Source organism: Hyla sarda, chromosome 8, assembly GCF_029499605.1.
Source record: "Hyla sarda isolate aHylSar1 chromosome 8, aHylSar1.hap1, whole genome shotgun sequence".
NCBI classification, from domain to species: Eukaryota; Metazoa; Chordata; class Amphibia; order Anura; family Hylidae; genus Hyla; species Hyla sarda.
Genome location: NC_079196.1, coordinates 153,267,899 through 153,339,987, shown reverse-complemented (window position 1 = coordinate 153,339,987; position 72,089 = coordinate 153,267,899).

Sequence of the window (72,089 nt, the reverse complement as noted above, 5' to 3'; positions counted from 1 at the left end):
TGTCTAACATGTTAGCAAGTCAGGGTATAATGAGGATAGATGTCAATCACCAGCAACCAGAGACTAGCCTGGGCTGACATTAAATAGACACACCCTAGCAGCTAATGGCTAACAGAGCCTGTGCTGAAACAGCCAGAGACATTAACTCTTCCCTAACCAGGGAAGATATAACTGTTCACACACAAGCAATGAAATAGCTGTGTGTGAACACAGAACAATACAGACATGACATCTTTAACACCGATGTGTGAATGTTTCTCTGTCCAGACAAATGGGTAATTAATTGTTAGTAAGAATTACATTCACAAGACTGGCTAACTAGCCCTCTCATCTGTCTTATCTAAACATCCATAAATATCTAAAGAGACAATAAGTATTCTTCTCCCAGACTGGCACTTGTAGAGAAGATCTTTAGAATGCACTGTGGTCTATTTAGAACATACAATATGGTGGACACAGTATGCTATTATTCTATTAAACATAGTGATTCACTTTTGGAGCCTACAATAAGTATGACAAATCCCCCCCTTAACAACTTCGTTATAGAAGGTCGATTAAGCTCAAATGCAATAAAGGGCTTGTAACGGAGCTGCATGTGGATCCTCTAACCTGTGTGGCTGATGACACGGACCATATGAGGGAGTTTAAGGTGCCACTGGTCTTCACCAGAGCAGGATGGGCTTGCTGCAGCAGGCGGCACCTAGGTCGCTACTCCTGACATGGCTCGACCACACAGGTAGCTGGGCAAGGTGAGACACCAGAGGATAAGGCAGTAGCGAAGTCAAACATAGCAGAAGGTCAAGGCTGGCCGCAAAGGTGCGGAGACAAATAACATAGAGGGAAGGTCTGGATACACGGGTAAGGCAAACAGGCAATATGGAAATAAACTCGGGCTATGGGAACTGAAGATCCGGCAGGGTAGTGTGGGAGGTGCAGGGACTTATAATGTGGTGTTAGGTGCAAACACTAATTATGGGCACACTGGCCCTTTAAATTTCAGAGCTCCGGCGCCCACGCGAGCTGAGATACAGAGGCAGCGGAGCGATGTGAGTGACGGGCTGGGATTAGCATGCGGGCACGTCCAGCGATGTGAATCCCAGCCCTGCCGGCAGATGGGGACCCCGGGACACTGCATTCATGGCCGGAGCTTGCAGCCGGCGCGCAGAGCGTGACAGTACCCCCCCCCCCCCCTTTGGTCTCCCCCTCCTCTTGTGGCTCAGAAACTTTTTGAGGAGATCTTGGTTAAAGATATTGTCCTGTGTTTCCCAAGACCTCTCCTCTTGACTGAATCCTTCCCAATCAACAAGACAGAAGCATTTTCCTCTGACCAGCTTGGAATCAAGAATTTCCTTGACAGCAAAACATCAGAGGTACCAGAGATGGAGGAAGGCGAGATGTCCTTTTGAGAAAAGCGGTTGTGGATGACAGGCTTCAAGAGGAAGACATGGAAGGAATTTGGGATCCAGATAAAGGAGGGCAGATGGAGGGAATAAGCCACAGGATTAAGTCGTTTTTTTTTTACTTTATAGGGACCCAAAAAGCATGGACCCAGTTTATAAGAGGGTACCTTAAAGCGGATGTATCTGGAGGACAACCACACCTTGTCCCCAGGGGAGAACTTGGAAGGAGGGCGTCTTTTCCTGTCCGCTTGCGACTTCATACTGGTCATGGCATGAAGAAGGGAGTGACGAGTCTTCTGCCAGATGGAGGTAAAATTCCACACCAGTTCGTCAGCCACAGGTACTCCGGAGGAAGAAGAAGACAAGGGAAGAGAAGGACGAGGATGAAGCCCATAAACCACAAGGAAGGGTGAAGTCCCAGTTGATTCAGAATATCTATGGTTGTAAGAAAACTCGGCCCAGGGTAGTAAATCGGCCCAGTCGTCTTGGCGAGCAGAGACAAAATGGCAAAGATAGTCCCCTAGGACGTGATTCACCCTTTTGAACTGATCATTAGATTGAGGGTGGTAAGCCGAGGAGAAGTCCAGTTTTACTTGGAGACGAGAACAGAGGGCCCTCCAGAACTTGGAGACGAACTGGACCCCCCTATTGGAGACAATATGAGTAGGCAATCCATGGAGATGGAAGAAATTACCAAGGAATAGATTGGCAAGCTGCGGTGCAGATGGTAAACCTGGCAAGGGCACAAAATGAGCCATTTTAGAAAATTGGTCTACAGCAACCCAGATGACCATATTGCTGCCGGAAGAAGGAAGGTCAGTAATAAAGTCCATTGCTATGTTGGTCCAGGGCAGCTCAAGAACTGGCAAAGGATGTGATAGACCAGCAGGCTTGGCACGAGGGGTCTTGTCCCGGGCACAGACTGAACAGGAACGAATGAAGTTAACGACATCTTGTCTTAAAGTTGGCCACCAATACTGTCGGGAGATGAGCTGCAAGGACTTATATATATACCGGCATGATCGGACACTAGAGAGGAATGACCCCATTTCAAGATTCGGAGTCTTAGGCGGAGAGTAATGTAGGTCTTCCCAGGAGGCAGGTGCTGAAGACTTTCTGGCACTGCGGAAATGAGACGATCAGGAGGTACAATATGCTGAGGGTGCGATTCTTGGTCTTGCACCTCAGAGAATCTAGATTCTTCTCTGCTGGACGGAAGTGAATAAAAAAGTCAAATCTGGGGAAGAACAGAGACCAGCCAGCGTGTTGAGGGTTGAGACGATGGGCAGTCTGTAGATATTGCAAGTTCTTGTGGTCAGTATAAATGGTAAGTGGATGTACAGAGCCCTCGAAGAGATGATGCCATTTTTCCAAGGCCAACTTAATAGCCAAGAGCTCACAATCTCCAATGGTATAATTTCTCTCCGCAGGAGAGAAAGTTTTAGAGAAGAAACCACAGGTTACAGTTTTTCCTTTGGATGATTTTTGTGTCATAACAGCACCTGCACCAACAGAAGAAGCATCCACCTCATATTTCTCTGGAAGAGACAAGTGGAGTTTCATTCCGGAGGAGATGGCTGCAGGGGGAGGCAGCACTGGAGCAGGAAGAGGCTATGGGTGTGACGGTTGCTGCTGCAACTGCTGCATCATGGCGGATAACTGGCTCAACTGCTGTGCCTGCTGGGCCAACTGCTGTGACCCCCATGATGGAAGCGAGATCCGGACTATCAGGCAGAGGAACCCCAGCGGGATCCATGGCCGGATATTACTGTAACAGAGCTGCATGTGGATCCTCTAATCTGTGTGGCTGATGAAACAGACCGTATCGGGGAACAGAGTCTAACGTGCCGCTGGTCTTCCCCAGAGCCCGCCGCAAGGCAGGATGGGCTTGCTGCGGCAGTTGACACCCAGGTCGCTACCCCCGACGCGGCTCGACCACACAGGTAGCTGGGCAAGGCGAGGTACCAGAGGATAAGGCAGTAGCGAAGTCAAACATAGCAGAAGGTCAAGGCAGGCGGCAAAGGTGCAGAGTAAAATAACTTAGCGGTAAGGTCTGGATACACGTGTAAGGCAAATAGGCAATATGGAACGCTTAATCTCAGGCTAGGGGAACTGAAGATCCGGCATGGAATTGTGGGAGGGGCAGGGACTTATAATGTGGTGTCAGGTGAAAACACTTATTATGGGCGCATTGGCCCTTTAAATTTCAGAGCTCTGGCGTGCGCACACACTAGGAGACGGGGACACGTGCACCGGAGCTGAGACACAGAGGTAACGAAGTGGGGTGAGTGACGGGCTGGGATTTGCATGTGGGTGTGTCCCGCGATCCGAATCCCAGCCCAGCCTGTAGACGGGGACCCCGGGACACTGCACTCATGGCCAGAGCTTGCGGCCGGAGCACAGATCGTGACAGGGCTAAATGCTCCAAATCATTGCAGGTTGAAGAACGCAAGTTTTACCATGGAATAAATGAATCACAACTCAGCATGTACTTTTAAGACACGTATCTAAAGCACAAACTCTATATCACTTCACTTCAAGTATGTTATTTTACTTGTATTAGTAGTGAACGTGCCAGTTCATATAACACATATTGTTATAAAAAAAAAATTGATGACCACTGTAGAGAGAAAAATAATTTCATCATAAACTTTCTGGAAACATATCTCTAGTTAAATTGTTTCTTTGGTCCTCTAACTTAAAATAATAGCTTCCTTGCTTGTCAGGTACTTGGCAGTTTGAATTAGCGAGCGATGCTTTGGCATCATGTCTTCATGTCTGCGACCTCAATACCTCATGTTGAACCTGGTCTGATGTACTGCTGATGAATCTCTTGTCCCTCCTGGATACATCTTGTATACATCTGAATTGGCTCAGACAGGACATCTCTTGCGTCTCGGTTAGCTCTGTTCCCAGAATCTCTTGGTTCCGGATAAAAAGACGTTAGGATTCCGCCATCTGTCCTTCCATCAACACGTGATTCCATCTTGGGCTATCCCCTAGACTTAAGAAACCAACACACAGTATGAGCAAAAACGCAACATAGACTTTATCAAACATATACCTGCCTATTTTAGGCCCTTTAACTTATGCCATACATCAGCTAGCAATTAAGTTGAGGATACTTCGGTTTCTACTAAAGAAAGCAAACTACAGGGTGATCATGAATAGATATATCTATTCATCCTCTGTTAGGCTATTACTGCCCTAGGTTTTACATCTTATTTAGGATAATAATGCAATCAATATTTGAGACTACCTGTCAACAGAGTTGCATATGTTCAATGGAACACAGTGACAAGTTAGTCACAGATGAGAGACAAATACAACATGGGTTAGTACAACTGTTCATTTTCAGTTTTACGATACCACCACCAATTATATGGAATTTATGATGTTTCTTCATCTTCAAATTTGGATTGTCTTGATTTCAGTTCCAGCTCTTTTGGATCCCTCTGGGTTGTCCATGGCTTGAAGCACAGCTACTTTTCATCACTGTCTTTAAAACTGAAAAAAAATAAAACTCACACAAACATCATATTAATGATTCTGTGAATAAATTTGATTAGTAATCAATAATCATTATTAGCATAATTTCCTTAATTGCCTATAATTACCAATTCAATTAAGCAATTTGTTTTATTCCCTGGACACTCCTGTCTAAATTATAAGTATGAAAAAGTCAAATTAGTTAGACACACCCTCCTAAATTGAAATTCCGCAATTAATGTAGGTTGGGCATGTACATATGGTAATGACTATGATATCACTATAATACCCAGAATGCATTGTGCATATTACCCATAATGCTGTTCCTGTGAATGTATTGTCAACTACCCATATACTAGGGGGTGCTATTGCATAGGAAATCAGTATACATACCATTAAGGGTTAACTGTCCAAAGTTGATTTCAAAACCACATTCCACACATGATGTATGGAGCCCTAAATTAGAAGAATAGGAATTACTAATGACATGGTTACATGGTTCCCCATAGACATGAAGGCAACAGTTGACATTTTCCCAAACCATCAAATTTATTGGAAAGAGATATAGATCTAACTATGTTGGATGTCTCTTTAACACCATGTATGAATGTTTCTATGTCCAGTAAAAAGGTTAATAAATTGTTAGTCAGAATAACATTCAAAAGACTCACTAACTAGGCCTCTCATCTGTCTTATCTAAATAGCCATAAATATCTAAAGAGACAACAAGTATTCTTCTCCCAGATTGGCACTTGTAGAGAAAAACTTTAGAATACATTGTGGTCTATTTAGAACATACAACATGGCAGACACATCATGCTATTATTCTGTTAAACATTGTGATTCATTTTTGGCGCCTACAATAAATATGACAGATGATAAACCCGAATTACAGATCCACTGAACATGCGCCACAATTAACATTTAGGGGGTATGCTCAGAATCTCCACAGGGCAGGGAGCTAAGTGTATGTGTGTCTGTATATGCAGAGTGTTTGTGTGTGAGTACATATGGCTGCAACACCTCTCCCCTGTGACATCATGCCTGTTCCCTGTGTGAATGGCACACATGGTTCGCCAGCCTGGGACAAACAGTGCAGCGGGTCCAGTGGGACAACTTATAGGGCCTCCAGGCAAAAGAGTATCATGGGGCACCTATGCACATTGGCTACAGGCAACTCAGCATCATCAACCAATGAAGAAGGTGATGCTGGCTGATGTCCAGCATTAACCCTTTACACGCCACAATCAAAGTTGATTGTCGCATCTAAAACATAGGGACCACCACAACGAAATCACAGTACACAGTACAAACTATTAAAATATAACACTAATTAAACTGCATTGTCAGGGACAATGCAGTCCCTGCCAATGGCATTGTCAGGGACCAACCAGGGAGAGTGAGCCCAAACTGACCCTAAAACCGCTCTCCCTGCCTACTTGCCCATCCACCCTAAACGGTGAATCGACAACTGGGCGCTGGTCCCTCCCTGAACTAAAGTGCAGTGGCCTCAAAAACACATGCAAATAAATAGTCGGTCACAAGCCAGAAACAAACAGGAACATAGAACTCTATAGTATTAAGTTCAGAGGACAGAGATCAGTGAGCAGCACAGGGGACACTATAGACCAATGGTAAAGCACAGAGGAAAACACTAGCTAAGTGATGATGTACTCTATGATCAATGCATGTACTAAAACTCCAAAGATCTGAATAAAGAACTAATAAACATATATAGAGTTCAAAACACCAGACAGGAAAATGGATGAGTCTAATCAGACTCCAGGAACAGACAGGAATATAACATAATCCCCCACAACCTACAGTAGACACAAAGTCCCCGTGGACCGGTAACAGGGATCTATCACTAAACAGGAATAATCGTGATCCTTCAGAAAACCTCCAGTAGACACGGAGTCCCCATGGATGGGTAACAGGGATGCGTAGTTATAACTCAGAAAGATACAACAGGATATAATTATAGAACACTGTTCACACTGAACACAAGACAGGAATAATCGCAATCCCTCAGAAAACCTCCAGTAGACACGGAATCCCCATGGACTGGTAACAGTGATGCCTAGATACACAGAATATAATTATACAACACTGTTCCCACTGAACATAAGACATTAGTAATCACATTCCATTAGAACAGCTCCAGTAGACACAGGAATCACAATCCCCATGGACCGGTAACAGGGATTCCTAGATACACAGAATATAATTATAGATCACTGTTCACACTGAACACAAGACAGGAATAATCGCAATCCCTCAGAACACCTCCAATAGACACAGGAATATCAATACCCTCCGAGTCCCCATGGACAGGTAACAGGCATAACTAGTTACAGAAACGGATACAAGAGAAAACCCAGTGAAAACAGTTACATAGCAGAAAGGACATACAAATCTTAAAATCGACTATACAAACACAGATTTAAATCTACTAAGAGCATGCTATTTAACCATGGGTAAAAGCCCAGAAAATAACAAGGTACATGCTAAAACAGAGATAGTAGATTAAAAGCTCAAACAAGGAATGTTTCACAAAAAGCTCCACAGCAGCATGTCCAGCATGTTAGCAGCATTACATCAGGAAGTCCATATGTAATCACCAGCCCTGAAGCTGAAACTGAGCTCACCTTATGTAGACACACCCTAAGAGCTATTGGATGGAAAGCCAAAGGCTTTAACTATTCCCTGACCGGGAACATATCACTGTTAAAACACAACCAAATCCAATGGCTGTGTGTGAACACAGACTAAGACAGACATGACACGCATGGTCAATGATGTAAATGTAAAAAAAAAAAAATACCAAACACCAGAATTGCTGATTTTTGGTCACTTCAAAAAATCTGAGAAAGTGCTCAAAAAGTCTCATCAAAACAAATATGGTACCCAGAAAAACTGCAGATCACTGCATAAAAAAATGACACTCATACAGCACAGTATACAGAAAAATAAAAAAGTTATAAGGGTCAAAAGAGGACCATTTTAACCCCCATTACCCCTTAAGGACCTAGGGCGTATGGATACGCCCTAACTTTCGGGTACTTAAGGACCCAGGACGTATCCATACGCCTGTGGGAATTTCTGTCCCAGCCGCGCGCCGGGCGGGGACCGGACCGGGGTGCCTGCTGATATCGATCAGCAGGCACCCCGCGCAAATGCCCAGGGGGGTCATCAGACCCCCCCATGTCGGTGATCGGTGCAAATCGCAAGTGAATTGACACTTGCGATTTGCGCCGATTCGGGTCTATGGTGACCCGATGACCCGGAATAGAAGGGGTAACGAGGGTGTCCATGACACCCACGATCTCCCTGAAGTGATAGGAGTGAGGTGGCAGGGGTGCCACCCCTCATATTCCCGCTATCAAGATGCGATGACCAATAGCAGATCGGGGGCGGGGGGCTTTACTTTCGGTTTCCCCGTCCTGCCCACCCACAATAGGCGGGGCAGAACGGGGAAACAACACAGGACCGGCGGCAAAGTCCACTCACCCATCGGTGATGGCAGCGGGCGACAATCGACGGCGGAAGCAGGCAACGATCGACGGAAGAAGAGGACGGCGACGCAGCTCCGTAGATCTTATGGAAGCCGGTGAGTTGCTTAGCAACATCTGGAGGGCTACAGTCTGAGACCACTATATAGTGGTCTCTAAACTGTAGCCCTCCAGATGTTGAAAAACTACAACTCCCAGCATGCCCAGAGAGCTGGTTAGGCATTCTGGGATTTGTAGTTTTGCAACAGCTGGAGAGCTACAGTTTGAGACCACTGCACAATGATCTCTATACTGTTGCTCTCCAGATCTTGCAAAACTACAACTCCCAGCATGCCCACATCGCAGTTTGCTGTCTGAGCATGCTGGGATTTGTAGTTTTGCAACATCTGGAGGTCCACAGTTTGGAGATCACTGTGCAGTGGTTTCTAAACTATAGCTCTCCAGATGTTGCAAAACTGCAAATCCCAACATGCTCAGACAGCAAACTGCTATGTGGGCATGCTGGGAGTTGTAGTTGTGTACCTCCATCTGTTGCATAACTACATCTCCCAGCATGCCCTTCGGCGATCAGTACATGCTGGGAGTTGTAGTTTTGCAAAAGCTGGAGGCACACCGGTTGGAAAATACTGAGTTAGGTTAAATTGAAGTGAAGGTTAATTGAAGGTCCAGTGTGCCTCCAGCTGTTGCAAAAGTACAACTCCCAGCATGCACGGTCTGTCAGTACATGCTGGGAGTTGTAGTTTTGAAACAGCTGGAGGTTTGTTCCCCCATGTGAATGTACAGGGTACATTCACACAGGCAGGTTTACAGTTAGTTTTCTGCTTCAAGTTTGGGCTGCGGCAAATTTTTCGCCGCAGCACAAACTCCTAGCGGTAAATTCACTGTAAACCTCCGCCAGTGTGAACGTACCCTAAAAACACTACACTACACTACACTAACACATAATAAAGGGTAAAACACAACATATACACCCTCTTACACTGCCCCCCCAATAAAAATGAAAAACGTATTGTACGGCAGTGTTTCCAAAATGGAGCCTCCAGCTGCTGCAAATCACCAACTCCCAGCATTTCCGGACAGCCACTGACTATCCAGGCATGCTGGGAGTTTAGCAACAGCTGGAGACACCCTGTGTGGGAATCACTGGCGTAGAATACCCCTATGTCCACCCCTATGTAATCCCTAATTTAGTCCTCAAATGCGCATTGTGCTCTCACTTCAGAGCCCTGTCGTATTTCAAGGAAACAGTTTAGGGTCACATATGGGGTATCGCCGTACTTGGGAGAAATTGCACTACAAATTTGGGGGGCTTATTTTCCTTTTACCCCTCATGAAAAGGAAAAGTTGGGGTCTACACCAGCCTGTAAGTGTAAAAATGTTTTTATTTTTTAAACTAACATGCTGGTGTTACCCCATACTTTTTATTTTCACAAGCGGTAAAAGCAAAAAAGACCCCCAAAATTTGTAACGCAATTTCTCCTGGGTACGGAAATATCCCAGATGTGGGCGTAAAATGTTCTGCGGACGCACAACAAGGCTCAGGAGTGAGAGCGCACAGTGTACATTTGAGGCCTAAATTGGTGATTTGCACAGGGGTGGCTGATTTTACAGTGGTTCTGACATAAACACAAAAAAAGAAATACCCACATGTGACCCCATTTTGGAAACTACACCCCTCACTGAACGTAACAAGGGGTATAGTGAGCTTTAACACCAAACAGGTGTTTGACAAAATAGTTGGATGGGAAAATGAGAAAAACATTTTTTTCCGCTAAAATGCTGGTGTTACCCTACATTTTTTATTTTCACAAGGGAAAATAGGAAAAAAGCCCCCCAAAATTTGTAACCCCATTTCTTCTGAGTGAGAACATACCCCATGTGTGCATGTAAAGTGCTCTACGGGCAAACTACAATGTTCAGAAGAGTGGGAGCGCCATTGGGATTTTGAAGAGAAAATTTGTCCGGAATTGAAGACCACGTGTGTTTACAAAGCCCCCATTGTGCCAGAACAATGGACCCCCCCACATGTGACCCCATTTTGGAAACTACATCCCTCACGTAATGTAATAAGGGGTACAGTGAGCATTTACGCCCCACAGGTGTCTGACAGATTTTTGAAACAGTGATCCGTGAAAATGAAAAATTACATTTTTCATTTGCACAGCCCACTGTTCCAAAGATCTATAGAAAAAGGACGGAGAGGCTCCTGCGGAAAGTTTAACTAGAATGACCCGGGCAACTCAAACTAACACCTGTACCCAAGGTGTCTGAAAAGAGAGTACAAGACAAAAATAATTTTTGTGGCTCAAGGTCTTTGGATAAGGAACACACTTGTTGGTTAAAATATATGAAATATTTATTAATTAATTAATTACTATCAACTGATAGTCCGGGATCACAGGGCCCTTGTAAATCCACGGAATCAGAAGATTCATAAAAATTATAAAATCATAAAATTCATATGTATTGTCACGATGCCGGCTGGCAGGAGGTGGATCCTCTGTGCCAGAGAGGGATTGGCGTGGACCGTGCTAGTGGACCGGTTCTAAGTCACTACTGGTGTTCACCAGAGCCCGCCGCAAAGCGGGTTGGTCTTGCTGCGGCGGTAGTGACCAGGTCGTATCCACTAGCAACGGCTCAACCTCTCTGACTGCTGAAGATAGGCGCAGTACAAGGGAGTAGACAGAAGCAAGGTCGGACGTAGCAGAAGGTCGGGGCAGGCAGCAAGGATCGTAGTCAGGGGCAACGGCAGGAGGTCTGGAACACAGGCTAGGAACACACAAGGGAACGCTTTCACTAGGCACAAGGGCAACAAGATCCGGCGAGGGAGTGCAGGGGAAGTGAGGTATACATAGGGAGTGCACAGGTGAACACACTAATTGGAACCACTGCGCCAATCAGTGGCGCAGTGGCCCTTTAAATCGCAGAGATCCGGCGCGCGCGCGCCCTAGGGAGCGGGGCCGCGCGCGCCGGGACAGGACCGACGGAGAGCGAGTCAGGTACGGAAGCCGGGGTGCGCATCGCGAGCGGGCGCCACCCGCATCGCGAATCGCATCCCGGCTGGAGGCGGTATCGCGGCGCACCCGGTCAGTGGATCTGACCGGGGCGCTGCCGTAGCGAGGATGTTGCGAGCGCTCCGGGGAGGAGCGGGGACCCGGAGCGCTCGGCGTAACAGTACCCCCCCCTTGGGTCTCCCCCTCTTCTTAGAGCCTGAGAACCTGAGGACCAGACTTTTATCTAGGATATTGTCCTCAGGTTCCCAGGATCTCTCTTCAGGACCACAGCCCTCCCAGTCAACCAGAAAAAAAGTTTTTCCTCTGACCTTTTTGGAGGCCAGTATCTCCTTTACGGAAAAGATGTCCGAAGAACCAGAGACAGGAGTAGGAGAAATAAGTTTGGGAGAGAAACGGTTGATGATGAGTGGTTTAAGAAGAGAGACGTGAAAGGCATTAGGAATACGAAGAGAAGGAGGAAGAAGAAGTTTGTAAGAGACAGGATTAATTTGGCACAAGATGTTGAAAGGACCAAGGTAGCGTGGTCCCAATTTGTAGCTGGGAACACGGAAGCGGACATATTTAGCGGAGAGCCATACCTTGTCTCCTGGAGAAAAAATGGGGGGAGCTCTTCTTTTCTTATCGGCAAACTTTTTCATGCGCGATGAAGCCTGTAGGAGAGAATTTTGGGTCTCTTTCCAGATGGTGGAAAGATCACGAGTTATTTCATCCACAGCGGGCAAACCAGAGGGCAAGGGAGTAGGGAGGGGGGGAAGAGGGTGACGGCCGTACACCACGAAAAATGGGGATTTGGAAGAAGATTCAGAGACTCTGAAGTTGTACGAGAATTCGGCCCATGGTAGAAGATCTGCCCAGTCATCCTGGCGGGAGGAAACAAAATGCCGTAAGTAATCACCCAGGACCTGGTTAATTCTTTCTACTTGCCCATTGGATTGAGGATGATAAGCAGAAGAAAAGTTTAATTTAATCTTGAGTTGTTTACAGAGAGCCCTCCAGAATTTTGACACGAATTGGACGCCTCTATCCGAGACGATCTGCGTGGGCAACCCGTGAAGACGAAAAATGTGTACAAAAAATTGTTTTGCCAACTGAGGCGCTGAAGGAAGACCAGGAAGAGGAATAAAATGTGCCATCTTGGAAAATCGATCAACGACCACCCAAACCACAGTGTTGCCACGGGATGGGGGTAAGTCTGTAATAAAGTCCATACCAATCAGAGACCAAGGCTGTTCGGGGACAGGCAGAGGATGAAGGAGACCAGCAGGCTTCTGGCGAGGAGTCTTATCCCGGGCACAGACAGTGCAGGCCCGCACAAAAACAACAACATCCGTCTCCAGAGTCGGCCACCAATAGAAACGAGAGATGAGTTGCAAGGATTTCTTGATGCCCGCATGGCCTGCGAGATGGGAGTAGTGACCCCATTTGAGGATTCCGAGGCGTTGGCGTGGAGAGACGAAGGTCTTCCCTGGAGGAGTTTGCCTGATGGAGGCTGGAGAAGTGGAGATCAGGCAGTCAGGAGGAATGATGTGTTGCGGAGAGAGCTCTACTTCCGAGGCATCCGAGGAACGAGAAAGAGCATCGGCCCTAATGTTCTTGTCGGCAGGGCGAAAGTGAATTTCAAAATTAAACCGGGCAAAGAACAGAGACCACCTGGCCTGGCGAGGATTCAGCCGTTGGGCAGACTGGAGATAGGAGAGATTCTTGTGATCGGTGTAAATAATAACTGGAAATTTTGATCCCTCCAGCAGATGCCTCCATTCCTCAAGTGCTAATTTAATGGCCAGTAGCTCTCGATCCCCGATGGAGTAGTTCCTCTCCGCCGGAGAGAAGGTCCTAGAAAAAAAACCACAAGTAACAGCATGCCCGGAAGAATTTTTTTGTAGAAGAACCGCTCCAGCTCCCACTGAGGAGGCATCAACCTCCAATAGGAAGGGTTTAGATGGGTCAGGTCTGGAGAGCACGGGAGCAGAAGAAAAGGCAGACTTGAGCCGTTTAAAGGCGTCTTCCGCTTGAGGAGGCCATGACTTAGGATTGGCATTCTTCTTGGTTAAAGCCACGATAGGAGCCACAATGGTGGAAAAATGTGGAATAAATTGTCTGTAATAATTGGCGAACCCCAAAAAACGTTGGATAGCTCGGAGTCCGGAGGGGCGTGGCCAATCTAAGACGGCAGAGAGTTTATCTGGGTCCATTTGTAGTCCCTGGCCAGAGACCAAGTATCCTAGGAAAGGAAGAGATTGACATTCAAACAGACATTTCTCCATTTTGGCATAAAGTTGATTGTCACGAAGTCTCTGAAGAACCATGCGGACATGCTGGCGGTGTTCTTCTAGGTTGGCAGAAAAAATCAGAATATCGTCCAGATACACAACAACACAGGAATATAAGAGATCACGAAAAATTTCATTAACAAAGTCTTGGAAGACGGCAGGGGCGTTGCACAGGCCAAAGGGCATGACCAGATACTCAAAGTGTCCATCTCTAGTGTTAAATGCCGTTTTCCATTCGTCCCCCTCCCTGATGCGGATGAGATTATAAGCACCTAATTTCCTAATGACATGAGCAGGAACGCCATGACGAGAGGCCGATGCTGCTGCCCCTATCCGAAGCGAATGGCCGGATATAACTGAAGCATCGTGACCCAAGGATTTAACTAAAACACGTAAATAACGTACAAAAACTGAGGAAGTAAGAGCAGCATTATCAAACAATAACAGCGGGCTCCCTAGACTGTCGTGAACACGGAGAGCAAGTAACGCATTGAAGACCAACACCGGACACCACTTGTGAGAGGTTTTAAAATATTTAACGTGCACCTCCTGACCGGGAAGTGATGTCTTTGTGTCGCGCAACACGAGAGTGAAATGATCCGTGGCACGCTGCAATTGCCCAAACTTGAGAAACGGTGCGGTGCTAGTTTTGCACGTGAACTCGCCCGGTCTCAGAAAGCCGTAATAACCTAAGAAGAGGGCTGCTTTTAGTGTCAAACTATTACGTAAACCAAACAGGGAGTGATCCAAGGCATCTGCCAGCTGCCTAAATAGAGACCCTGAAATGGGCTGCCTACCTGGAGGCTTTGGTACTCTGCTCTTAGCAACCCCTTTAAGGGCAGCCTTGACTGCATGTGATGTAAACAACGACGCCCTATCCGGGAACTTCAAGGTAACAAAGTGTTGTATGCCTGCCAAATAGATTTTTATGGTGTTATATGCTAGCCGTAAGGAGGAGTGGCAAAACCCTATAAAGGCTAAAAGAAAAGACACAGACAGGAAATCGTCATGCGGGTGAGACTGACAGAATTTGGTAAACAGATTAAAGGCCGTACGATAAACTTTCAGAGTGTTACGGGAAAGTGAACTATTAATCAAATCCTGACCAACAGACATATAGGCATTTAATTCAAAATCAAATCGTGGAACGCTGGAACCATGCATCCTGACGGATCGGCCTCTGGCATCACCTGGAAGAAGAGTGCAAAATTGAACCTAGATAGTGCATCGGCAGCCGTATTTCTAACACCATCTATATGAGCACTAGAGAAGTGAAAATTATGCGACAATGACAACCATACTAGTTTACGCATCAAAGACATAACCTGTGGGGATGTGGATCTACCTTTGAGTAAAATATTCACCGTAGCTTCATTGTCAGAAACGAACAGAACTGACTTCCTAAACCATAGATGACCCCACACCCCGGCAGCTGCAACTATAGGGTACAGCTCGAACAATGCTGATGACCTGCTAAAACCTGGAGATTGGGAAAACCATTGGTTGGCTAGTGCTTGGCCAACCGAAGTATCCCTAATAGCTGCAAAACCCACTGAGGGGGAGGCATCAGAGAAAACCAGAGGAGAGGCATTGTCGATACCAGGGGTGAAAAAGGATACCCCATTCCAGTCAGCCAAGAACGTATGCCACATGGCGAAATCAGCAAGCACGTGTTTGTCAAACTTGACTACATCGTTTTGGCCAGGTACAGAATTCATAGCGTCTAACAACCTGGACACAAAACTCCTGCCCTGTGGAATTACACGCATGGCAAAGTTCAGCATGCCGAGAATGGACTGGAGTTGTACCTTAGTCACCCTGGGTGAATTGGCAAGAACATGCATGGTCTGTCTAATACGTAAGAGCTTGTCAAACGGCAATCTGGCTTCCATGGCCTGTGTGTCTAGAACAATACCTAAAAAGGTCAGTGACTTGCAAGGGCCCTCAACTTTTTTATCTGACACCGGAACTGCCAGTTGCTGAAATACTGCTAACGAGGTCTTCAAATCTCTGGGGCACTCATTACCCGGTTCAATAAACAAGAAGTCGTCCAAGTAGTGGATAACATGGGAACAGTCGAACCTGTTTTCCAAGAGCCAGTGTAGGGCCTGTGCAAATTTATCAAACAACCAAGGACTGCTTCTAGCGCCAAAAGTTAATTTCACAGCAAAATAATACTTATTACGCCACCTAATACCGTGCCACTTCCATAACTGAGGCAAAATGGGCAGGAGCTTAAAGGCATCAGATATGTCGATCTTGGATAGCCACGTGTTACCACCCATGCTCAGGATGACCGCTATTGCCTCATCTATGGAAGCACATTTCAAGGAAAATTCTCCTACGGGGATAAGAGAATTTAAACTAGGTGTGTGTGCGCAGAGTAAGGGGCGGACAAATCATAAATTAAACGTAGTTTATTGCTGAATTTCCCAGCCACCAACCCTAGTGGACTTACTCTCCAAACGTCAAAGGGGGGCTCATCAAACGGACCAATGACAAAACCCTTGTCTACTTCTGCTTGTAACAGGGTATCTACAACCATAGGGTCCCTTAGAGCAGAACGTAAATTGTCACACTCATACGTAGCAGAGGGTAAAGTAACAAAACCTGTATGGAATCCTGACCGGAAACCATTAAGCAAAAATTTAACAAAATTCTTATCTGGGTGATCAGCGAGAAAATATTCTAGACAGGAGACATTTATCACAGCTAGTCATGCTTTCGACTTTTGTGAACAACTGGACTTAGGATGGGCTCTGAAACAGACTGCGCAAACATGTAAAAGTCTACACTGGTTATAATTGCAAGACCCGAAATTGTAATTATTGCAGATTTGCGATTTACCGAGATATTTAATGGGTCTAAATATCTAGTTTGTCAATCAAGCCGGTCTGTTTCTGATTCCTAGGCTGAAATATGGGTGAGGACGTGCCGGGAGTCACTTCAGCTGGGGAATTAACGGTATTGCACCACTCGGTGGTATGGGTGATGGATTGACACCGAGAGCAAACTGGGGCTTTAAGACCTACAAAATGATTGCAAAAAATCTCGGTGTCGACCAACGCCCAATTGACTGTGTAGTTATACTGTACTAGAGCAGCCGCAGCCTTAGCTGAAAACGATTTATGATAATCATAAAACGTGGACCCACCGTATTTATGAGCCAATTCTGTGACTTTGTACAGATACATATCAAGCTCTTCGCGTCTCTCTGGCCTAACTGAGCACAAGACGTCACGATAAATGGCGAACGCCATACTGAATTCAGCTAGTGTAAGCTTGCGACTTAACCTAACGTCCTTAGCTTTCAGGATCACTGACACCTCACCACAAGCAATAGTCTTGTTCTCAGAAACATCGTGAGATGCAATAAGCAAGGAAGCGAGGTTAACGTCCTTACCATCGAGAATGTCCTTCTTCAGATTAGCCGGAATGAAATGAGCTGGTGCGATATTAGGCACGAGCATGTTAAGTCCAACCGGTAACACTGAAACCTGCGGAGTAGCAGAAACCTGAGGGGGAACGGACGTCTGTGGAATGGCAGGAACCGAACCAACTATTGGGGCAGAAGCGGGAACTTCTGAATTCTTGCACTCCAAAGTGTCAACTCTAGAACACAGCGAGTTAATTAAAGTATGCAACTGCAGGATGGACGTATTAAGTGTCTGCATGGACACTTCTCCGCTGCTAGTGCCTGCTTGATCACAAAGTCCTGACTGCTCCGAGACCAATAAACGATAAAGTTCCGCCTTGCGGGCAGTGGCCGGGAACGATATGCCTTTAAGGAAGAGTTCAGCCGTCAGCTTGGGAATAGTCCAGTTGCGAAGTGAGGGGACGCTACCCAGATCCGACGTCCTAGCGACGATGTCCAGAACAGAGGCTGCATCTTCAATGTCTGAAGCGTGAGACATTTCTGAAAAAATTAGACACATAACAATCAAACCCTGACACCGGAAGGCAGCAGCCCACCACAGTGAAATTCACCAATCAGCGCAAAACCAACTTGGAACCAAAGCCACAGATGCCACACAACAGTAGCGAAGGAACTAAGTCTAAAACGTAATTAGACTAGTAAGTGAAGGGTGACGTGTAGTGAAGAAAATATGCTAATTGCGTGCTACGTGAGAGTCATTCGTGACAAACGAAGCCCTGGCCCAGAGACGTGGTGGGTAGGGGGTAAAGGCATACCCAAGGACGTGATGGGTAACAACTAAAACATGAATACCTGTGCTACTCAGAGTTCCAAACCGACTGTGTCTAAAAGAAAAGCAATAAGAACCGGGATCTTAAGACAGCGCCTGGAGGAACAGTTTACCAACCTTGATTACTGAGCGACGTAGGTCAACCTTGCCACGAACAGAGCGCTGGACCAACGTAGAGGCTAAAGCGAGAAGAGACCACCGGAGTGAAAACTGTGGGCTCAAAGGAAAGCCGTACAAAGAACGTTTATCATAACTCACCAACAGCGTAGACTGCACATACCTGTACAATGATGGATATGCTAACACAACGTAGATGACGGCAGACGTCAAGCCACTAGAACGAGCGTGGACAACTGCTGGATAAAACACACAGGCATATAACTAAACACCAGCTAACACGGACCCACACGAAGACCCAAGGACGAGTTGAGTCAGTGGGAAGAAAATGTACCGAGCCCCAAAGGCGAGATGGGGAGAACAGACCAAGCTGCACATTAACTAATACCTTTATTATTAACACCCCCTTTTTTTTTTTTTTTTAATACCTTTAAAGCGACCGAGCCAGGGACAAGGGAGAAACGGACTCACGAAAAGCCGAACTTCGAGCCTAGACAGATACACGACCAATGCTGAATGAAAAGATGACGCTCTAAAGTAGGAGGTAGACTTCTGACAAATATGCTGAAACAGAAAACATGCGTAAACTCACAGCTTGACCTCGACAAGATTGTAATGGACAACTGCATGTAGGCAACCACGAGTACCACGGATACTTGCGACTGGGGTACTGAACACGACGACGATTAGGAACACAGCGAGGAAAGCGAAAAATAGACTAGTGAGGAAAGTGGCAGGAGCAACAAGACAAGTACCAGGTATACAGAGGGCGCCTAATTAGACAGCGAATAAGGCTAGAAAGGGAAGAAGCTAAATAAATGAACAGAAACAAGACAAAGTAAACAAACCACACGACTAAACAAGAGCCGGCGAGGACCGTCACCCAACAGAGCATACCGGGAGACCATGACAGAGCTTTTTTTTTTTTTTTTTGCCAGCAGACATAACAAACATACTTAACCAGTTAACAGCGAATATCATTGCAGTACAGACACGGCCCACCTTGGCGACAAGGCTACTAGCCGACTTGGCAGAAGAACGAATATGGTAACTACTATGACTAGCAATAAACGCCATAAGGAGACCAGACCATGACAATGTAGTAAAGTAGCAAAGGAAAACCAACAATGTGAGACCGAGTTATAACATCATACTAGCAGTGGAGTAGTAGTAGTGAATCAGCAACGTATGAGGTGGGAACGTAACCTGGGAAGCTAAGCACCCGGTGATTTATTAGTGAGAACTAACCGTGAACTAAGAAAAGCAGCAGGGAAATGAAATCACGATATACAATTAAACTGTATAGACCAACAAAACTAGATGTCCACTATTCCACATCCTTTTTTTTTTTTTTTTTTTTAAGCAGAAGCCCCTCCCCCCCCCCCCACAGGGAACCAAACATCATTAACAACCCATACTCTTTACTCTCCCCCCTTTTTTTTTTTTTTTTTTTTTTAACCAAACTGCAGGCACAGACTAACATTGCTGTAAAGAGCAAGTAGCATAGTAACAACCGCAGGAAGACTCACGAGCTATAACTAAACGATTAAAAGTTAGTAGCAAGCAGCAAGAAAAAATACATGAAATGGGAAATGGCATGGGATTTGAGAAGCGACTGGGAAATGAATGGTAGAATATACAGGAACGAGGCAGAGTTAATTTATAAGGCAAAACACAAACATGTGGTAGCATTAGCAATAACGAGCACTGTTATCGCAACATGACTGAGAAAACCTACTGAGGCTAGAAGCAACAAGCAGCGTAAACCAACAGAGACGGGAGGTAACTGCGGAACCCCATAAAACCTGAGCTCCAAAGACACCTCCATCTGAAACCCCAACCCCCCCCCACCCCCCCGACGTGCAGAGCCGAGCAGCAGGAAGCGTGCGACATCTGACATCAGCCCGACATGGCCATTAAATAATAAAACAATGCAGGCATGCGACAGGCAGGGTACCCGGCAAACAGTAAAGACATGCCCCTGGAGTGCAGAGCTATGCAGCCGGAAGCGAGTGCACATAACAGCACGGGGGGTCACCACGGAGCCCAGCGAAACCTGAATACCAGCGGTGACCCTCCGTCAACACCCCCTAACCCAGCGCCTATTACTAACCTGCGACAAGGCTTCGACAGGGGAACTTCCTCTGGCGTCTGACGTCACGGACCCAAACAACGCGAGAGCCGTGGCGTACTGACCAAGGGGAGCCGCGGCTTTTAAGAGTGAGTACCGCCCCTCCCACAAACACAGGTTAAATGAGTAAATCAATTAACCTTCGCACATATATATATATATATATTTTATTTTTTTTAAATTTTTTTTGGAGGGGGGGGGGGGGGGGATGTCCCTGTATATTTTGTGGTAAAATATGTAATTCACAAAAATGGAAATATGAACCATTTCGAACTTGGTTGGAGAGTGAATCAAGTGGAGGCTCTTCAATTCCACAACTTCAAGCATATCCAGATATGATCGCACACATAGGACACTTTTTTCTTAAGTATTTTGTTTTCTCTTCTTTACCAAAGCATTTACAGACAGTAATTGGAGTATTGGTATAAAAATTCTTATTCACCCATAGTGCAGAACTAACAATTCTAATAGCGTAGACAGAGCACGCCATTTATGGAGTTCCTGGTCTCACAAAGGAGGCACAGTTGAGCAGTATCTGAAAACAAGTGCATTACTTAGGCCTGGTTCACACTACAGAATTTTCAAGCGGAATTCTGTTTTGTCCAGTTGCTGGTAAATGGATTCCAGTGCACACTACGGAATATCCACAGATGAAATTCCAAAGCTAAAAAAATGGACTTGTCTACTCTTTAGGCAGAATGTGCTCGCAGACATTGCTGTTTATGGTGACGGCAATGTCTGCACAGTCCTAGTTGCGATGGCCCCACTCAGAATCTTTGGACTAAATGTTTCCGATCTGGAGCTTCGTAAGTGGGAACCTGACATTATTGTTTTCTTTGTGACAACAATACCTGCTAATTCTAGGTGTTTTTGAAACTCTCCACAAGTATCCTTGGCTCTTGGACAACTCTTCTGATTATTCTTTTCACTCCTCTGTCAGAAATCTTGCGAAGGGCACCTGGCTGAGGCAAATTTATGGTGAAATTATTATCTTTCCACTTGTGGAAATTCTGAACAGAATTTCTATAGTGAGAATGGTTCCTATCAGTATGATAGTAATATGTATGGTGATAATATTTCCTTCTTGTATACTGGCGTTATTTGATAACTATGATGTATTTGGAGGTATACAGTTTAATGTATAAAACCCCCACAAGGACCCACACCCCAGTATACAGGCCACTCAGGAAAACCGTAACATCCTAACATGATTCAGTTAAGCCCTTTTCAATAAAGTAAACAATTCTGTTTCCACATCCACACACTACATCACTTTTCTAATACATTCCATTAATAAATGAGCTCCAGTTGTATGAAATGGGCATTATGTTCATCAACATTCAGGGCACACAGATGTGATATAAGGGAATTTGCCTGCATTGGACTTCCCTGCTTGCACGTTTTGTGCTGGGTGTCAATGACATGTCTGAGCATCTATAAAAGGGAACCTTCACTTTCGGCAGTGAGATTATTCTGATAATACCTCCAGGGCTGCTGTTGGGACAGGTTCTAGCAATTAGAAATTCCCTGCAGTCCTTTGTGTTATTGTTGGAAAGCTGTGTAACCAAAGCCAATTATTTTGCTAATAACACAATGTTAAGAAATTGGTACTGATGCTAGTGAGGTATATTTTACAGGTACAGTATATCAACATTCTCATTTTCTATCTAATGAAATACTCTAATTCTGCTCTGTTCTTTAATATAATCTAGGACTCCCAGCAGCAGGGAACAATGTGATCAGCTTATAGTTGGGAACCCTTCTAGCAAAAAAGCGATTGTCACAGACAACCTTGTTAAAATACATTAAAGGAGAACTCCAGCCAATTGAAATTACCTTTATATAGCTGCACACATTAAAGTTATAACATTGCAATGTGAAGTGTAATCTTTGCTGAGCACATACCCTGTTTCTCTCAGCTTTTCCTCCGGGCAGGAAGTCTAGTAGATCTTATCACACATGATGACTAGCGTCTACCATAGATGACACTTCACACTCCCTTTTCCCGAGCTCAGAGAGCCATGCTTCAATGGGCCATGTGTGATTGTCCCAAATTGGCACACACACCTCCCTCATTATTATGCACTGCATCTCTAACCATGTGACCTCACTGTGAAGGCAGCTTCTCCCTGCAGCTCACACAGAAAACCAGCTAGAGAATGATAGTCTATGTAGTCTTTTGCCTCAATCAGCTGGATTTTTAAAGGCTGTTTATGGGGTCTATAGGGGTCAGATTTTGAAACAAATCAGCTGGGATACCGTATTTGAATTTCTATTTTTACCACTTTTGCCAGGATATCTTCTTTAAAGCACAAGGGTCATGAATTTGTACCCGTAAAAACCAATGCCAGGATAAGAAAGTTGATTACAATTGTAACTCAGTTATACCTTTTGCTGCTTTCTAACAGTCTTGACAAGCCTGAAAAATGTTTTGTTTTGTGGTCAGCAAAAGTCGGATAGGCATGAACAGAGATTCACAATTCCGAAGTCGCCATATGTATTCCATTTTACATCAGCACTGGGATCATGGTGTGGACATGCGCCCTCCATTAAAATTTTTCGCACAGTGAGTTCTCTGAATGAGTGCTCGCTCCCACTCTGTGCGAGAGCCTATTAGAAGAGAACACACCGCACCCAGGAAGATGTGATTGTGGACACATGTGCTGATGACCTGTGTGCCACTCACAAAGCGGTCCCATCACTGACATGAGGGGATAGGTATCGGTATCGTGGCCTTGGGACATTGCCATTGCCTATCCAACTGTTGCTGATTGCAGAATAAAGCATTTTTAAGGTTGATCAAGACAGCTAAAAAGCAGCAAAAAGTATACCTGAATTGCAATTTTAATAAACTTTTTAATGCTGGGATTAGCTTATAGGGTACAAAATCATGTCAGTTGTGCTTTAACCCAAGGACCAAGCCCATTTTAACCTTAAAGGGTTATTCCAGACAAAACCTTTTTTTTATATATATATATAAACTGGCTCCGGAAAGTTAAACAGATTTGTAAATTACTACTTCAAAGTTAAACAGATTTGTAAATTACTACTTAATCCTTCCAATAGTTATTAGCTTCTGAAGTTTTCTGTCTAACTGCTCAATGATGATGTCACGTCCCGGTAGCTGTGCATGATGGGAGAATATCCCCATAAGAGCTGAACAGCTCCCGGGACGTGAGTCATCAGAGAGCAGTTAGACAGAAAACAACAACTCAACTTCAGAAGCTAATAACTATTGGAAGGATAACATTTTTTAATAGAAGTAATATACAAATCTGTTTAACTTTCCGGAGCCAGTTGATATATAAAAAAAACAGTTTGGGCCTGGAATACCCCTTTAAGGACCAGGCCAATTTTATTTTTGCGTTTTCGTTTTTTCTTCCTTGCCTTCTAAAATCCATAACTCGTTTATATTTCCATCTACAGACCCATATAAGGGCTTGTTTTTTGTGTGACCAATTGTACTTTGTAATGAAACCTCTAATTTTACCATAAAATGTACGGTGAACCCCAAAAATTTTTTTTAGGGAGGCAATTTAAATGAAAACCACAATTTTGAACATATTGGAGGGTTTTGCTTTCACGCTGTACACTTTACGGTAAAAATGACATGTGTTCTTTATTCTGTGGGTCAATACAATTAAAATGATGTGAATTCGGGTAGAAAAACAGACATGGTGCACATCTACAATCTTGTACAATGATCTGATTGCCTCTCAGCACAATATCAAAAACTAACAGGTTGTTAGTATACATTTTTGATCAAAAAATACAAGCCCACTCGCCACGTCAAGGCCACCTATTTAGAGTGGGTCCCTAACGTCCCTAGCATAAAATGGCGCAGCACCGAGCGGCGACCACCACCGCCGCGACACCAATGCCCACAGGAGGGAACGACCCACCGGCAGAGCGGCCCCAATGCCACTCAAACCAGTCAATGGGCCACACCCCCCCCCCCCCACAGACACGGCACCACGGCAGCAACGGACACCGCACAGCACCACACCAGTGTGAACAGGGTGTAATGGCTCACTTACCATGCTCTCCCAGTCAGACTGGGAGGCTGCTAGGAAAGAAATGACCCATGTGTAGCTAACTACTACTTATATAGGGTTGGGCTGAGGGGGTGGGGAAGAGTGCAGACAACATGTTCAAAAAAAAAAAAAAGAGGGGATAGAAATCACAGTGTGAATTCGGGTAGAAAAACAGACATGGTGCACATCTACAATCTTGTACAATGATCTGATTGCCTCTCAGCACAATATCAAAAACTAACAGGTATTAAAATGATACCCATGGCTAGATACTTTTATATTTTTGTACCGCTTAAAAAAAATCTAAAACATTTTGTACAAAATCAGTAATCTAAAATCACCCTATTTTGACCACCTATAACTTTTTCATTTTTCCGTATATAGGGCGGTATGAGGGCTCATTTTTTGCGCCATCATCTGTACATTTTACTGATACATTTGCATATATAAAACTTTTAGATCATTTTTTACAATTTTTTTTAATAAAATGTGACAAAAAAAGCAGCATTTTTGGACTTTTTTTTATTTTTTACGTTTACGCCATTCACCATACGGGATCATTAACATTATATTTTGATAGTGCGGACATTTACACACGCGGCAATACCAAATATGTTCATTAAAAAATTACGCTTTTTGGGGGTAAAATGGGAAAAAACGACAATTCAAACTTTTATTGGGGGAGGAGATTTTTCACTTTTTTTTACTTTTTATTTTTACATTTTCAAATTTTTTTTTACACTTTTTATGTCGCCATTGGGGACTATCTATAGCAATCATTTGATTGCTAATACTGTTCAGTGCTATGCATCCGATCAGAATTATCCGTGATCTTCTGCTCTGGTCTGCTCGATCTCAGACCAGAGCAGAAGACTCTGGGAGATGGCCGGAGCCGGGTGAGGGGACCTCCGGTCGCCACGCTGGATGACCAGACCGGATCCAATCATCCATTAAAAGTACCGCACTGCCGCTGATGACGTGATCTGTATTGATCACGGCATCTGAGGGGTTAATGGCGGACATCCCAAAAGGCTGAAGTAGCGGTCCTGCTGCTGGGGTGTCGCCCTCCTACGGCCTCCTCCACATCTCCTGATGTACTGGCCTGTCTCCTGGTAGCGCCTCCATGCTCTGTACACTACGCTGACAGACACAGCGAACCTTCTTGCTACAGTTCCCATTGATGTGCCATCCTGGATGAGCTGCATTACCTGAGCCACTTGTGTGGGTTGTCGACTTCTTCTCATGCTACCACTAGAGTGAAAGCACCACCAGCATTCAAAAGTGACCAAAACATCAGCCAGGAAGAATAAAAACTGAGAAGTGGTCTGTGGTCACCACCTGCAGAACCACTTCTTTATTGGGGGTGTCTTGCTAATTGCCTATAATGTCCACCTGTTGTCTGTTCCATTTGCACAACAGCATGTGAAATTGATTGTCAATCAGTGTTGCTTCCTGAGTAGACAGTGTAATTTCATAGCAGTATGATTGACTTGGAGTCACATTGTGTTGTTTAAGTGTTCCCTTTATTTTTTTGAGCAGTGTATATCACTATAGAAAAGAACAAGGCCACAGGCCAAGTGCACTTAGGTAACAACTCTGCAGATACTTCTTATTAATAGTAAGGTTTGTGTTATCTCCATAATATATATTTCAGCTGCTACAGAACCTGTTTGTAAAGGTGTAAGGTTGGAAATCCTGTCCACTATTTATTGCTTAAAGGAAAACTGTCAGATTGCTTAACCCCTTAAAGGGGTACTCCGGTGAAAACCTTTTTTCTTTTAAATCAACTGGCTCAGGAAAGTTAAACAGATTTTTACATTACTTCTATTAAAAAATCTTAATCCTTCCTGTATTTATTAGCTGCTGAATACTACAGAGGAAATTCTTTTCTTTTTGGAATGCTCTCTGATGACATCACGAGCACAGTGCTCTCTGCCGACGTTATTATAATAATAATAATAAGTCTTTATTTATTGTTGTCCTTGCTGGGATATGAACCCAAGGCCCGAGCACTGCAAGGCAGCAGTGCTAACCACTAAGCCACCATGCTGCCCTTAGCATACATCTGCTATGCACGGTTGCTAAAATGAACAGAGATGTCAGCAGAGAGCACTGTGCTTGTGATGTCATCAGTGTTCCAAAAAGAAAGGAATTTCCTCTGTAGCATTCAGCAGCTAATACGTACTGGAAGGATTAAGATTTTTAATAGAAGTAATTTACAAATATGTTTAACTTTCTGGCACCAGTTGATTTAAAAGAAAAAAAGGTTTTCGCCGGTGTACCCCTTTAAGGACGCAGTCCTTTTTCACCTTAAGGACTGAGCCCTTTTTCGCAATTCTGACCACCGTCGCTTTACGAATTTATAACTCCAAAACACTTTTACCGAATATTCTGATTCTGAGAGTGTTTTTTTGTGACATATTCTACTTTATTTTGGTGGTAAATTTTCAGCGTTACCTACATCCTTTTTTGATGAAAAATCCCAAAATTTCATGAAAATTTTGAAACTTTAGCATTTTTCTAACTTTGAAGCTCTCTAAGGAAAATGGATATTCCCAATAAATTTTATTTTTATTCACAAATACAATATGTCCACTTAATGTTGGCATCATAAAATGGACATATTTTTGCTTTTTGAAAAAATTAGAGGGCTTCAAAGTAGAGCAGCAATTTTCAAAAATGTCTTGAAAATTGCTAAATCTGAAGGGACAGATGTTACAGAACTACAACTCTCAGCATGCCTGGGCAGTCTAGGCATGCTGAGAGTTTTAGTTTGGCAACATCTGGAGGGCTACCGTTTGGGCACCACTGTAACAGTCGTCTCCAACACTGTGACCCTGTGTTGCAAAACTACCACTCCCAGCATGCCCAGACAGCCTTTACTTTCACTTTCATTCCCCCACCGTCGTTTCCCTACCTGAGCCAGGATCTTTGCAGTCTCCAGTGACGATCAGCGATTCGCAGGCATCTTCTCCTCCAGGTTCCGGCCAACCATCTTCTCCCCATGTTCCCCTCGACATCCAGGGGTGGGCAGAACGGCAACCCACTGTCCTGCTCTGCCATTGGTCAGAATCAGTTCTGACCAATGGCAGGGGATAGGAGGAGATCGCAGCACTGTGACCTCACTCCGAACCCTCAGGATGATCGGGGCTGTCACTGACAGCTCCGATCATCCCTATTTTCCGGGTGATCGGGTCACCAGAGACCCGATCAGCCCGGAATAGCAGAAAATCGCATGTCTGAATTGACATGCGATTTTCCGCGATCGCCGACATGGGGGGTCTCAGGACCCCCCTGGGCGATATGCCGGGATGCCTGCTGAATGATTTCAGCAGGCATCCCGGTCCGGTCCCCAACCGGCTAACGGCGGGGACCGGTATTCCCACGGGCGTATGCATACGCCCCACGTCCTTGAGGACTCGGGATGCAGGGCGTATGCATACGCCCGGCATCCTCAAGAGGTTAAAGGAAAACTGTCAGCCTGTTTTCCCACACTAAACCAAATATACTGGGTTATATTGTGGGTGATCAGGAGTCCAACGAGGGGTCACTTACTAAAATATGTCCAGTAGGTCCTGATATATGTCCCCCAGAAGATCCTCTGATAAATTCAGTAACTTGTACGCAGGGGGTGGAGCTTTACCGGCTCAATTTCCATATTCATTGTCTGTGACTCTACATCCTACTGAAGTGGAGTCATAGACAATGGATATGTAAATTGAGCTGTGAAGCTCAACCCCCTGTGTGTGATTCACTGATTTTGGCAGAGGATCTTCTGGGGGACATATCTCAGGAACTACTGAACATATTTAAGTAAGTGACCCCTCGTTGGACTCCTGGTCACCCACACTATAACCCAATGTATTGGGTTTAGTGTGGGTGAACAGGCTGACAGTTTTCCTTTAATGCCCTAATCTTTCTGAAAGAATGCAGCATCTGAGTTTTTTCTTATTACATCCTGTGCATCTGGGACACAGGCCTGTATATAACATCCTGTCACTGCTGAATAACAAACTTGTACACAAAGAAAGGAGGCATTACATGTCATTCAATCAACGGTTGACAAAGGAGGAAGAACTTCTTGCGAAAGTAATCTGCAACACTTCTACATGAATTATAATTTTATTTTTTAAATAAAGGGGATAACCAGTACTGTCATATTAATAGTCTAAATGCTGAGATCAATGATCAATATTTGATTGATAGGGTCTGGCTCCCTGACTCCTCCCTCTCTGTCATCCTTCCCCCAATCAGTTGAATAGATCATTATGTGTCCTTTTTTGCTTTCCCGAACACAGCGCCATATATATGGATGCTGTGGAGCTGTGTGTGAAAATAAAACATAGAAAGCAAAATATCTCATAGGGTAGGATCTACAAATAGTGGTGGGATGATACAGCTGGATAGGAGCAAATACCTTTACGGGTCATCAGGGTTATCTCAGTGGGAAGATGCAATAGTTGTGTAGAGAAGAACTTGGGTATTAAGCACAACCCCTTAAAATATAGAAATTCAATACCAAGACCACAATGCAAAGTGGAAGTTGTACGTTTTGAAGTTGTACTTTGTTCTATTATAAACAATGCACTACTTGTTTTTAACCCCTTAAGGACTCAGGGTTTTTCCATTTTTGCACTTTCGTTTTTTCCTCCTTATCATTTAAAAATCATAACCCTTTCAATTTTCCACCTAAAAATCCATATTGTGGCTTATTTTTTGCGACGCCAATTCTACTTTGCAGTGACATTAGTCATTTTACCCAAAAATGCACGGCGAAACGGAAAAAAAAAATCATTGTGCGACAAAATCGGAAAAAAAAACGCCATTTTGTAACTTTTGGGGGCTTCCGTTCCTACGCAGTGCATATTTCGGTAAAAATTACACCTTATCATTATTCTGTAGGTCCATACGGTTAAAATGATACCCTACTTATATAGGTTTGATTTTGTCGCACTTCTGGAAAAAATCATAACTACATGCAGGAAAATTTATACGTTTAAAAATGTCATCTTCTGACCCCTATAACTTTTTTATTTTTCCACATACGGGGCGGTATGAGGAATCATTTTGCGCCATGATCTGAAGTTTTTATTGGTGTGATTTTTGTTTTGATCTGACTTTTTGATCACTTTTTATTCATTTTTTAATGTTATAAAAAGTTACCAAAATACGCTTTTTTGGACTTTGGAATTTTTTTACGCGTACGCCATTGGCTTAATTAATGATATATTTTTATAGTTCGGACATTTACGCACGCGGCGATACCACATATGTTTATTTTTATTTTTTTTTACACTGTTTTATTTTTTTATGGGAAAAGGGGGGTGTTTCAAACTTTTATTAGGGAAGGGGTTAAATGACCTTTATTAACACTTTTTTTTTACTTTTTTTTTGCAGTGCTATAGGTCCCATAGGGACCTATAACACTGCACACACTGATCTCTCATCCTGATCACAGGCGTGTATTAACACGCCTGTGATCAGCATTATCGGCGCTTGACTGCTCCTGCCTGGATCTCAGGCACGGAGCAGTCATTCGTCGATCGGACACCGCGGAGGCAGGTAAGGGCCCTCCCGGTGTCCGATCAGCTGTTCGGGACGCCGCGATTTCACCGCGGCGGTCCCGAACAGCCCGACTGAGCAGCCGGGATACTTTCAGTTTCACTTTAGAAGCGGCGGTCAGCTTTGACCGCCGCTTCTAAAGGGTTAATACCGCACATCGCCGCGATCGTCGATGTGTGGTATTAGCCGCGGGTCCCGACCGTTGATTAGCGCCGGGACCCACGCGATATGATGCGGGATCGCGGCGCGATCCCGCTTCATATCGCGGGAGCCGGCGGAGGACGTAAATATACGTCCTGCGTCGTTAAGGGGTTAAACATAAAGGCTCTTCATCAGATGCAGCAGTATAAATATATTTGGTGTCCCGGTACCATATTGCATACCGTACCTTGGTAGAGGCTCCCAAAGCAGAGTTCCTAGGAACGGTGGGGTCCCTCTTTGCTAGTTAGCCCCTCGTCACCCCTCAGTTAGCTAATATTCATATAAATAGCAATGTAAATATGTATATTTAAATGCCTACCTGTTAGCGTTGCAGGACCTTAGGTCATGTGACTCATTGTTCAGAACTCTATGGTTTGTTGAAGGACCTTCGGTGGTTCTTGTGTCAGGTGTTCACCCACAATGCCGTGTAAAGGTGAGTGACAGCTGTTATGGACCAATCCAAAACCGCTCAGCCCCTGCCCATATAAGGGAGCTACAGCCAATAATCTCTCTCTTGGGTTGCTGACTCTGGATGAGGTAGGACCTCCACAACTTCCAAAGACAATTACTAGGCCTAAGCCTTGCGGCCACGGCCTACGCTAAAGACTGTGATTTCTTAGAATTCCCCTCTAACTCCGCAAGATCACTGGACCTAAACCTACCTACAGAATCCTCATAAACTAAAGAGAACTTACAAGGTCCCAACCACCTGTCAATCGTTGCTTCAGCTGTATAAAGACTCTGTTATCTGGACTGTTGTTATTGCTGCCTATCAGTGGCGTCACTAGGGGGGGCAGAGGGGGCCATGCCCCCCCCCCCCTAGATCAGGCCGTGCCCCCCCTTGTGCCCCCCCAATTTAAAATAAATAGGGATGGCCAGTGGTGGACTGACCGGCTGGGTAAAAGGGCCGCTGCAGCTGCTGGGGATGAAGGTACCTGATGATGGCTCCGCCCCCAGCACTGGAGAGGACGGGGCCGAGAGCTGACAGCAGTATATCCTGGGGCTGGGTGATGTGTATATTAGCAGTCCAGTGGGTCACTTTCCCTCCTTCAGTGTCCACAGGTCACCAACAGGTCACATTATCAGAAAAAATTTTGGAAAAAATCGCGGCAAAATTTTTGCCGCTATTTTTCCATAAATTTTTCTGGTAATGTGACCTGTTGGTGACCTGTGGACACTGGAGGAGGGAAAGTGACCCCTCTGGAAGGACAACATGTGAACACACTGCTAGTTTATCATTAACCCCTTAAGGGTACATTCACATGTACAGGATCTGCTGCATATTTTTGCTGCATATTTTGTGCAGCTGATTTTGCAACCCATTAGCTTCAATAAGTAGCAAAATCAGCTGCAGAAAATATACAGCAGATCCTGTAAGTGTGAACGTACCCTAAGGGCTCATTCAGGGGTTGATCCCCAGCATATTTTACGCTGCGGATTCCCCGACAATGGACCCTTACAGTGCTGCCTCCATCTGTGCCTGCTCATAACGGCAATCCGCCACTATGAGCAGACACGCTTTGATGTGTATACTCGCGCACATCATGGCCGCTCCTCCTGCTCTCTGAGCTAGGCCGAGAGCAGCCGCGATGTGTGCGAGTAAACACATCAAAGCGTGTCTGCTCGTAGCGGAGGATTGCTGCTTTGATCAGGCACAGATGAAGGCAGCACTGTGGGGTCCATTGTCGGGGGATTCGCAGCGTAAAATATGCTGGGGATCCATCCATGTAAATGAGACCTAAGGACGCAAGGCGTATGTGTACGCACAGTGCCTGCTCTCACTGTGTTGTATAAATCATTAGCTAGAACCCTCGGCTAATGCCAGACATCACCAATCAGGCTAATGTCCGACATTAACACTTTAGATGCCACTATCAAAGTTGATGGTAGTGTCCAAAGGTTTTAACCCCTTAAGGACATAGCGTTTTTCCACTTTTGCACTTTTGTTTTTTCCTCACCTTTTTAAAAATCATAACCCTTTCAATTTTGCACCTAAAAATCCATATGATGGCTTATTTTTTGCACCACCAATTCTACTTTGTAATGACATCAGTCATTTTACCCAAAAATCGACAGCAAAAACGGAAAAAAAAAATCATTGTGCAACAAGAATGTATGAAGATTTTAAATTACATTTTTTTTACATGTCGGCGATCGGAGAAAATCGCATGTCAATTCAAACATGCGATTTTCTCCAATTCTGGGCTGATCGGGTCTCTGGTGACCCGATCACCTGGAAAATAGGGCTGATCGGAGCTGTCAGCAACAGCCCCGATCAGCCTAAAGGATAGGAGTGAGGTCGCAAAGCTGCGATCTCCTCCTATCCCCTGCCATTACTCAGAACGGAGGTCTGACCAATGGCAGCGCAGGACAGGAGGTTGCCATGGCAACCCCCCATTCTGCCGGCCCCTGGATGTCGAGGGGCTCTGGGAAGAAGATGGAGGCCGTACCTGCAGGAGAAGATGCCTGGGGACCTGGGATCTTCGCTGGAGCCTGCTGGATCCTGATCAGGTAGGGAATCGACAGTGGGGGGGGGGGAGTGTATTGAAAGTGAAAGTAAAACGATCTTTACTGTGGCAACCACTAGGGGGGCCAAACTGCAACTCCCAGCATGCCCAGACAGCCAAAGGCTGTCTGGGCATGCTGGGAGTTGTAGTTTTGCAACATCTGGAGGGTCACATTTTGGAGACCACTGTTACAGTGGTGCCCAAACAGTAGCCCTCCAGATGTTGCCAAACTACAACTCTCAGCATGCCTCGACTGCCCAGGCATGCTGAGAGTTGTAGTTCTGTTACATCTGTCCCTTAAGATTTAGCAATTTTCATGAAATTTTTGAAAATTGCTGCTCTGCTTTGAAGCCCTCAAATTTTTTCAAAAAGCAAAAGTATGTCCATTTTATGATGCCAACATAAAGTAGACATATTGTATTTGTGAAGAAAAATACAATTACAATTAGAGAGCTTCAAAGTTAGAAAAATGCAAAATTTTCTACATTTTCATGAAATTTTTGGATTTTTCACCAAAAAAGGATGCAATTAACACCGAAAATTTACCACCAAAATAAAGTAGAATATGTCACGAAAAAACAATCTCAGAATCAGAATATTCGGTAAAAGCGTTTTCACGTTATTAATTCGTAAAGTGACGGTGGTCAGAATTGCGAAAAAGGGCTAAGTCCTTAAGGTGAAAAAGGGCTGCGTCCTTAAGGGGTTAAACATGTTCTGCACAGTGTGTGTATTTATTTATGATATATATATATATATATATATATATATATATGTATATATATACACATACACACAAGTTTTAAAATTGCCCCCCCACTTTTGTCACTGGCCTCCCATGTGCCCCCCCTTAATATGAATGCCGGAGACGCCACTGCTGCCTGTTACAGAAAATCTTCAGTAAAGTTTCTACAAGTTTTCAGCTAAGCACTGGTTGTGGACAATCTGTTATTCTGCACTCACCTATCGCTCTTGGGAAGGGTGGCGATAGGCCCAACGTTACCTCAGTATTAAACCCTCACCCTGGCATCACGAGTGACAAGGGTTAATAAACCCCTGATACCTGCTCAGCAACACCCCAGCTACCCTACCCCCCCCCCCCCCCCTGAGGCTTATCACATATACACATTACCGGAATTACCAATTTACAGTGTGTTGGAGGAACACTGGCAGCATGGTATTCTGCAGAATGCGCCTTATACCTTGTAGGTGACTGCTTCTTATTCTGCATGAATGGCAGGACCTCACGAGGAGGGTTGCTCTACCCTTATGACGCGTTGTCCCTTGGAATTCTGTTTATTTCATTTTATTTGAATACACAACTTAGCCAGGTGAGCACTCTACCTGTCCACCACTTTCCTACATCCTACCAGTTTAATGACACATAGTGCACCCTTTGGTGTTTCTTTTTACTTCTATATATACAGTACTCTGCACAGACCTCCATGCTGGGAAATGCCTGTCATTGACATTTTGTAAACAATGAACATTACATACTTACATTGAAATTGGCAAGGCTTCAGTATAAATGATGTGACCATGCCTTGGGCAACAATATCATACAGTGTATAACTTGGCATACACTAGAGAGATGGTTTTTCATTGTTATTGCCTACAGGTCATGTCTTCACTATCATACTAATTCCCAGAACATATCTATCCATCTGACACAATATGTATACTTACCAGAGGAGAAAATGACAAAATGAGTTTGGACTTTCCTATGTGGGTAAACCTTTGATAGTGGCTCTGCCTAAGGATCTAGGGCATGCTTTATTACTGTCAAAGGCAAATACAGCTTCATAATTTTGTTTTATGCCAGTAGACCCTTCAAGGATTCTCAGTGTCCTCTAATATCACCACTGTGTTACTCTTATGCCGAGGAGGAAGTTTACAAATGCTGAACATTATTGGTATCTGTTCTTTGCTGGAAATATATACAGTTAATAAACAAGTTTTGATTTCAGAAATAGTTGCAATGTCATAATATGTTTATGAAGAAGTCAATGGAACCCACTAGATCCAAATGCATTTAAAACATCATTGTGTGCTTTAACATATACATAAAAGATAATCCTTGCGTTTAAATGAAAAGTATGTCCCTTCTGTGCTCCTATATATTTGGATATGTTTGACATGCATAATACAGTTTCAAGCATTTTAGGATCTACTAATAGCGACCTGCAGGCCTATGCCTAGGGCAGCAGTGTTGACAGGGGCAGCACTTCATTTTGGTGCATTTGCTGCTGCTGTCATGTTGTGCTCTGGAGCAAATAAAAATTGATTGAATTCACATGGTACAGAACAGTTGCAAATTTTACCTGCAGATTGTAGTCACAGCCAGTCAATATGTTGTGGGTCTTTGACTTTCTGTGTAAAGTGGTGAGATCTATGGTGAATCTGCAACAAAATTCCCATGTAACACACGTTTTTGTTGCATATTTGTGACAGATCCGCATGTTAAAATTAAGACACTTATGGAATCACCATAATGGGATGTATTAAGTAAGAATATCTAGAGCAGGGGTCCTCAAACTTTTTGAACAGGGGGCCAGTTCACTGTCCCTCAGACCGTTGGATAGCCGGACTATAGTTAAAAAAAAAAAAAACTATGAACAAATTCCTATGCACACATACATCTTATTAGTGGACTACCCCTTTAAGTACGCAGCACAGTTCCCCCCACATTAGGTAGGCAGCATAGTTCCCCCCACATTAGGTTGTAGTTCTCCCACATTAGGGTTGGCAGTATAGTTCCCCCACATTAAGTTATAGTTCCTCCACATTAGGTTAGCAGTATAGTTCCCCCACATTAGGTTATAGTTCCTCCACATTAGGTTGGCAGTATAGTTCCCCCACATTTAGTTGGCAGTATAGTTCCCCCACATTAGGCTGGCAGTATAGTTCCTCCCACATTAGGTTGTAGTTCCCCCACATTAGGTTGGCAGTATAGTTCCCCCCACATTAGGTTCTAGTTCCCCCACATTAGGTTGACAGCATAGTTCGCCCACATTTAGTTGGCAGTATAGTCCCCCCACATTATGCTGTCAGTATGTTACCCCACATTAGGTTGGCAGTATAGTTCCCCCACATTTAGTTGGCAGTATAGTTCCCACCACATTAGGTTGTAGTTCCCCCACATTAGGTTGGCAGTATAGTACCCCCCACATTAGGTTGTAGTTCCCCCACATTTAGTTGGCAGGATAGTTCCCCAACATTTAGTTGGCAGTATAGTTCCCCCCACATTAGGCTGGCAGTATGTTCCCCCACAGACATACAGCCTTCAGCCATACAGTGTATGGCTGGAGGCTGTATGCCTGTGTACTGCCCCACTTAAGTGCCGCTGGTAACACTTATCAAGCTGGCCAGTGCACATCCTGCTCGCTGCTACGTTCCTCTGCGCTACGTTGCTATGTGTGCACGCACGGGACGTCAGTGACGTCCCTGCGTGCGCTACCTCCCGGCGGTCCATGCATTTTTAAAGTAAATGCGAGGCCGCAGAGAGTTAACAGGGGCATGTCTTTAAGCAGCAGCGGCGGCAAAACCCCCCGGCAGGTCGGATAAATATCCTCGGCGGGCCGCATGTGGCCATAATTTGAGAACCCCTGATCTAGAGCAACATGAGGGAAGTGGAATAGACACAGAGAAAAACTATATTTCACACAATATGCAGCACTTGCACACTAGTAGTTTAATTGAGGTAAGTGCCAGACAATTGTGTATTCAAAATGTTTTTATTGGGTTTTCTAAAATTTTATAACAGATAGATTAAATAACGAATAACAACAAATAAAGTAATAAAGAATAACATTCACTGACACCACGACTGGATTCCCTTATACATGGAGAGGAGGGGGGGGGGGGGGGGGGGGGGGGAGACTCCGGATTTCAAAACCTGGCTCCTAAAGATTTAAGGTTAGCAGTGGCATAATTAAAAATTATTGAAGCGTATATACATACCTCAGATAGCTGCGTGGGTGGTCCAACCATCTATAATCAATATTATTCCAACGCTGGGAAATAGTGAATCAGAATGAGATATACCTTTCTAAGTTAGTAAGTGCCAGACAATTGTGATTCACTACCATTCAAACCTCTTCCAAAATAATTTTTGAGCACACCAAACATGAGGAGCACAGTGAGTAGGTTTTCATCCCAACATTTTGGGTACAACGTACCCTTATTGGGTTCATTTACAGTATGGCCTCTTCACTGACTCTGTGGGCAGCAGTACTGATTGGAAATAAACGGCAATGCATTTCCCTAGGGGATTCCACTTACAGAATTAACATGTTCTGGGAATTTGCATGGGGGAACATGCATTACAGAAATTCTGTAAGGTGAATGGTGCAGAAGAATCCCACAGAAAACAATGGGAGCCTGTTGCACTGGATTTTCAACAGCAGAATTCCGGAGCGGAAATCTGCTTTCAAAGTACATGTGTGAATGGTCCCTACAACAATAAGATACATAAACATCAGTGTGCATATGTACAACTGTAAGTACGCAATACAAACAATATATCTGACAAAACAAATAATAAAATTAATGCACAAAAACATCAAAATGTCAATTTCAAATCAGAACCAGACAAGAAAAATTAGCAAAATGTAGTATAGTAAAAGGAGTTAGTGGCAGTTTATCCATACGAGATATAGAGTTATATAAGGTTGGTGTCTTACCAAAGGAAAAGAGTATCCAATTTATCAGGGACAAAGTGTAGTATTGAGACCGGGCTAAGAGCACATTTAAATGAGCAAGAAAAAAGTATTATACACTGAGTAGTATAAACAGAGTGAACATGTATGGGGGATATTTATCAAAACCTGTCCAGAGGAAAAGTTTTAAACAGAAGTGTCTTGATTAGTTGCTACGAGCAACTCAGCAACTTTTCCTCTGGACAGATTTTGATAAATCCCCCCCAACCCCCCCCCCCCCCCATAGTGGACAGACAGTGCCCTGTATGAGGCTAATTCTTGGTACACAGAAATGTTAAATTGATGCAACACGCAACTGCTAAGATGCATTTTAAGGGCAATTATGTTAGATGTAATGGCAGTATAGGTAATTGTTCTGTGTAGGGTAAAAAACATAATAGAAAAATATTGCTATCAATAATTACTAGGGAAGATGTCCCCTATGGACAGGGAACAGGGAAGCCCTAACTCACCCAAAGCCACTGTCCCTACCTATTGCCTATTTGCCATAAGTGACGGATAGACCACAATGACAAATCCTCCCTGCTAAGTGCTGGGACAGTGTTGTCAAAACAATAAAATACAAAAACAGTAGGGAACAGCTGGAGGCACACAAACTAACAGAGGTACACTAAGACACACACACAGTCAAATCGTTGTCAAACTAGCCAAGGTCGGTACCAGGAAATAGCAGAGTACAGGAACGCAGAGCAAGAGATAAGTCAAGGGAAAAGCCAAAGATCAATATACAAGCAGGTATCCAGTAAGCAGGAGGTGTCAGTTAATTCCTTCCCTCTTTGGCGATTTTTCATTTTTGCACTTTGGTTTTTTCCTCCTCACCTTCTAAAAATCATAACACTTACAATTTTCCACCTAAAATCCATATGAGGGCTTGTTCTTTGCGCCAACAATTTTACTTTGTAATACCATTCATAATTTCACCACAAAATCTATTGCAAAACCAGAAAAAAAATATTTTTGGGGGCAAAATTGAAAAACTTCCATTTTTACGCAGTGCAGTTTTTGGTAAAAAATTGCACCTTATATTTATTCTGTCAGTCCATACGGTCGCAAAGATACCCAATTTATAAAGGTTTGATTTTATTTTACTCCAAAAAAAATTATAACAACATGAACCAAAATGTATACGTTGAAAAATTTCCTCTTCTGACCCCTATAACATTTTTATTTTTCTGTATAAGGGGCAGTATGAGGGCTCATTTTTGCGCCATGATCTGAAGTTTTTGATCAAACTATTTAATCACTTTTTATTCATTTTTCATGGTATAAAAAGTGACCAAAAAGACACTATTTTTGAATTTGGAATTTTTTCACATGTACGCCGTTGACCGTGCGGTTTAATTAACAATGTATTTTTATAGTTCGGACATTTGCGCACACAGCGATACCACATGTTTATTTTTATTTACACAGGTTTTTTTTTTTTATGGGAAAAGGGAGGTGATTCAAACTTTGATTGGGGAAAGGGTTAAATCACATTTATTAACTTTTCTTTTACACTTTTTTTTCAATGTTATAGCCCCCATAGAGGACTATAACATGCAGTACATTAATCTCTTACACTGATCAGTGCTATCGGTGTAGAAGGCACGGAGCAGTCATTCGTCGATTGGAAAGCGAGGAGGCAGGTATGGATCATCCTCGTGTTATGCAAGCTGTTCGGGACACCGTGATTTCACCACAGTGGTCCCGAATAGCACCACTGAGCTAACCGGCAATGTTCACTTTAGTTTTAGAATTGGCTATCATGTTTGATCGGCCGATCGGCGATGTCCAGCATTAGCCATGCGTCCTGGTTGCTAATAGCAACTGGGAACCACTGGGTATGATGCACGCTCACCTGCTGAGCGTACGTCATACCTCGGGAGCCGCAAATGGACGTTAATGATCGTCCATTTGCGGCAAGGGGTAAAGGTATAGCCTTTCATGAACACTGGACAGATCACTGCTCCTAGCTTATATATGCAGGTGATCAGAGATACACATCCCTGATAGTTAGAACTGAGAACCACACCCAGATGACACAGGTGAGCTCCCAGCAGCTCCAGCCCAACTAGAGTAATTTAACTCTTCATGTACGGACAGAGCCAGACATTACAGAAGAAACATGAGGACACAGAATTTTTAACAATCATACTAAAACCCTTATCAATACTAGTTCTTGTATTAGAGGCTAAGTCTTTTGTATCAGAGAAAAGGGAATACCATGCCATGCCATGAAGGAACTGAGAAACAACCCCACATTAAATCTGCCAACAAGGCATCTGGTATTGCTGTTCTAAATATCTGTGCCTGCATCTTTCTTCCCAGATAATTATCCATACCCGTATCCTTCCATTATGTTTTTTTACCCTACACAAAACATGAAACTGTCAGTATATCTAATTTACCTACCTATAATATGTATCTGTTACGCCGAGTGCTCCGGGTCCCTGCGCTCACGGCGTCTCTCTCCCTGCAGCGCCCCGGTCAGACCCGCTGACCGGGAGCACTGCACTGACATTGCCGGCGGGGATGCGATTCGCATAGCGGGACGCGCCTGCTCGCGAATCGCATCCCAAGTCACTTACCCGTCCCGGTCCCCGGCTGTCATGTGCTGGTGTGCGCGGCTCCGCTCTCTAGGGCGCGCGCGCGCCAGCTTTCTGAGACTTAAAGGGCCAGTGCACCAATGATTCGTGCCTGGCCCAATTAGCTTAATTAGCTTCCACCTGCTCCCTGGCTATATCACAGCACTTCCCCTGCACTCCCTTGCCGGATCTTGTTGCCTTGTGCCAGTGAAAGCGTTTAGTGTTGTCCAAGCCTGTGTTACCTGAACTCCTGCTATCCATATTGACTACGAACCTTGCCGCCTGCCCCGACCTTCTGCTACGTCTGACCTTGCCTCTGCCTAGTCCTTCTGTCCCACGCCTTCTCAGCAGTCAGCGAGGTTGAGCCGTTGCTAGTGGATACGACCTGGTTGCTACCGCCGCAGCAAGACCATCCCGCTTTGCGGCGGGCTCTGGTGAACACCAGTAGCCACTTAGAACCGGTCCACCTCGCTGACACAGTGGATCCACAACCTGTAAGCCGAATCGTGACAGTAGATCCGGCCATGGATCCCGCTGAGGTGCCGCTGCCAAGTCTCGCTGACCTTACTACGGTGGCCGCTCAGCAATCGCAGCAAATCGCTCAACAAGGACAGCAGCTGTCGCAGTTGACCGCCACGTTACAGCAACTTCTGCCTCTGCTACAGCAGCAACCATCTCCTCCGCCAGCTTCTGCACTTCCCCCGCAGCGAGTGGCCGCTCCTAGCCTCCGCTTGTCCCTGCCGGACAAATTTGATGGGGACTCTAGACTCTGAGGTGGATTTTTGTCTCAATGTTCCCTGCATATGGAGATGTTGTCGGACTTGTTTCCTACAGAACGGTCTAAGGTGGCGTTCGTAGTGAGCCTTCTTTCAGGAAAGGCCTTGTCTTGGGCCACACCGCTCTGCGACCGCAATGATCCTGCCACAGCCACAGTCCAGTCCTTCTTCGCTGAAGTCCGTAGTGTCTTCGAGGAACCAACCCGAGCTTCTTCTGCCAAGACTGCCCTGCTGAACCTGGTCCAGGGTAATTCTTCAGTAGGCGAATACGCCATCCAATTTCGTACTCTCGCTTCCGAATTATCTTGGAATAACGAGGCTCTCTGCGCGACCTTTAAAAAAGGCCTATCCAGTAACATCAAGGATGTGCTGGCTGCACAAGAGATTCCTGCCAACCTGCAAGAACTTATCCATTTGGCCACCCGCATTGACATGCGTTTTTCTGAGAGACATCAGGAGCTCCGCCAGGAAAAAGACCTAGATCTCTGGGCACCTCTCCCACAGTATCCTTTGCAATCTACGCCTGGGCCTCCCGCCGAGGAGGCCATGCAAGTGGATCAGTCTCGCCTGACCCAGGAAGAGAGGAATCGCCGTAGGGAAGAAAATCTTTGTCTGTACTGTGCCAGTACCGAGCATTTCTTGGTGGATTGCCCTATTCGTCCTCCACGTCTAGGAAACGCACGCACGCACCCAGCTCACGTGGGTGTGGCGTCTCTTGGTTCGAAGTCTACTTCTCCACGTCTCACGGTGCCCGTGCGGATTTCTCCTTCTGCCAACTCCTTCCTCTCAGCCGTGGCCTGCTTGGACTCTGGTGCCTTTGGGAATTTTATTCTGGATTCTTTGGTGAATAAATTCTGCATCCCGGTGACCCGTCTCGTCAAGCCGCTCTACATTTCCGCGGTCAACGGAGTTAGATTGGATTGCACCGTGCGTTACCGCACAAAACCCCTCTTAATGTGCATTGGACCCCATCACGAAATGATTGAATTTTTCATCCTTCCCAACTGCACCTCTGAGGTCCTCCTCGGTCTGCCATGGCTCCAGCTTCATTCTCCCACCCTTGACTGGACCACCGGGGAGATCAAGAACTGGGACTCTGCTTGCCATAAGAAATGCCTCTTCCCCCCTCCGAGTCCCGTCAGGCAAGCCTCAGTGCCTCCTCATGGCCCCCGTCCTGGTGACACACTGCCCCGTGCCAAGCTTCACCCTCTGCCCTCCCTCCCCATTCCCACTCCTGCTGTACTGCCTGCCTTTGAGGAAACCCTACATTCACTCCCGGTGTCCTCGTCCCAGGTAAAGCAGTTGTCGGACAAAAAAAGGGGGAGACCTAAGGGGGGGTACTGTTACACCGAGCGCTCCGGGTCCCTGCTCCTCCCCGGAGCGCTCACGGCTTCTCTCTCCCTGCAGCGCCCCGGTCAGACCCGCTGACCGGGAGCGCTGCACTGACATTGCCGGCGGGCATGCGATTCGCATAGCGGGACGCGCCCGCTCGCGAATCGCATCCCAAGTCACTTACCCGTCCCGGTCCCCGGCTGTCATGTGCTGGCGCGCGCGGCTCCGCTCTCTAGGGCACGCGCGCGCCAGCTCTCTGAGACTTAAAGGGCCAGTGCACCAATGATTGGTGCCTGGCCCAATTAGCTTAATTAGCTTCCACCTGCTCCCTGGCTATATCACAGCACTTCCCCTGCACTCCCTTGCCGGATCTTGTTGCCTTGTGCCAGTGAAAGCGTTTAGTGTTGTCCAAGCCTGTGTTACCTGATCTCCTGCTATCCATATTGAATACAAACTTTGCCGCCTGCCCCGACCTTCTGCTACGTCTGACCTTGCCTCTGCCTAGTCCTTCTGTCCCACGCCTTCTCAGCAGTCAGCGAGGTTGAGCCGTTGCTAGTGGATACGACCTGGTTGATACCACCGCAGCAAGACCATCCCGCTTTGCGGCGGGCTCTGGTGAACACCAGTAACCACTTAGAACCGGTCCACCCGCACGGTCCACGCCAATCCCTCGCTGACACAGTGGATCCACAACCTGTAAGCCGAATCGTGACAGTATCTAAGCACCAATTTTTACATGTATTGCCAGATACCAGGAATAAGCCTCATACAGTGCACTAAATGTCTACTATAGATATAATGTACCAGTATATCACTGTCTATGGAAATTATGTGCTATTCTAATTGAATGCCTTACTATTCAATGTATACTACTTTTTTCTTGCATGCATATATGCTAATTTACATGTGCTCTTTCCTTTTAGCCTAGTCACAGTGCCACCCTTTGTCCCCAATACATTGGATAAGCTACTCTTCCCCCATGGTAAGTAACCTCTCTTTCGTAACCATATATGATATATCCTGAATTCTCCTTCATAAGATACACATGGCTTCTAGTGATGAGCGACAAGGACCATATTCGAATTTGCGATATTTCACGAATATATTGCCGATTATTCATCCTATGTTCGCGAAATTCGCATATTCGTTATGTCTGTTCACTTTTTTCCGCATGGAAAATTTGCATAAAAATACGCACCTGAAAAAAAAAAAGAATATTCATCATTACGAATATATAGCACTATATTTAAAATATTCACAAAATCGTGAAGTGTCGATATTCGAAATAACAATTTGCATTACGAATATTCGTGCTCAACACTAATGACATCTATGAATCTATAATTGATCCTCCAAATCACCACCTTCAGCAGCCCTGAATATACTAGCACTTACTCCTTCTACTATATCACATTTCACTTATTTGTTCTGATTTAAAATTGACTGTTGTTTTTGTACATGAAATGTATGATCTGTTTTGTCAAATAAATTTTTGTATTGCATGCTTAAAGTTGTATATGCGCAGTCACTGATGTTTTTGTATTTCATTGTGCTTTAGCCTGAAGAAAGATATTTATAACCCAAAATGGTACAATGCAATGAAATCTACATGCATTTTATAAAAACTTTAATTTTTTTAATTTTTTATAAAAACCTACTCAATGTGCAAAGTCTGGGCTGAAAAAAATTATAATAGAAAGATTTGCATCTTTTCATTTGTTTTAAACCTACTTCTGGTTTTGCCTAAAAATACTGACCAAAATGTTACGTTTGAACCCAGCCCAAGGGTCATGGATACTTTTGAATACAATTTGCTATCAGTGCATTACACTTATTTTGTTGCACAAACTGTTAGGAGTCACGCTCGGTAAGACAAGCTGACGGCAGACGCACTCCTTCTCCCCATCCCGGCAAACCCCGTACTGTGATTCGCATCCTGCCATGCAATCGCAGCCTGCCCACTGTCTCTTACCTCCCCCATCATCTTCATACACTTCCTGCTTTCTGGCGTGTGCGCCCACATCTCCTAGGGCGCACGCAGGGGCTCTGTGAAACTTAAAGGGACAGCATACATTTAATTGGTTCTTGCATTCCCATGTCCCTATATGTACTGGCACTTGCTTTTGACCCTTGCCGGATCTTTGTGCCTTATCAGCCTAAGAGAAAGCATTCTGTTTATGCCTTGCCTTGCTGTGTTGCAGACACTGTTGCTACGTACCCTGACCTTGCTCCTGTGCTGTTTGCCCTGACCTCCTGCCTGTCCTGACTATGAGTTGCTTTATCCATCCAGTGCCACGTTACATCTCGGCCACCTGTGTGGATGAGTCGTTTCAGGGGTAGTGACCTGGGTGCCGCATACCGCTGCAAGTCCATCCTGCTTTGCGGAAATTCCTCAAAGAGCTCATTTTTCATCCCTTTAATCCTCTCCTTAACAATCTTTTATGTAGAATATTTTATAAAAACATACAAGAATGTCTTTACACTGTAATAAATGCAATGCAGTAATTTAAAAAATATTTACGAGTTCCCAATAGTCTTTGATTACATTATGTTACATTTTTGTTTTCTTTTGTGGCTTTTTCTTTTCTTAAATTGTATCAGCATAATAATAATAATAATAATAAATATAATAATAACAATAATAATTATGACAAGGATAGAAACTGGTAGATTTTTATCTATCCATAATATTCAGCTTAGAAATGTGTGCCTAAACCTTGCCTCATTTCTGCTGGAAAACATAAGCATGAAATTTGGATGACATATTATTATATTTTGACAAAGAGGAAATAAAATACGCCACGTAGAAAAAAATGGCCATGAAAAGTGTCTGCCAAATATAAATGTCTTCACTTTTACCATCTGTAAAAACAACATCATTGCCATGTTTTCACTTTACCCAGTCATGGTTATGGGCAGATAAATGGGGATGATTCTGCCAATAAAACGGTCATTTCACGTCAACATGTTGTATTGTTTTTTTTCCAACTTGGACAATGGAAGCAACTGACAGTTTTATTTGCACATAAAAATACAGAAATTATATTTGTGTTTCATTAAATTTTATATGCTTAATGCACTTTATAACTGACAAAACCCCAAACACTCCATTCAGATAATCCCAGATGATAGGAGATTTATTTTATATAGCTGCTTATTACATGAAGGTTTATTGGAAGACTATAGGTTATAGAGATTGCCATGAATGTACTAACTAGCTGTGTAGATAAAAAATTGTGTTAATAAAAAAATTGTATTAATAAAAAAATTGTGTAAATAAAAAGTGTTAATACACCATAGTGTTTACACGTTAAAGAGTATAATTTTTGCAAGCACTCCTACTGTATTTGTCACGCCTTTAACATTATTTTGTGCCTTGTAATTCTTATGATTGTATTCATAATGTGTAATTTACTGTTCATGTTGTACCAGCACCATCTAGTGGCCATTTACATAAATCTTAGAACAAGTCTGTCCCAGTTCAGCCACCATAGCTTGCACCTATGAACTCTGGTGACATCATCAGCTAGTATAGCAGCCATCTTCTTTCCATCTCTCTCATTTTACAGCAAGCTCAGCTAGAGATGACACATGACTAGTGCATTTCCCTTCATTCTAATTTATGGTCACACCGCTGGTGTGTACATTATTAACTGATGTTGTAGTTTGCATCTGTATGCATAGTGATGTATTTTCATGTTGCTCTGTTATTACAGTTTATAGTTAGCAGCTAAGGACCATGCTTCTCATGCAGATAGGATAGCATGCTGCTAAGTATATATCTGTGTTTACTCTTATGAATGCTTCTCATTGTCATCATCCTGTATCTTTGTCTTGTATAACTTACATGTTGTGCACATTTCTTGTATTTGCATTGCTATGTACAGTAATGTCTTATATGCATTGCCACACGTCAGTGTACAATAGTAAGTGTATTCTTTTTTCTGTTCCGCAGTTTTACCACACACATTCACGTATTTTGTTGCAATAAAAGTTGAAGTTGGACATTGCTCCTTTGTCAATGCATAGAAGGAAATCAGGTTTATACTGCCTGTCAATCTATGTACCCTCACACATAGGGAGGACAGAACAGTAATACTACACTATATTATAGTTAAATCTCCATTAGTGTACACCTCCCAAAAGGGGACCCCTCCCAATAGTGGACAGTTTTTAATTCCCCGGCATAGTCCCCTAAGACTTAATGTATTGGCACCCTCCAAATAGGGGACATTCCCAATAGCGGACGCGGACACACTCAATAGGGGATAATAGGTATCAAAACACTTCCATTAGGGGACAAAACACTCCCAATACGGGACAAAACGCTCCCATTAGGGGACAAAACACTCCCATTAGGGGACAACCAGGCTTATGTGCCAGCCCTACTTTGTACACAGGGGGTACAGCCAATACCTCAGTAAGGGGCCCAGTGTCCCGTTGCACCCCCCTGCAGAAGCCCCAGCACAGAAGCAGAAGACTGATGTTTATACAGTGGTCTCCTGCTTATTTCTCTGATCCCCCCTGCCACTTTATCTTCCTGTGCCAAATCACCCCTCCTTTATTACCCCCTGTGCCATATTATTTCCTCTTGATCCCCCCTGTGCTATTTCATTCCTCCTTTATTGCCCTCTGTGCAAATTTATCACCCTCTCTTTACCACTGCCTGTGCCATTTTATTCCCCCTGTGGCACTTCATAAAGAGGGGGGTGATGAATTTACACAGATGGTAATAAAGGGGGAATGAAGGAAGTAAGGGGGATAAGATGGCACAGGGCATAAAAGGGGGGATGAAATAATATGGGGGGGATAAGGGAAGGTTACACGACACTGGGAGATTCTACTGTAATATTGCTTTCTATTGTATTTTATAGGTAATTACACTCTGGAGAGTACAGTGCAGTATTCCATAATTTAGGAAGATTTTTTTTAGCCTTTTTTCCCACTAAGGGACATCTCTCAATAGCTGACACTTTTTTATTCCCCGTGAGTGTCTGCTATTGGGAGATTCTACCGTATATCCCTTGTATTAGGCTGGGTTCACATATGTCCAGCATCCGACATAGTTTCCCTCCGGCGTGCATCGGAGGGAAATTGATACTAGAACTGATCCCATTCATTTAAATGGGACAACTTGCAATCATACAGCGTCTCAATTTTGACGCCAGATGGTTGGACATGCCGGACAGCACCGGGGAAATGCAGCTTGCTATGTTCCCCTGTCTAGCGTCCAGAAACAATGGATGCCAGATGCTACACAACTGATGACAACGGTTGTCATCAGTTGCGTCAAGGTATAGACTGAGTTCACCTATGCTGGATTCTGGACATATATGAACCCAGCCTTATTTGTGTAACTACCTAGGGTTTTACCTGCTGGGTCCAAAATGAGCAGCAGCGAACTGTTGTTTTGTATATCATTTCAGCAGACCATCTTAAGAATAGGTCATCACATAGAATTTAGTAGTTATGTTTGAACATACATAACAAAAGCATGGGGAGCGGATTATAATGATATTGCTCTCATTTGCAAATGCCTTTAATTAATGTGACAGTTGAGACAAAAAGAAAAAAATGCATTTAAATTATAATAAATCAACAGGAAATAAAATAATACGAGTGTAGATAATAATGGATGACATTTATATGGCATCATTTTGGGGGTAGTGTCCCTTTAATAAAGGTCAAACTCTCTTGTTATCCCCATAAAAGCTGATTGATGTGATCTGCTTATTTTTGAAAATATTAGACAATTTTTACTTGACTGAAAACCAAACCATGTGTCGCTATTATATTGAAAAGGGAGATAGCAAAGCTTAAAATGGTCTTGTGCTATTCTTCATGCACTGTGAATGGGCTCTGTCTTTTCATGCATTACTTATATGCTATAGAGAGTTCCCGCTGTCTAGGAAAATCCATTTCATAAAATAAGACATTTATAGAAAAATACAGTACAAATCATAGCTGACATAATTCAAAATGTGAACACGACAAAAAGAGACAGAAATGCATCGCCAGGATCCTCAGTCATTTTAATTTATGAAAAACACCCAATGAAAAACTCAAAGAATCACATTCCTTTATACAATAGCTTTAGTTGTCCTTCATCTTTTTATATTTTCATTCATATTTTAGTATATTTTGATTGAAAGAAGCTTTCATTTTTATTTCAGTATTTTATGTTTGGGAAGAAGTAAAGAAATATCTTTACAAGCCAAACCTTCTACCTTCCATCATCTCTTATTTAAAGGGATTCCATACTTCTTGTATTTCATTTTGTATCTCCCACTCCCTTATTCTCTCCTTCATGATTTAAACTGTATATCTCCACAACCATTTCTCACACCAGACATTTTCTCATTTAGTAGGCAGTACAACTCGATTTTTTTGAGACAAAAAGGGTATGTAACAAATTTGATCCCTATGTATAGAATCTCAATTGTGAGCTATACGTGGAACATAAAAGAATATGCTGTAAATTACTTCCTAATCTATGCTCCACTGTAAAACAAGAAAACAAGTAAAAATAAATAGTTTATTCTGGGTCTGAAAAGAAGTCTCAAAATGAAAATACTATTGAATAGTGAAAATTATTTTCTTGAGAAAAATAAATCGTCATTTGCAGTGCTAATTACTAATGTTTGTGATATGTGGTTTTTTGCGTTATAAAGCAACTGGGTAACAAAATTACTCTTTCCAAAGTTGGATGCACTCGCTAAAATACATGAAAAATGATGTTGTAATCGGGTGTCCATGCTAACGGCCAAAGAGCATTTAGAAACCAAAAGGTAATTATGTATATTCAGATAAAAAAAATGAGTCTTTGTGTGCAGGCCTTCCGGCTCACTGATCCTGAGCTTTTTAAAATTCATGTTCACTGTAACTTCATGTTCACTGATCCTGAGCTTCTTAAAAAGGTCTGCAATCATGTCTGAAAAAGAGGGGCGTAATTGTGTGATGACTACATTAAATACCAAAAGGTAATGTTGTAAAATCATCTAAATAGTTTCTCTTTGTATATACACACCTCTGAGTCTTATGCACATGCCTTGTTTCAATCTCCCATCAAATTTTATGCCTAACAATACCCGGTTGCTCCACTGTTATGCATTTTTTGTTTTCAGGAGCTGGATTACAGATAAACTCCAAAACGAAGTCCTTTAGGCTATCAAAATTGATATACAGTGGGGAAAAAAAGTATTTAGTCCACCAATTGTACAAGTTCTCCCACTTAAAAAGATGAGAGGCCTGTAATTTTCATTATAGGTATACCTCAACTATGAGAGACATAATGAAAAAAAAAATCCATAAAATCACATCGTCTGATTTTTAAAGAATTTATTTGCAAATTTTGGTGGGAAATAAGTATTTGGTCACCTACAAACAAACAAGATTTCTGGCTCTCACAGACCTGTAACTTCTTCTTTAAGAGTCTCCTCTGTCCTCCACCCATTACCTGTATTAATGGCACCTGTTTGAACTTGTTATCAGTATAAAAGACACCTGTCTACAACCACAAACAGTCACACTCCAAACTCCACTATGGCCAAGACCAAAGAGCTGTTGAATGACACCAGAAACAAAATTGTAGACCTGCACCAGGCTGGGAAGACTGAATCTGCAATAGGCAAGCAGCTTGGTGTGAAGAAATCAACTGTGGAAGCAATTATTAGAAAATGGAAGATATACAATACCACTGAAAATTTCCCTCTATCTGGGTCTCCACATAAGATATCACGCCGTGATGTCAAAATGATCCGAAGAATGGTGAGCAAAAATCCCAAAACCACATGGGGGGACCTAGTCAATGACCTGAGAGCTGGGACCAAAGTAACAAAGGCTACCATTAGTACCACGCCACCAAGGACTCAAATCATGCAGTGCCAGACATGTCCTCCTCCTTAAGCCAGTACATGTCCGGGCCCGTCAGAAGTTTGCTAGAGAGCATTTGGATGATCCTGAAGAGGATTGGGAGAATTTCATATGATTAGATGAAACCAAAATAAAACTTTTTGGTAAAAACCCAACTCGTCATGTTTGGAGGAGAAAGAATGCTGAGTTGCATCCAAAGAGCACCATACCTACTGTGAAGCATAGGGGTGGAAACATCATGCTTCGCGGCTTTTTCTGCAAAGGGACCAGGACGACAGATCCGTGCAAAGAAAATAATGAATGGGGCTATGTATCGTGAGATTTTGAGTGAAAACCTTTTTCCATCAGCAAGGGCATTGAAGATGAAACGTGGCTGGGTCTTTCAGCATTTTAAGGTCCTGGAGTGGCCTAGCCAGTCTCGAGATCTCAATTCAATATACAACCTTTGAAGAGAGTTGAAAGTCTGTGTTGCCCAGCGACAGCCCCAAAACATTACTGCACTAGAGGAGATCTGCATGGAGGAATGGGCCAAAATACCAACAACAGTGTGTGAAAACCTTGTGAAGATTTACAGAAAACATTTGACCTCTGTCATTGCCAACAAAGTTTATATAACAAAGTATTGAGATTAAATTTTGTTATTGACCAAATACTTATTTTCCACCATAATTTGCAAATAAATTCTTAAAAAATCAGAAAATGTGATTTTATGGATTTTTTTCTCATTATTTTTATCATAGTTGAGGTATAGCTATGATGAAAATTACAGGCCTCTGTCATCTTTTTAAGATGGAGATCTTGCACAATTGGTGGGTGACTAAATACTTTTCTTCCCCACTGTATTGTGTGTTTGCAGTATTTAGTGTAATGCCCTTAACCTTTAGGACTGTCTTACCAGTGTTCAGCTTGTAACCATAGGTTTTTGGACCTGCAGATACAATCTCTGTGATGTATGTATCATCAGGGATTTCACCGTTAATTCACCCAAGTAATCACCTAATGGTGGGTTCCAATCATCCTCTTTGTGCACAAAAATTACAGAATCAGTGTCATGATAAAGACTGAGGCGTGTACAGCTCTAGTCTGGCATAGACAGTTGTAAACAGGTTATAAAAATGTTTGTGTTTTTATTGACTGTGTGGTGTCCCTCAGCATATTTCCCGTTAACAGTGGCTGTTTCGTCATCAATAAAATTTAGCTCAGAAACCTCGTAGTAAGTAACAAAGACATACTTCATCAGGGTTATTCACAATCCTGGTGCATGGTAGATTAGATCTCTGTCCAAACTTTCCCCATAAAGACTTTAAGAAAAGTTTGGAGATCTGTCTTTTAGCAGGGATCAGTGTTTGTATTTGCAGGGTCTAATTGCACACCTTCTTTCTCAAGAAAGGAATAAATGTATTGCTGTTTCTTAACAGCATCCGTGCACCAGCTAGGGTAACCCGATGCCTCCTGTTTGTCCCTTAAATGGAGTTTAATGAAGGATGTGAAGAAGTCTTCTGTAGTCTCAGGGAAGTGCCAATCTTCATAGATCTCAGCGATCCTGTACCCTCTTTCCAAAGCCATTTATAGCTTGATTGTACAGCATGTACCCGTCAGAGATCGCTGTTCATCGCTATGCATGCATTCAGTTGTTTGTGTATTTACAGCACATGTATAGTAAAGGGGAAACATTAGTTTTTTGTTAATTTTCACAGGTAGGACAGGGAAGAACAAATCTCTTGGGGGGTACACTTTAACATGGGCAATTCCAAAGTAGTTTTTGAGGTGAGTAAAATTTTCATATATAATGCGTAAATGACCTACAGGATACGTTTTTGTTTTGTTGATAAATGGGTATAAACTGGTAAAATCATGGTAATGTATCGTCTCACCCTCATCCTGTTTGTGATAGAGCTTTATGGCGTTAGTTCTGCTGCCATAAAGGGCATCATGAGGATCGAGCGGGGCTGGAAATTTAATTTCATGGAGAAATGCTTGAAGATTCATGCTCCCATAAAACACGTACTACGTACCCACAGTTCTGTAGATAGCATATTTTGATCAAAAAAGTGTGGTACAATTGACTGTAGTTGGTATTTGTAACAGTATTTGTATTGTTTTCATTGTAACAGGTGGAACAGCCGTGGTAAAAACAATCCTGAAATTCAAAGGCTATGTCTTGTCCATCAACCTGTGCATAGCTGTCATGGACCAATGGGGGGGACAGGGAGACTGAGCCAGAAACTGACCCTAAAACATCTCTCCCTGCCTACTTGCCCATCCATCCTAAACGATGGATCAACAACTGGGCCAGTTCCCTTCCTGCGCTAAAGTGCAGTGGCGTAAAAAGACATAATATACATCACAGGGCAGAACAGAAACGGAAAACTACTAGACAACCAGATATACCAGACAGAATACAAATACTAACAGGGCAGAATATAAACTCACAAACAAAGCAGAATATAGTGAATTTACAAATCGGATATCACATAAACAGCAGGCATGATAAAATGAACAAGACTAGGCAAGATATGAGTATACAGCAGAATCCAGGAGATGAAGGGCATAAACAGAAGAACTGAGAGCAAATCACTAAACTGAACAGGTAAAATAGAACACTGTTCACAAACAGGTACAAGTACAAATGACAAAGATCAGATCAACCAAACAGGATATAAATATAGGACACTGTTCACACTGGGACACAGAACATACAAACTGGACTCCCCACTCCACTATAGGAGTAGCCATTAATAATAAAGACAAATAGGCTACTGGCCAGTGGACACACTCCACTGTGTGGACAAAATGCTGACCCAGTAGGAAACGAAAATATAATACATGAAACACTAGACTAGAACCGGATGAGTCTGAATAGACTCCAGAATGCCAAACAAGAATATAACATACAGAGCACAGGGTAAAAGCAAGACTCAGACACAGTATGATCACAGACTGATCAGAACGAACAAACATAATCCTAAAACCGACTAATGTAACACAGACTAAAATACAAGGAGCATGCTGTATAACCATGGCTAAAAACCCAGATAAAATGACAAGATGAATAAAAGGTAAATGCTCAAGCAGACATAGTCAGAATATAACACAAACAGACATAGTAGTTTTGCACTCACTAACCAGCACCAGAATGCAGGAGAACTCTGGCTAAATAACTCCACCTGAGTTCTCATTCGCTCAGAGCATTAACTATTCCCTATCCAGGTGGAATAGCAAACTGCTCTGAATAAACTAGTGTGAGAATACACACCTAAAAAGAAAAATACAAAAACTAATAAACAGACATTACAATAACTGTCTAAAAAAATATTGTCCAACCTGCTTTTCACCGCTGTATGCGCTACATACATGAGCCAGTGAATAGCAGGGGGAGAGAAAAGCTTTTTTGTTTTGTGATAATTGTCTGCAGGTACGATAGCAATTTTGTTTTTAGGGAGAAACTTAACTATGAAACTCACTATGTAACTATGTAACCCCTTAACCTCTTCAGGACATAGGGCGTATGGATACGCCCTGCATCCCGAGTCCTTAAGGACCGAGGGAGTATCCATACGCCCGTGGGAATTCCGGCCCCCACCGCTAGCCGGTTGGGGACCGGAGCCGGATGCCTGCGGAAATCGTCCAGCAGGCATCCCGGCATATCGCCCAGGGGGGTCATTATGCCCCCCCCCATGTCGGCGATCGCCGCAGATAGCTGGACAATTCAGTCCAGCGATCTGTGGCGATTCCGGGTCAATCGGGTCTCCAGTGACCCGGTGACCCGGAATAACTGGCTGTTCGGGGCCGTCTCTGACGGCCCCGAACAGCCAGAGCCTGCAGGGGTGAGGTGGCACTGGTGCCACCTCACGATCGCCCTGATTCGTCGGCCGGATTACCGGCCGACCAATCAGGGCGCCTGCTGCGGGTGTCACTCCCGCACCCGCTCCGCCCCTCTTCCGGAGGACGTGAGCGGGTGCGGGACATGCACCCCGGGTGCTGGGGACCCCGATCCCCGGCATCCCTGCTGGGATCGGGGCCCCAGGAGCAGCGGCGGCGGCGGGACTGACCTCATGCGGCTGGATCGTTGGAGGTGAGTGACAGCCTCCTGCTGTTGCTTAGCAACAGCTCCCAGCATGCAAAAAGGGCATGCTGGGAGCTGTAGTTATGCAACAGCAGGAGGCAGACCACCACAACTCCCAGCATTACCTTATGGGCATGCTGGGACTTATGGTTTTGCAACAGCTGGAGGCACATTTTTTCTATGGAAAAGTGTACCTTCAGCTGTTGTATAACTACAACTCCCAGCTTGCACAAACAGCTAAAGTGCATGCTGGGAGTTGTAGTGGTGCATCTGCTGGTTGCATAACTACAACTCCCAGCATGCCCGTTGGCTGTCGGTGACTGCTGAGAGTTGTAGTTTTGCAACAGCTAAAGGCACACTGGTTGTGAAACAGAGTTTTTTTTTCACCTAACTCAGTGTTTCACGACCGGTGTGCCACCAGCTGTTGCAAACTACGACTCTCAGCAGTCACCGTACACCATGCACCGTACATGCTGGGAGTTGTAGTTTTGCAACAGCTGGAGGCACACTAGTTGTGAAACACTGAGTTAGGTCACAAACTCAGTGATACATAACCAGTGTGCCTACAGTTGTTGCAAAACTACAACTCTCAGCAGTCACCGACAGCCAACGGGCATGCTGGGAGTTGTAGTTATGCAACAGCTGGATGTCCCCCCCCCCCCCCCCCCCCCAATGTGAACGTACAGGGTACACTCACATGGGCGGAGGATTACAGTAAGTATCTGGCTGCAAGTTTGAGCTGCCGCAAACTTTCTGCTGCAGCTCAAACTGCCAGCGAGAAACTACTGTGAACCCCTGCCCGTGCGACTGTACCCTAAAAACACTACACTACACTACCACAAAAAAATTTATAAAAAGTAAAAAAACACTACGTATACACATACCCCTATACAACCCCCCTCCCCTTCCCAATAAAAATGAAAAACGTCTGGTACGCCACTGTTTCGAGAACGGAGCCTCCAGCTGTTGCAAAACAACTCCCAGTATTGTCGGACAGCCGTTGACTGTCCAGGCATGCTGGGAGTTTTGCAACAGCTGGAGGCACCCTGTTTGGGAATCACTGGCATAGAATTCCCCTATGTCCACCCCTATGCAAGTCCCAAATTCAGGCCTCAAATGCGCATGGCGCTCTCAATTTGGAGCCCTGTCGTATTTCAAGGCAACAGTTTAGGGTCACATATGGGTTATCGCCGTACTCGGGAGAAATTGTGTTACAAATTTTGGGGGGTATTTTCTGCTTTTACCCTTTTTAAAAATGTCAAATTTTTGGGAAAACAAGCATTTTAGGTAAAAAAAAAATTTTTTTTTTTTACATATGCAAAAGTCGTGAAACACCTGTGGGGTATAAAGGTTCACTTAACCCCTTGTTTCGTTCCCCGAGGGGTCTAGTTTCCAAAATATAATGCCATGTGGTTTTTTTTTTTGCTGTCCTGGCACCATAGGGGCTTCCTAAATGCGGCATGCCCCCAGAGAAAAATTTGCTTTCAAAAAGCCAAATGTGACTCCTTCTCTTCCGAGACCTGTAGTGCGCAGGTATCCAGGGTTGTATAATGTGCAGTTCAATGGTGTTTCTAATGCTGTCGTGTAGAATGAAGGCCAGACACTTTGATAGTATGAAAAAGGACACATCTTTTTCTGTAGGTTCTTCCACAATTGGAGACAAGTCTCTTACATAATTCACTAACAGGATTTGGCTGGATGAGGACCAATGAGGTTCTAGATGAATGCTATTATGCTCTTCTACAACATTACCCTACATGCTGTGTTACCTCATTCTTCCCCTCTTTAATCTTTTTCTCTGTCTTGCTCTCAGGATGTACAAAGATAAGATGATCACCAGGTTAGGGTTCCTTGCAAGAGCGGGTCCAGTCCCAAATAGTTCTGGATATAGGACTAATTCTACACAGAAAGAAGGCTTGACATCTCCTTTCTCCTTGGCACTCTCCACTAGACTGACTCTCTGGCCTTCTGTTTTACTCTGTAAAGAGGCTGGAGTAGAGAAAGTTACTATTTTCTTTAGAATATTAACATAGTAACATAGTTAATAAGGTTGAAAAAAGACCAGAGTCCATCAAGTTCAACCTATATCCCTAATTAGTCCCTACTGAGTTGATCCAGAGGAAGGCAAAAAAACATCATACTAGAGGTAAAAATTCCTTCGCGATTCCAAATATCGCAGTCAGAATAAATCCCTGGATTAACGTTCTGTCCCTATAAATCTAGTATACATAACCAGTAATGTTATTACTCTCCAAAAATGCATCCAGACCCCTTTTGAATTCTTTTACAGAGTTCCCCATGACCACCTCCTCTGGCAGAGAGTTCCATAGTCTCACTGCTCTTACAGTAAAGAATCCCCGTCTGTGCTGGCGTAGAAACCTTCATTCCTCAAGACATAGAGGGTATTGGGAGAGATCTCTCTACTGCCCCCTGATATATTTATACATAGTTATTAGGTCAGCCCCTAAGCCTTCTTTTTCCTAAACTAAATAACCCTAATTCTGATAATCTTTCTTGGTACTGTAGTCCTCCCATTCCCCGGATTACCCTGGTTGCCCGTCTTTGAACCCTCTCCAGCTCCACTATATCTTTCTTGTACACTGGTGCCCAGTACTGTACACAGTATTCTCTATGTGGTCTGACTAGTGATTTGTACAGCGGTAGAATTTTTTCCTTGTCGTTGGCATCTATGCCCCTATTGATGCACCCCATGATTTTATTTGCCTGGTCACTGGTCACACTGGTCACTACAGCTAAATTTACTATTAACTAAGACTCCTTAGTCCTTTTCCACATCAGTCGTCCTAAGTGTGCTCCCATTTAATACATAAACCCAGCCCGGATTATTCTTCCCCATGTGCATTACCTTACATTTATCAGTGTTGAACCTCATCTGCCACTTCCCAACCCAAACCTCCAACCTATCCAGGTCCATTTGTAACAGTGCACTGTCCTCTATAGTGTTTACTGCTTTACAGAGTTTAGTATAATCTGCAAAGATTGCTTCTTTACTATTTAACCCCTCTACAAGGTCATTAATGAATATATTAAATAGAACAGGACCCAAGACTGACCCCTCTGGTACCCCACTAGTAACAGTCACCCAATCAGAATAAGTACCATTAATAACCACCCTCTGTTTCCTATCACTGAGCCAGTTACTTACCCACTTATACACATTCTCCCCCAGCCCCATCCTTCTCATTTTATGCACCAATCTTTTATGTGGCACCATATCAAATGCACCATATACAATTCTAGTACTATTTTCTGTGTAGGCATGTAAGTGCATATATTAACCCTTTGCTCAGATAAACCTGGAACAAATGCAGTCACACTATAAAACATGATAATACAGAATAAAACTGTGTAAATTGCATGAAAACACATACAAAATATGAAAACTGGATGATATGCAACCAAGCAGACCTTCCCTGCTGGACACTATGGGATCATAAATGACTGGTGATATGGCTATTTAAGTACCAACACTTTCATACAGTATATCTATGGCCATTACAAGATCACCAATAATACATGGGAATGTTTTGTTTGATTTGGACACTGCCTGACCTTGTTGTATGGCCACTGCTTTATTTGTGCTGCTTATACTGTATACTGGATTTATCGCCCATTTTGAGCTTTATAATTTGATGTAAATCCCAAGCATGAGATATCTGAGCTGTGGAGTGTACAGTGTATCGTACAGACAAATTGGATTTTTTGGGAAATTCATAGCACGTACAGTTATCTTACAACCAATTTGTTTATCTCTACTAGACTTGTGCACTAGAAAAATTTTCGTTTCGTTTCGTTTTTTCGTTTTGGAAAAATTTTTCGGTTCGGCAATATTTTCAAATATCGGCAATATTTTGATTTTCAAATACATTCGGTATTCGGGTGTTCGGTTTGAATTTTTTTTCGGATACATTCGGTATTCGGGTACATTCGGTAAATCTTTTTATTCTTTTTTGGACTTTAGCGATCCTAAGAATTTATGGAGATACTTTTTTTTATAAAAATTTCGTAGGGTACCATAAAAAAATCATAATAAAAAAGATACAGTAGTGATGGAAAAAATTGTATATAACGAAATGTATCTTTCTTATAATGAAATGTTTATTCATTTTTAAACAGGAATCAATTTATGTGAGCGGGTAAAGCACTAAAAATTTAGCCGACAATAATAAAAATGTATTGTGTGCGTGTTTTTCACTTTTTTTTTTATTTTTTTAATTTTTTTAGGTAGTACTACTACTCCCAGCATGGAACACACTCTTCCATGATGGGAGTAGTAGTTACCTGTACTAATTGACAGAACTCCGGGGTCCCTTGCGATCCTCTTGTATAGATGCGGCGGCAGCTCTTCTATGGTCCCCTGCACTCACGTATATATACACATATTCATATTTCCCGCAGAGCTGTGATTGGCCTCTGTGAGAAATAGGAATATGTGTATATATACGGCCGTGCAGGGGACCATAGGAGAGCGGCCGCCGCATCCATACATTATACAGGAGCATCACTCCGGGTGTCAGGAGTGATACCCGCAGTGATCTTTCCTTTACTACAAGTACTACTACTCCCAACATGGAGTACACTCTGCTCCATGCTGGGAGCTGTAGTACCTGCATTAATAGACAGATCGCAGCGGGTGTCCGAAGTTACACTTGCTGCGATATGTCTATTAATGCAGGTACTACAGCTCCCAGCATGGAGCAGAGTGTGCTCCACGTTGGGAGTATTAGTACCTGCAGTAAGGGACAGATCCCAGCGGATGTCACTCCTCCTGACACCCTTGACACTCGCTGCGATGTCCTGATGTGAATGTCAGGATCAGCTGTTCTCAGGGCTACAGAGCCGGGAGAACATCGTATATCTACTGCCCAGCAAGAACTTACAGTGAGCCTGCAATGTGTATACAGTATACACATTGTTGGCTCACTTAACCCCTTGCTGAGCTGTGCGCTATGCGCAAGCCCAGCAAGGAAAGAGTTAACTTACACTGCTGGACAGTGTAGGTTAACCCTTTGGGCGGTATACACTATATACAGCTATCTATAGATAGCTGTATATAGTGTATACAGAAGACGAAGTCCGCTTACTTCCCTCAAGTACCGGGCAGGTCCGTGTAGCTCGTGATGATGTCATTAGGGGGCGGAGCTACAGAAGGGAACAAGGCTAATTAATCTGAAGCTCTGTTCACATTGTCCGTTTTGTATAATGTGAACAGACCCTTCTGGCAGTGTCTACCCAGACAGGGAGACTCCAGCTGTTGCTAAACTACAACTCCCAGCATGCCCAGACAGCTAAAGGCTGTCTGGGCATGCTGGGAGTTGTAGTTTTGCACCAGTTGGTGGCTCCCTGTTTGGGTAGACATTGCATCATGGGTGCTCTCCCTAGCAGACAGCGCCAGAAATGTCATAACCAATTTTTTGTGTTTTTTTTCTTCTCGTTTCAGATCCGTGTATGCAGAGGATTACTGTGGATTTAATGGATACGGCGGATTATTATTTTTTTTCTTTTAATAAAATGGTAAACGAGGGCTGTAGGGGAGTGTTTTTTTTTTAATAAAATAATTTTTCCAATGTGTTGTGTTTATTTTTTTATTGAATTTTCAGGGTTAGTAGTGGAAGCTGTTCTTATTGACTGAATCCATTATTAAGCCAGGGCTTAGTGCTAGCCCCAAAAACAGCTAGCACTAGCCCCCAATTATTACCCCGGTACCCACCGCTACAGGGATGCCGGGAAGAGCCGGTACCAACAGGCCCGGAGCATCAAAAATGGCGCTCCTGGGCCTAGGCGGTAACAGGCTGGCGTTATTTAGGCTGGGGAGGGCCAGTAACAATGGTCCTCGCCCACCCTGGTAACATCAGGCTGTTGCTGTTTGGTTGGTATTGTGCTGAGAATGAAAATATGGGGAACCTTATACGTTTTTTTTTTAAATAAAAAAACCTAGAAAAAAACGTATAGGGTTCCCCGTATTTTCATTCTCAGCACAATACCAACCAAACAGCAACAGCCTGACGTTACCAGGGTGGGCGAGGACCATTGTTACTGGCCCTCCCCAGCTTAAATAACGCCAGCCTGTTACCGCCTAGGCCCAGGAGCGCCATTTTTGACGCTTCGGGCCGGTTGGTACCAGCTCTTCCTGGCGGTGGGTACCGGGGTAATAATTGGGGGTTAGCGCTAGCTGTTTTTGGGGCTAGCACTAAGCCCTGGCTTAGTAATGGATTCAGTCAATCAGACCAGCTTAAAAAAAACACTCCCCCACAGCCCTCATTAACCATTTTATTAAAAGAAAAAAAAAATAATCCGCTGTAATCCATCGAATCCACAGTAATCCTCTGCATACACAGATCTGAAACGAGAAGAAAAAAAAACATTAAAAAATGGTTTGTCTGGGCATGCTGGGAGTTGTAGTTTAGCAACAGCTGGAGTCTCCCTGTCTGGGTAGACACTGCCAGAAGGGTCTGTTCACATTATACAAAACGGACAATGTGAACAGAGCTTCAGATTAACTAGCCTTGTTCCCTTCTGTAGCTCCGCCCCCTAATGATGTCATCACTAGGGGGCGGAGCTACACAGACCTTCCCGGTACTCGAGGGAAGTAAGCGGACTTCGTCTTCTGTATACACTATATACAGCTATCTATAGATATCTGTATATAGTGTATACCGCCCAAAGGGTTAACCTACACTGTCCACTGTTAACCTACACTGTTAACTCTTCCCTTGCTGGGCTTGCGCATAGCGCACAGCTCAGCAAGGGGTTAAGTGAGCCAACAATGTGTATACTGTATACACATTGCAGGCTCACTGTAAGTTCTTGCTGGGCAGTAGATATACGATGTATACCTACGGCTCAGTGTCAGCTGATCTCCCGGCTCTGTAGCCCTGAGAACAGCTGATCCCGACATTCACATCAGGAGGATCGCAGCGGGTGTCAGGAGGAGTGTCATCCACTGGGATCTGTCCCTTACTGCAGGTACTAATACTCCCAACATGGAGCACACTCTGCTCCATGCTGGGAGATGTAGTATCTGCATTAATAGACATATCGCAGCGAGTGTAACTTCTTACAACCGCTGCGATCTGTCTATTAATACAGGTACTACAGCTCCCAGCATGAAGCAGAGTGTACTCCATGTTGGGAGTAGTAGTACTTGTGGTAAAGGAAAGATCACTGCGGGTATCACTCCTGACACCCGCTGTGATGTTCCTGTATAATGTATGGATGCGGCGGACGCTCTACTATGGTCCCCTGCACGGCCGTATATATGCACATATTCCTATTTCTCACAGAGAGCTGTGATTGGCTGGAACCATCTGGCCAATCACAGCTCTGTGGGAAATATGAATATGTAGTACCTGCATTAATAGACATATACATGAGTGCAGGGGACCATAGAAGAGCGGCTGCCGCATCTATACATTATACAAGAGGATCGCAAGGGACCCTGGCGATCTGTCAATTAGTACAGGTAACTACTACTACCTTCATGGAAGAGTGTGTTCCATGCTGGGAGTAGTAGTACTACCTAAAAAATGTTTAAAATAGAGTGAAAAACACGCACAAAATACATTTTTATTATTGTCAGCTAAATTTTTAGTGCTTTACCCGCTCACATAAATTGATCCCTGTTTAAAAATTAATAAACATTTCATAATAAAAAAAGGTACATTTCGTTAGATACAATTTTTTCCATCACAACTGTATCTTTTTATTATTATTTTTTTATGGTACCCTACGAAATTTTAATAAAGAAGGTATCTCCATAATTTTTTAGGATCGCTAAACTCCAAAAAAGAATAAAAAGATTTACCGAATGTACCCGAATACCGAATGGATCCGAAAAATCAAACTGTATCTGTATCCTTTTTATTATCTTTGTTATTAGAATGAATTCTTTACGTTCGTTTACGGATAACGAATGCATTCGTTATTTTGCTATTTGTATTATCTTGACTATTCAGGAATGTTCAAAATATGTTTTCGTGCATTCGGATCGGTCCGAATGCCCGAAAACTGTAAAATTCGGTAAATTTGACATTCGTGCCGAATCGAATTGCACATGTCTAATCTCTACATCTAACTTGAAATCCCCGATACTATCAAGGTTAACCCCTTAACGACGCAGGACGTATATTTACGTCCTGCGCTGGCTCCCGCGATATGAAGCGGGATCGCGCAGCGATCCCGCATCATATCGCGTGGGCCCCAGCGCTAATCAACGGCCGGGACCCGCGGCTAATACCACACATCGACGATCGCGGCTATGTGCGGTATTAACCCTTTAGAAGCGGCGGTCAAAGCTGACCGCCGCTTCTAAAGTGAAACTGAAAGTATCCCGGCTGCTCAGTCGGGCTGTTCGGGACCGCCGCGGTGAAATCGCGGCGTCCCGAACAGCTGATCGGACACCGGGAGGGCTCTTACCTGCCTCCTCGGTGTCCGATCGACGAATGACTGCTCCGTGCCTGAGATCCAGGCAGGAGCAGTCAAGCGCCGATAATGCTGATCACAGGCGTGTTAATACACGCATGTGATCAGGATGAGAGATCAGTGTGTGCAGTGTTATAGGTCCCTATGGGACCTATAACACTGCAAAAAAAAAGTAAAAAAAAAGTGTTAATAAAGGTCATTTAACCCCTTCCCTAATAAAAGTTTGAATCACCCCCCTTTTCCCATAAAAAAAATAAAACAGTGTAAAAAAAATAAAAATAAACATATGTGGTATTGCCGCGTGCGTAAATGTCTGAACTATAAAAATATATCATTAATTAAGCCGTACGGTCAATGACGTACGCGCAAAAAAATTCCAAAGTCCAAAAAAGTGTATTTTGGTAACTTTTTATAACATTAAAAAATGAATAAAAAGTGATCAAAATGTCAGATCAAAACAAAAATCATACCAATAAAAACTTCAGATCACGGCGCAAAAAATGAGTCCTCATACCGCCCCGTACGTGGAAAAATAAAAAAGTTATAGGGGTCAGAAGATGACATTTTTAAACGTATAAATTTTCCTGCATGTAGTTATGATTTTTTCCAGAAGTGCGACAAAATCAAACCTATAAACGTAGGGTATCATTTTAACCATATGGACCTACAGAATAATGATAAGGTGTAATTTTTACCGAAATATGCACTGCGTAGAAACGGAAGCCCCCAAAAGTTACAAAATGGCGTTTTTTTTTTCGATTTTGTCGCACAATGATTTTTTTTCCGTTTCGCCGTGCATTTTTTGGTAAAATGACTAATGTCACTGCAAAGTAGAATTGGCGACGCAAAAAATAAGCCATATGATGGATTTTTAGGTGGAAAATTGAAAGGGTTATGATTTTTAAAAGGTAAGGAGGGAAAAACGAAAGTGCAAAAACGAAAAAACCCTGAGTCCTTAAGGGGTTAATAGACTGCCACCTTGGACACCTAGATAATTTAGCACACAATATGGGGAAGAATGATTAATACAGAGGTTGTCACAATAAAGAGGTCCAATGCACCTCACCTATGAAGGTTGGATATAATCAGAATGGGGTTTTCAGCCTATGGATTTTTTATTTTATTTTTTTAGATCTTGAAAATGCAGAGAAGAGCAATTAATATACAAATTCAATTAGAAACTGTATAACTTGTTATTACCAAATAATTATGCTTTATTTGCATAAAAATAAAAACTCCTTTAAGGCTTCAATTTCAGTGGCAAGCGCCAGCTAATTCTCTTAAATATCAAGTGATATTAAAGGCAAGGAACAAAGCAGGAGGTAATATCTGCAATAGTTATGAATGCATAGGAATTAAAGCAAGTTTTCCTCTTTGATCTTTTTCTGCTGCCTGATCTAGCTGGCCTCCAAGGATTACAAATAAGGCATAATCAAATAATACATTAAATTTATGGCATTGTGTTTGTACCTTGAGGCTGCTTATCGAGCAATCAATAAATTAGCAGTCACTTTGCAGCACAGGTTATATGTACCATCTGTTCTGTGTAAATGTGAAAACAAAAACAGTTTTTTTTTTTGGTAACAACAGAAATTGAATAAGAATATTGAAAATTTAAAGCTATTGGGGAAAACTGATTTGTTTTTACACAGCATTTTACTTCTGCTACAGGCCACTGAACAGCAGATAAACCATTTTAAAGCAGGTCTCCGAGTTCTGAAATTGCCTCTGTTGCGAAACAATTTTCATTTCGTAAAGAGTTTGAAAATAAAAGAACTAAAACAATGGGACGTTCCCTTCCCTTGTAAAGAAGTCTCAGTGTCTATTTTCCTGCCACCTTACCACAGGTGTTGACTAACCTGGTAGGGTTGTACTATCATATTGCACAACACTATTTTTAGCCTTAAAATGTTAGCAATATGCTGCCAGAGTGACCCTATCCATAGACTACTCACTGGATCATCAAGTAGAACCCAATGAAGTCAGAAAAACAAAACAAGGGTCTTTACACTAGCACTGCTGCTGGTAGCTTCATGGCATAGAACCATTAATTGGAGAGGATATTGAGAATATCTTTCTGTGTTCACTGTCACCTTCCTCAGATCCACAAAGTATTACTGTATGAAAAAAATACACACATGTGGTGATTTAAAAGGTCCAGATGGACCTAGAAGTTCAAATATATGTGCAGACACATAAGGCTAAGTTTCTACTTGTTTTTATTTTTTATTTTGGGAAAAACGCAGAGAAAAACGCCAAATCTGCCACATGGCGTTTTTTCGGACAAAAAACGCTGCGGCCAGATGTTAGCTGTAAATCAATGAGAAATTGCTAAATTCTTTTTCCACTTCGCATTTTTCCTTTTGGCATTTTGTTTAATCCTTTTGGCGTTTTTCTCTTTTTTTGCGTTTTCCAGCTCCTTGGCGGTTTTTCAAAGTCAGAGCATGTTGAGCCTCTGGTGTTTTTTAAGTCAAAATTGTGGTGTTTTTCTCCCATGGAAGTCTATGGGAGTGAAAAAACTACATTAAAAAATGCCATGTACTTTTTGCATTTGACTTTTCTCTGTAGTCAGCAGTCATTTTCTCTGTAGTCAGCCAAAAAAGTTTATTCAGAGGCTGAAGACAACTTTTATGGTAGGAGAAAATTTTCTTTGTACTGGCGCTGCTCTCTAGTGATCACTGCAAAAGAGGTTGCAGTTGAAAAAGGGAGAAGTTACTCCCGAAATGAGACTTGAGTATTTTTGCTTTTTATTGTTTTAATGTGTCAATAAAATTCATTTGATACATGGATATCAGATTGATGTCTGAAGTGATCGCAGGAGCAGCGCCAGTGCAAAGAAAATTTTATCCTGCCATACAAGTTGTCTTCACACCATACCGACCCCCTTTGGGGGAGACTGGTCCAGAAATTGCAGGCTGCAGCTCGAGTTCCCACCTCTGTAAGGAGGGGTTATATGCGTGAACACAAGGTTCGCCTCAGATGAGCACAACACATATGTAAGGGAACTTTGGGACCTACCGCACAGAATTATGCAAGGCGCCATTTTCTTTCCATATCCATTCATATTCAGAGGCTGGACATTGCTAGCTGTGTGTAGATGGGAGCAGCATGGCACCCCGCGTATCATTTAATGTAAACAAGCTTGTTAAGCTTGTAAGTATACTTCTTGCTGTATGTGTATGGGTGTTATTTTGGCACATTAGTGTATGTTTAGGTGGGTGTTATGTGGGGTTTGGGGTATTGTGTGTGTGTGGGGTGGGTAAGGTAAAGTTGGTCCTTATATATTTATTAACATTTTTAACCCCTTAAGGACCATGCCAAATTTCACTGTAGGATCAGAGCATTTTTTGCACAACTGACCCCTTTCACTTTAAGCATTAGTAACTCTGGTATGCTTGCACCTTTCATTCTGATTATGAGATAATTTTTTCGTGACATATTCTACTTTATGTTAGTGGTAAAAACATTTCGATACTTGCATCATTTCTTGGTGAAAAATTCAAAAATGTGATGAAAAAGTTGAAAATGTAGCATTTTTCTAACTTTGAAGCTCTCTGCTTGTAAGGAAAATAGACATTACAAATAAACCATATTTTGATTCACAATATACAATATGTCTACTTTATGTTGACATGTTTTTACTTTTGGAAGACATCAGAGAGCTTCAAAGTTCAGCAGCAATTTTCCAATTTTTCACAACATTTTTTAAATCTGAATTTTTCATCGACCAGTTCAGGTTTGAAGTGGATTTGAAGGGCATTCTTATTGGAAATACCCAACAATGCTTACCCCATTATAAAAACTGCACCCCTCAAAGTATTCAAAATGACATTCAGTAAGTGTGTTAACCCTTTAGGTGTTTCACAGGAATAGCAGCAAAATGAAGGAGAAAATTCAAAATCTTCATTTTTTACAGTCGCATGTTCTTGTAGACCCAGTTTTTGAATTTTTACAAGTAGTAAAAGGAGGAAAATTCCCTCAAAATTTGTAACCCAATTTCTCTTGAGTAAGGAAATACCTCATATGTGTATGTCAAGTGTTCGGCTGGTGCAGTAGAGGGCTCAGAAGGGAAGAAGCAACAATGGGATTTTGGAGAATGAGTTTTTCTGAAATGGTTTTTTGGGGGGCATGTCACATTTAGGAAGCCCCTATGGTGCCAGAACAGCAGAAAAAAACCGACATGGCATACCATTTTGGAAACTAAACCCCTCAAGGCACGTAACAAGGGGTCCAGTGAGCCTTAACACCCCACAGGTGTTTGATGACTTTTCGTGAAAGTCGGATGTGTAAATGAAAAAAAAAATTCACTAAAGTGCAGTTTTTTCCCCAAATTTACCATTTTTATAAAAGGTAATGGGAGAAAATGCCCCCAAAAATTAGTAACCCCATCTCTTCTGAATATGGAAATACCCCATGTTAGGACGTAAAATGCTCTGCGGACGAACTACAATGCTCAGAAGAGGAGTCTCATTTGGCTTTTGGAAAGCAAATTTTGCTGAAATGGTTTTTGGGTGCCTCAACAGCAAAATAAAAAAAATAATAAAAAACAACATGGCATACTATTTTGGAAAATACACCCCTCAATGAACATAACAAGGGGTACAGGGAGCCTTAACACCTCACAGGTATTTCACAACTTTTTGTTAAAGTTGGATGTGTAAATGAAAAAAATATTCACTAAAATGCAGTTTTCCCCCCAAATTTTACATTTTTACAAGGTGTAATAGGAGAAAATGACCACCAAAATTTGTAACCCCATTTCTTCTGAGTATGGAAATACCCCATGTGTGGACGTCAAGTGCTCTGCTGGCGCACTACAATGCTCAGAAGAGGAGAAGCGCCATTGAGCTTATGGGATAGAGAATTTGTTTGGAATGGAAGACGGGGGCCATGTGCGTTTACTAAGCCCCCCATGGTGCCAGAACAGTGGAAACCCCCCCCCCCCATCCCACATGTGACCCCATTTTGGAATCTTGACCCCTCACAGAATTTAATAAGGGGTGCAGTAAACATTTACACCCCACTGGCGTTTGACAGATCTTTGGAACACTGGGCTGTGCAAATGAAAAATTAAATTTTTCATTTTCACGGACCACTGTTCCAAACATCTGTCAGACACCTGTGAGGCATAAATGCTCACTGCACCTCTTAAGGACCCATGACATACATGCACGTCATGAGTACGCTCCCGATCTATAACCTGGGGCCACGGCATCATAGCGGGTCGGGCCCGGCCTCTAACAACGGCCGGGACCCGTGGCTAATAGCGCACGGCATTGATCACAGTGCCGCGCGCTATTAACCATTTAGACGCGGTGTTCAAAGTTGAATGCCGCATCTAAAGTGAAAGTGAAAGCTCAGGGAGTTGTTCGAGATCGCCGCGGCAAAATCACGGCATCCCGAACAGCTTACATGACATCTGGAGGATTCCTACCTGCCTCCTCGCTGTCCGATCGCCAAATGACTGCTCAGTGCCTGAGATCCAGACATGAGCAGTAAAGCGGCAGAATCATCGATCAGTGGTTTCTGATGAAAAACCATTGATCAATGTAAAAGATCAATGTGTGCAGTGCTATAGGTCCCTATGGGAGCTATAACACTGCAAAAAAAAAAGTTAGAAAAAAAAGTGAATAAAGATAATTTAGCCCCTTCCCTAATTTTGAATCACGCCCCTTTTCTCATAAAAAAAATAAATAAAAATAAAGATATATGGTATGGCCGCGTGCGGAAATGTCCGAATTATAAAAATATCTTTATTAATTAAACCGGACGGTCAATGGCGTACGCGCAAAAAAATTCCAAAGTCCAAAATAGTTCATTTTTGGTCACTTTTTATATTATGAAAAAATGAATAAAAAGCGATCAATAAGTCCTATCAATGAAAAAATGGTACCGCTTTAAATAGAGCGCAAAAAATTAGCCCTCTTACCGCCCCATACGCGGAAAAATAAAAAGTTATAGGGGTCAGAAGATGACAATTTTAAAAATATTAATTTTCCTGCATGTAGATATGATTTTTTCCAGAAGTACGACAAAATCAAACCTATACAAATAGGGTATCATTATAATCGTATGGACCTACAGAATAAAGATAAGGTGTCATTTTTACCGAAAAATGTACTACGTAGAAACGGAAGCCCCCAAAATTTACAAAATAGCATTTTTTTTCTAAATTTTGTCTCACAATAATTTTTTTTTCCGTTTCTCCGTAAATTGTTGGGTAAAATGACTGTAGTCATTACAAAGTAAAATTGGTGGCGCAAAAAAGAAGCCATCATATGGATTTTTCTGTTCAAAATTGAAAGAGTTATGATTTTTTAAAGGCAAGGAGGAAAAAACGAAAATGCAAAAACAGAAAAACCCCGGGTCCTTAAAGGGGTACTCCGGTGGTTAATTTTTTTTTTACTATATGGCATCTTCTTTGTAAGTTTAGTTTTTTTGGAATATACATGTGTTATATGTTTTGGCAGCATGTATGTGTTTTTCTTGCCTGTTTGTTGGGCAGGAAGTTCTGTAGTTCAGAGGGTTTTCTTTTACTGTTGTCCACAGTTCTGAGTCTGTTGTGGACAAGATGTCACAGCTTTTTTTTCTTTTTCTCTGTCTGCATGAGAGGAATAAGCCACGCCCCCTCATCTCATCCAGCTGAGTACACAGCTCCTCCCCTCCCCCCTGCTCTGTATTCTAAGGACGCAGGTCTGCATAGGAGAAGGACCTCACAGAGAAGATAAGTGTTATCTGAAGGGGAGGATGAGAAGGTGCACGGGCTGGGGATGTATGGACTGCAGGGGAATAAATCTCATACTTGGAATGATCTCTATGGCGGAGATTTATCAAAAACAGTGCAGAGGAAAACTTGCCCAGTTGCCCATAGCAACCAATTAGATCGCATCTTTCATTTTTCACAGGCCTTCATAAAAATGAAAGCAGCAAGCTGATTGGTTGCTATGGGCAACTGGGCAAGTTTTCCTCTGCACAGGTTTTGATAAATCTCCCCCTATATGTGAAGGGGGAGGGGGGGACTCCTGAATGACACATGCTGGGAGTTGTAGTGTGTGTGTATGCTAGTGTTTACAAACCAGTGTGCCTCCAGCTGTTGCAAAACTACAACTCCCAGCATGCCCTGACAGACTTTGGGCATGCTGGGAGTTGTAGATTTGCAATAGCTGGAGGTACACTGGTTGGGAAACACTGTTCTAGCCTATTCAGCATAACATCATGTTACACCAGTGTTTCCCAACCAGTGTGCCTCCAGCTGTTGCAAAACTACAACTCCTAGCATGCCCAAAGGCTGTTAGTGCATGCTGGGAGTTGTAGTTTTGCAACACCTGGAGGCACCCTGGTTGGGAAACACTGGTGTATGCCCTAAAGACGTGTGGTGAACTACAACCCCCAGGAGACTACAGAGGCAGCATGCTGGTGTTATACCACAGACTGAAGACTCCTGAATGACACATGCTGGGAGTTGTAGTCCCTTTTGTGGGTGTATGACAGTGTATCCCAACCAAGGCTGATTATATTAGTGTGCTGTGGATAAGTGGACCGACCCGGGAAAATAGTAGGATGGGTAAAGGGCGGAACAAATAAACAAAAACAAAAAAGGAGCCGCCCCAAACCAGCAAGGCATGTGGCATGCTGGGATTTGTAGTTTTCAGCACAGCAAGAAACAGGAAATAGAAGCAAAGATAGGAAAACAAAGTGGGGGATAAAAAGACAACAAAGAACGGAAATAGAGTCTGCTAAACAACAAGAATAGAAATGAGACAAACAAATAGGGTAGGTCAAAAACGGAAAAACACGTTGACCACCGGAGTACCCCTTTAAGGGATTAATACATTACATGAGGGGTGTAGTTTCCAAAACATGTGGGGGGGGGGCGGGTCAATTGTTCTGGCACCACGGGGGGCTTTGTAAACTCACATGGCCTTCAATTCCGGACAAATATTCTCTTCAAAAGCCCAATGGGGCTCCTTCTCTTCTGAGCATTGTAGTTCACCAGCAGAGCACTTTACATACACATATGGGGTATGTTCTTACTCAGAAGAAATGGGGTTCCAAATTTTGGGGGGCTTTTTTTTCTATTTTCCCTTGTGAAAATGAAAAATTTAGGGTAACACCAGCATTTTAGTGAAATTTTTTTTCTCATTTTCCCATCCAACTTTAACGAAAATGTGTGAAACACCTCTGGGGTGTTAATGCTCATTATACCCCTTGATATGTTCCGTGAGGGGTGTCGTTTCCAAAATGGGGTCACATGTGGGTATTTATTTTTTTGCTGCATTTATTAATTAATTTATTAATTTACCGCAGCTCAAACTTGAAGCATGAAACTCACTGTAAACCTGCCCGTGTGAATGTACCCTGTACATTCACATGATGGGGCAAACCTCCAGCTGTTTCAAAGCTACAACTCCCAGCATGTACTGACAGACCGTGCATGCTGGGAGTTGTACTTTTGCAACAGCTGGAGGCACATTTGATGAAAAACCTTCAGTTAGGTTTTGTTACCTAACTCAGTATTTCCCAACCAGTGTTCCTCCAGCTGTTGCAAAACTACAACTCCCAGCATGTACTGATCGCCGAAGGGCATGCTGGGAGATGTCATTATGCAACAGCTGGAGGTACGCAACTACAACTCCCAACATGCCGAGACAGCTGTTTGCTGTTTGGGCATGCTGGGATTTGTAGTTTTGCAACATCTGGAGAGCTACAGTTTAGAGACCACTGCACAGTGATCTCCAAACTGTGGTCCTCCAGATGTTGCAAAACTACAAATCCTAGCATGCACAGATAGCAAACTGCTGTGTGGGCATTCTAGGAGTTATAGTTTTGCAAGATCTGGAGGGCTACAGTTTAGAGACCACTGTATAGTGGTCTCAGACTGTAGCCCTCCAAATGTTGCTAGGCAACTCACCGGCTCCCATACGATCCAGCGAGCCAGCCACACAACATCGCCGCCCGCCAATCACCATCTCCTGCTGCCTCCTGATGGGTAAGTGGATCTTCTGCCGTCGGTCCTCTTTGGTTTCCCCGTCCTGCCCCGCCTATTATGGGTGGGCAGAACGGGGAAACCAAAAGTTAACCCCCCCCGCCCCGATCTGCTATTGGTCGTCACTTCTGTGCGTAAATGTCCAAACTATGAAAATATATTGTTAATTAAACTGCATGGTCAATGGCGTACGCACAAAAAAAAATTCCAAAGTCCAAAATAGAGTATTTTTGGTCACGTTTTATAACATAAAAAAATGAATAAAAAGCGATCAAAAAGTCTGATCAAAACAAAAATGGTACCAATAAAAACTTCAGATCACGGCGCAAAAAATGAGCCCTCATACGGCCTGGTAAATGGAACAATAAAAAAGTTATAGGGGTCAGAAAAGGACAATTTTAAACGTATACATTTTCCTGCATGTAGTTATGAAAAATAATAAAAAATCAAACCTATATAAGTATGAGCAAAATCAAGAGAACTCCAGCTTGGTTCAGATCAGTATGCTGTCTTTAATCACATGAAGCTACACGGATCACAGGTACAAACAGGATATGATGCGTTTCGGCCTTTCTCATACAATGAATACACTGCATGGATTGTATATATGGGCATGCAGGAAAGTTCAAATGCTAAACAGGTGAAAGAACCTGTGCAGATTCCATTAACTCCCTCATGCCCTTTCACAAAGATTGTTTGCATGAATAATAGAACAAACAGATAAAAAAACACATATAACATCAAATTATAAAAAGAAAAACAAATACAATAGTTTTATTAAACAAAATCAATAAAAAATAAAATAAAATCCTGCATAGGGAATCTATAAAAGAAAAAATATAAGAAAAAATACATAAATACATACTGGCTGGCATTAGGGTGACTAGGATA